This window comes from Malus sylvestris, chromosome 11, assembly GCF_916048215.2.
Source record: "Malus sylvestris chromosome 11, drMalSylv7.2, whole genome shotgun sequence".
NCBI classification, from domain to species: domain Eukaryota; kingdom Viridiplantae; phylum Streptophyta; class Magnoliopsida; order Rosales; family Rosaceae; genus Malus; species Malus sylvestris.
This window is the reverse complement of record NC_062270.1, coordinates 27,492,694-27,543,305: the sequence shown is the minus strand read 5'-3', so window position 1 is coordinate 27,543,305 and position 50,612 is coordinate 27,492,694. Positions and strand designations below refer to the sequence as shown.

Sequence of the window (50,612 nt, the reverse complement as noted above, 5' to 3'; positions counted from 1 at the left end):
AATGGCATGTTTCAGCCAATCTGCGCAAGCGGGACGTTTTTAGTGATAATTCGACTTTCCAAAGGAATTTTGATGCAAGGCCAATTGGAGAAGGAAGCTAAGAGGCGGATGATTGTTGTGTCAAAATTTCATAATTTTCCTGAAAGCCAAACATTCAAGTTTTCAAAATTAATCCCGCATAAGTTGTTTTTCCGTCAGAACTGCGCAGCTGTAGGAAAATGACTAGTTGAAAGCCTTCCCTATTTTTCCTAGTGGTGTGCGATGTATGCCTCAAAGCATAAGAGATAAAGCTATATTTCCCATATTGTTTTAGAATTTTCCAGAAGAGAAATCGACCTCAAACTTGGCGTGCAAATCAAGTGACATGTTTCCCAAACCAAGGACAAATCTTCAAAGTTTCGCAAAACAAAAGCATGCTGTTTTGGCACAAAAAATCAGCAAAGAAAAGGAAACGAAACTAAAATAAAATAAGGAAAGGGCTTTAAAATTTCCAAAACATCAAGGGAAAGTACCTTTCCTTGCCAAAATACAAAAGGGAATCCCTCCAAAGCAAGGATAAATCTTCAAGTTTCCCAAACTAAGAGGGAAAATACCCCCTTGGCTGAAAAAAGAAAAGAGGAAAGAAAAAAATTGCACATTCTACTTACCCAAGGACAAGCATTAAAGCTTTCCAAAACCTTGAAGGAAATCATCAAGGCTTTTCAAAACCTTGAAGGAAATCATCAAGGCTTTCCAAAACCTTGAAGGAAATTACCAAAGCTTTCCAACATTTTGAAGGAAATTGAAGGAAGTTCCTACCTAAAAAAAGGAAAAGACATTTTTTTCCTACAACCACAAGGAAAAAATTCAAAAGATACACCAAATGTATTTTGCCAAAGATTATGGAAAATCAAATACGCACAATAAGTATGTGCCGATTTGTCCATTTTCAAATTTTCATACAAGATCAAGCCTCTACGACCCTTGAAGAAAAAAATTCATTTCTTTTAAGATCAAGCCTCTATGGCCCTTGAAGAAAATTTCATTTTTCACTCAAGATCAAGCCTCTACGACCATTGAAGAAAAAATTCATTTCATTCAAGATCAAGCCTCAATGGCCCTTGAAGAAATGTTTCGTTCAAGAAATACGCCTCAACGGCCCTTGACAAAATTCATCACTTCATTCAAGATCAAGCCTCTAAGCCCCTTAAAGAAAACTTTCATTTCAACTCAAGACCAAACCTCAACAGCCTTTGAAGAAATGTTTCGTTCAAGAAATACGCCTCAACGACCCTTGATGAAATTCATCACCTCAACTCAAGACCAAGCCTCAACAGCCTTGAAGAAGCAAACTAATTCAAGATTAAGTTTTGACGGCCTTTGAGTTAGAACATTCACATTGCAGGACTTCAAAACACATTTCCAACATGTGGCAAGCACATGCCTACAACGCACCTTGAAGTGGGGGCATTTGTACATATGTAAATTTCGTTGCATACAAATGATGCATCGCAAAGCTCCACGTGACATATGACTCATCAGAAATTGACTAGTCATCAATGACATGTGGCACAAATCAAGCAAAGGAAGCTTAAAACTTCCCAGAATTTGGCCAAAGAGAGAACCTCTCTTAAAAAAAGGGCAATGGTTCAAAGTGTTCTCAAAACCTGAAAGAAAATTTAGATATCTTCATAAAACAAGTAAGAATTGAAGATTGCTCACAAAATAAGCAACAAAGACCCTATAATTCGGCCAAGGGAGTAAAGATGGCTAAAATTAAGACACAAAACATCCCTAAATTCTCCCATGGACAAATTAGGACATAAATCGAAGTCAAATCCACCCAAAGGCAAGCCTTGAGAAGCCTATAAATACAAGGTCCTCCCACAAGTATAAAGGTCGAAAAATTTTGGCATTTAGAAGAACCTCTACCAAACATTTGAAGACTAATATGCTGCCAAAGCTCTCTTCGAAGAACGTACAACCAAAACCGAAGCTTTCTTTCAACCAAAGCCGAAACGCTCCCTTAAAGAATCAACAAGCACTTGTGTCGATTCCTTCAAGACTTTTTTGCAAGCTCATATACTTGTAATGACGTTCATTTCAAGATCAAGTCGCCAAGACCCTTGAATCAATGAAAACCCGCATCAACATCATCTTTGCCGCACCTTGAGGTGAAGACCATCCACACGTTGTTTTCAAGATCAAAACTTGAAGCAATCGTTCAATTGTTCGTCCGAGATCAAGTCATCTCAACCCTTGGATCAATAATCAACCTTCACATCTACATCAAATTTGAAGACTAAATCAGAGGAAAATTGTAAATAAAGATTGTAACCTACAAATTCAAATCAATACAAATCTACTTTGTACACGTGTTCTCGTTTCATTCGTTACAGATTTTCTATATTTACATTTAGCCATGGCTAGGGTTGGTGGCAGTCTTTTCTTTCAGTTTTTGTTCTCATTCTTACCTTCTTTATTTGTTTTCCCCTGCTATCATTTCCCTTCAATATGTTCTTTCCACCCCACATATTGTCAATCCTACTAGCCTATGTCCTCAGAACTAATCTTTTTCTTTTATCTAACCCTTGGTATCCCTCCATCTTCACCGACCTTCTCTATCATTTGCAATTCGTTTATTTTTTTGTAACCTTCATCAATATCATACCATATCCGATTTGCAATCACTTTCAACTGCAATTTGTTGTAGTATATCGAGAGGGTGTGTAGAGCTCCGATGTTCACACCGGCTCGCGTGTTCGCACGACCTCTTTCTCTTAGTCTACCTTCCTTGGCAGTGTCACAAGTGGAGATCCCACTGGCTTTTTTGTTTTTGTTTTTTTTTCTACTTGGTGATTGCAATTGGAGAGGTTTTCTTTGATGGATGATGGTGTCTTCCTTCCTTCCACCTATGAGGCGTCGGTTGGTCGGATTTATGGCATTCGTTGGGGTTCATTGTATGTACTGAACGAGAGGTGATGTGGTTGTAGTTGCAGAAGACTAGGGTTTTCTTTTTATTTCAAATTGTTTCTGTATTTCGGCCTAATCTTTTGGTTATGTTCATGCTGTTTTGTCTGGAAAACCAACGTTTTCTTTGTATATTTTTTTGGGGCCTCGATTGTGTAAGTTATGTTATGTAAATTTTGTTTTTTGTTGGCAATAAAATATGCCTTTGTACCCAAAAATAAAAAAATTCTTTACTAATTAATGTCATTGATTTAAAATAAAATAAAAAATTGTAGAAAACTAAAGAAAAAAAAGATGAAAAAGAAAGTGGGAGACTTAAGAATTTTTTTAGACCACATCTCTCCCTCACCCAGTCCCAACTCAAAACCAAGCCGCCCCATTACTTGCCGGTTGCTCCGCCGTGTTCTTCCTTTAAAACCTTCTCCTCCCCCACGCCTAGAACCCAGAATGTCCCTAATAGTCTCACCCAACTCTCTCCAATCCTCCACATTCCCATTTGCCATTCATTCCTCACAAAATTACAACCTCACTCAGCCATGGCTTCCGCATCTGCTTCTTCGGAAACGACCCATGACCCGAATGTCCTGCATTTCGACCCGACCCAATAGAAATTCGGGACCAAAGATCGAGGACCCGGAAGTCCGGGAGGTGGTTCGTGATAGAGATAGGTTGTGTGGCTGAGATTTTACCATGTGTATGAATATTAGAGAGGCAGTTAGTTAGTTAAGTTGTTAGAAATAGTGAGAAGTGTATATATACTGATATGTGTACTTGTATGGTAGTTAAGAAAGGAAATACATAAGAGTTTTCATTCTCTCTCTCTCTCTCTCTCTAAATTCTCTCAATCTCTTCTCTATCTTACTACATTTCTGTAGGTTTACATGGTATCAATCGCCATGAAAGCTCACGCTTGATCTCGATCTTCGTCTTCCGCCGCTCTGATACTTCGATCGATCTTGGTGTTCTTGCTTCTTGTTTCTGGTTCTTGATCGGTTTTACTTCGTCTGCTCTCTACTCTTGGGTTTTCTTTGTCCCTAAGGCTCTGCAACTGTGCTTTCGGTTGCGACTTCCTCTTCTCCATTTTGTGCACTCCAGGTGTTTGTTGTGTGTTCTCAGTGATTTTTTTTCTGCCAAATTACAGCCATCATATAGCAACAATGGTAACTGCTTCTCAATTACAGCTTCTTCAATCACCAATCACTGCATTGGTTTCTTCGATCTCTACTTCGGTGAATGTTAAACTGGATGATTCGAATTATCTAAATTGGCATTTTCAAATGAAATTACTGCTTGAAAGTAATGGAATCCTAGGGTTTGTTGATGGCTCGCATCCCTGTCCTGTTCGATTTACATCTCCATCTGGAGAATCTGGTACCAATTCATCTCTTTCATCATCGTCCTTTGTTAATGATGAGTATCTAGTTTGGATGATGCATGATAAAGCCCTGATGCAATTAATTACTGCATCGTTGAGCCCGGTGGCTATGTCCTGTGCTATTGGAAGCACTAGTTCACGGGATCTCTGGATTCGATTACAAGAACAATTTTCCACTGTCTCAAAGACTAGCATATTTCAGATGAAATCGAATCTGCAAACAATTAGAAAGGGCTCTGATTCTATTACTCAGTATTTACAGAAGATAAAAGAAGCTAAAGATTATCTTTCTGCTGCTGGGGTTTTGTTTCTTGACGAAGACATCGTTATACTTGCATTGAATGGCTTACCAGCAGAGTACAATACATTCCGGACTGTGATAAGGGGGCGTGAAAGTGTCATATCTTTGAAAGAGTTTCGGACACAGTTGCTTGCTGAATAAGCCATTCTCAAGTCCTCTGTTAATGCACCGTTTATGACAGTCATGGTTGCTACTACTTCACCTCAGCGAGGGCCATCTCAATCCGGTTTTGTATCTGGTGGTTTCAAGCAGTTCACTGCCAATAAGAACAAGGGCAAAGGTCGATTTAATCAACACTCCAGAGGTTTTTCCCCTAGACAGTACATGCCTACTCAAACTCATGTGCTTCAAACTCCAAGTCCTGGTATACTTGGTCAGTTTCCATATACGCAGCAGCCTATTCCTTCTGCGCCACCTGAGAAGCCACGATGTCAAATTTGTGGGAGGTTCAATCACAATACTTGGTTTTGCTTCTATAATGAGAAGGGTCCCAATTATATTGGTGGTGGAGCTCACTTGACTTCCTCTCCAATGTCTTCACATTCACAGCCAGGGTATCAATTTTCTCCGGTTGATGCTTATGCACAACACAGGCCTCAGTCACCGTTTCCTAGACAACAAGCTCCTTCCCAGGTTCCATTACATGCCTATCATACTATGGTTTCACAACCACATCTGTCACATGCGTCTCCATCTCCTTCCCAAGTGTGGATCACAGACTCTGGCGCAACCCATCATATGACTGCCGATCTCTCCACCTTATCTCTGGCTTCTCCGTATCCCACTACTGAGGTTATTCAGACCGTTAATGGTGAAGGTTTGCATGTATCTCATATTGGTAACGCTGTTATCAAGCCTTCCATACATCCTATCAAGTTGAATTCTGTTTTATATGTGCCTAAAGTATCACAGAATTTGTTATCAGTTCACAAACTCTGTTTAGACAATAATTGTTGGCTTATCTTTGATGCCTTCTGTTTTTGGATCCAGGACAAAGCCACCGGGATGATCCTCTACAAAGGACTGTGCAGTAATGGTCTATACCCCATCTCTTCCCTCGCCAATGTTTTTCCTCCAGCTTCTCAAGGCCTGGTTCATAATAAAGCTCTTCTTGGTCAGTTTGTTAACCACATCTCCTGGCATAATAAACTAGGACATCCGTCTAATTCTGTAGTGTCTCACATGCTGCATAAATCCAATGTTGTATTCCCTAAAATCTCTAGTCCTGTAATGTGTCAAAGCTGTCTAGAAGGTAAATTTTGCAAGCTTCCTTTTTCACCAAGTGTCAATAAATCCGTCATTCCTTTTGAAGTGGTGCATAGTGATCTTTGGGGTCCTGCACCTTGTGTGTCTGTGGATGGATATAGGTACTATGTTACCTTTATTGATGAATGTACCAAGTACTCTTGGATATTTCCCTTGGTAAATAAATCAGATCTTTGTGCTACCTTTATTGGTTTCTATGCTTATGTTCTCACTCAATTTTCTGCAAAAGTAAGAATATTGCAAAGTGATGGTGGTGGTGAGTACATAAGTAAACCCCTTCAGTCATTCCTTCTGCACAAAGGCATTTTACACCAAAAATCATGTCCTTACACTCCAGAACAAAATGGCATGGCTAAACGAAAACACAGACATGTCATTGAAACAGCAATCACATTACTTCAAACAGCTCACTTACCCTCTAAGTTTTGTTCTTTTGCATGTCAAACATCCATCTATCTCATTAATCGAATGCCTACACCCAATTTATCCAATAAATCTCCCTTTGAAGTCCTGTATGGTGCAGTTCCAGTGCTTCAACACTTAAGAACCTTTGGATGTGCTTGTTACCCTCTTCTTAGACCATATAACACAACCAAACTTCAACCAAAAACAACAAAATGCATATTTTTGGGTTATGCATCCAGGTATAAAGGGTTCATATGTTATGCAGTTTCTCAACACCGGTTTTTTATTTCTAGACATGTTGTGTTCAGTGAACATGATTTTCCTTATAAAGACTTATTGGCACATACCAATTCCAACTCATCATGTTCTCTGCCTTTTGATACTCCACTTTCTCCTCCTATAGTTACACCACAAAATGTTGTCACAATCATGCCTCCAGATCCGCATACCAGTCCTTCTTTGTCTAATTCTCCAAGTCCTCCTCCATCACCAACCCCACAGCAACCTTCTCAGTCCATTACTGGTGCAGTCTTTGACAACAATAGCCCTGTGGTACTTGATCATAGTCCTGACACACTTCAGGTGGTTACTTCCATACCACTTCTCAATATCCATCCTATGCAGACTCGGAGTAAAAATGGTATCAGTAAGAAAAAGGTGTTTTTGTCTGCACTTGCTGCTTCTAAGGATATGGATGTGTCCTTCTGTGAACCTTCCACATATAAATCAGCCCTTAAAAGTTCAGTTTGGTTTCAAGCCATGCAAGAAGAGATTAGTGCATTACATGGTCAAGGAACATGGAGTTTGGTTCCCTTACCAGTTCATAAGAATCTAGTAGGGTGCAAATGGGTCTTCAAAATAAAGAGGCATTCAGATGGGTAAATTGCAAGGCATAAGGCTCGGTTGGTTGCTAAAGGATTCAGTCAAGAACCTGGTATTGATTACAGTGACACGTTTAGTCCTATTGTTAAACCCACCACTGTCCGAATTGTTCTAGCACTTGATGCTCACTTCAAGTGGTCTCTTCGCCAACTTGATATCAAGAATGCCTTCTTACATGGCATTCTTCAGGAGGAGGTATACATGGCTCAGCCCCCTGGCTTTGAGGATCCTTCTAATCCTTCCTTGGTGTGCAAATTGCACAAATCTCTTTATGGATTGAAGCAGGCCCCACGAGCATGGAATGATCGCTTTACTACTTTTTTGCCTAAATTGGGATTTTGCACTACTTACTCTGATTCTTCCTTATTTGTGAAAACTGTTAGATCTCACATTGTGATATTATTGTTATATGTTGATGATATTATCATCACAGGGAGTGCCACCACTGAGATACATCAAGTGATCGCTGCTTTAACCTCCGAGTTCGATATCAAAGACTTAGGTCCTCTTCACTTCTTCTTGGGGATTCAAATCTCTCAGACTTCCAATGGTCTCTTTTTGTCACAACAAAAGTATATTCAGGAGTTGCTTGTTAAGACAGATATGATTGAATCCAAGGCATGTGATACACCCTGTCTCCCCTACAACAGGTTGTTAAAAGATGATGGTGAGCCTTATTCTAATCCATCCTTATATCGGAGTGTGGTTGGAGCTCTGCAGTATCTTACATTCACAAGGCCCGACATTGCCTTTTCTGTGCATCAAGTGTCTCAGTTTATGCAGAATCCGATGGCATCCCATTTCACTGCCGTAAAAAGGATTTTGAGATATCTGCATGGCACCATGGATGTTGGTCTCTCTTATTCCCGTGGAGATTTGACATTACATGCTTTTAGTGATGCGGATTGGGCAGGTGATCCCAATGATCGCCGTTCTACATCGGGCCTTATCTTCTACAGCCGCCGAGCTTGATTGGGTTCAACAAATTCTTGCCTTTCTTCACCTTCCAATCTCTGCCCCTCCTGTGTTATTTTGTGATAATCTTTCTACTATCGCATTCTCCTTTAATCCGGTGCAACATCAACGCACCAAACACATTGAAATTGATATCCATTTTGTTCGGGAGAGAGTAGCTACACACAAGCTCCTGGTGCAGTTTGTGTCCTCAAAGGAGCAGTTTGCTGACATTTTCACCAAAGGCCTCAGTGCTCCTTTGTTTCGTTTTCATTGTACCAATCTTCAGCTTGGACCTTCGAGGCATAAGATTGAGGGAGGATGATAGAGATAGGTTGTGTGGCTGAGATTTTACCATGTGTATGAATATTAGAGAGGCAGTTAGTTAGTTAAGTTGTTAGAAATAGTGAGAAGTGTATATATACTGATATGTGTACTTGTATGGTAGTTAAGAAAGGAAATACATAAGAGTTTTCATTCTCTCTCTCTCTCTCTCTCTCTCTCTCTCTCTCTCTCTCTCTCTCTCTAAATTCTCTGAATCTCTTCTCTATCTTACTACATTTCTGTAGGTTTACAGTTCGGACGCTCATGAGGAGCTTCAGTGACAAAAGCCGTTGTTGAAGACGTTAAATAAGTATGTTAAGACTGTGAGGACGGAGCATTGCTTTATGCCTTTTGAAGAGCTTGGGACAAATGGCTTCAGTGCTTAGAGGTCAGCTCAATTTTCAATCTTTTGTGTTTGTTTTTTTTTTTTTAATTTAAATTGTTGGATTTTTTTGCTGTGGTTTGATCTGTGGACGCCATTAATAGTCGAAAACTTGATTAATCGATGGGGAAATGATGAGCACACCCTTTTTCTCCTCTTACTGCTTAATGTTTTCGTTGTTTCTGTTTGATTTATTCAATCCGATGACCAGAAACAAAGAGAGACATGTGGGAGGCTAAAAATGGTGTGTGGAAATCAGCTCCCTAAACGATATGAATTTGGTATGTATAGTTATTGTGCATGATACACTATATAGGGTAATAGAATGCAAGGAGAAATGTATATGTTTTAGAGATCAGCAGGCATTTTGAGTGCACGGTCTGACATTTTAAATAATGGCTATGGCATGAATTTTATGGGTTTTTCGAAATCGTGTGAGTTCGATGTGCCTGTAATGTGAACAGTTATTTTTTACGTTTCGGTGCATTTGATAGTGGTATACTGCTAATTTTATGTAAGACATGTCAGTTCCTGTGTGAGTATTTTCTAGCAGCAATTGTGATAGGATGGAAGATAGCTTCACGTATATAAGTCACACTCAGGTCTTCAGATGGATGCAAAGACAGCGGTGGTATGTTGCTGATAATGGCGTGTATTCAAAATTGATCTCGGTAATGGGAAAGAAAGGCCAAACTCGGATGGCAATGTGGCTTTTCTCTGAGATGCATAATAGTGGGTGCCGGCCTGATACTTCTGTTTACAATGCACTCATCTCAGCCCACCTTAACTCCAAGGATGAAGCGAAGGCTTTGGACAAAGCTCTCGGATACTTTAACAAAGTGAAGGGAATGGAATTGTGCCAACCCAGCATTGTGACATACAACATTCTTTTGAGAGCTTTTGCACAATCTCGAAATGTAGGGAAAGTTAATGCTTTGTTTAAGGATCTTGATGAGAGCGTTGCTTCCCCTGATATCTATACGTATAATGGTGTAATAGATGCATATGGGAAAAATGGAAATATCAGAGAAATGGAATCCGTGCTTTCTCGCATGAAAAGTAATCAGTGTAAGCCTGACATCATCACCCTTAATTTGCTGATTGATTCATATGGGAAGAAGCAAGAATTCGATAAGATGGAACAGGTATTTAAGTGCTTACTTCGTTCCAAGGAGAAACCAACACTCCCTACATTTAATTCAATGATCATAAATTATGGTAAGGCAAGGCTTAAGGAGAAAGCGGAACATGTATTGCAGAAGATGACTGACATGAAATACACGCCAAGCTTCATAACATATGAGAGTCTTGTCATGATGTATGGGTTCTGTGATTGTGTTTCAAAAGCTAGGGAGGTATTTGACAGGTTGGCTGAATCTGGAAGGGAGTTAAAGTTTTCAACGCTTAATGCAATGCTTGATGTTTACTGCATGAATGGTTTGCCCATGGAAGCTGATAAGCTTTTTGCGAGTGCAAATAGTATTGGGGTACGCCCAAATGTATCAACGTATAAACTTTTATACAAGGCTTACACCAAGGGGCTTCAAGAGAAACTGCTGAAATCCATGGAAAACGATGGTATTGTCCCAAATAAGAGGTTCTTTCTAGAGGTTCTTGGGGCATTTTTCTCTTCACCAGGGAGTCCAGGGTCTGTGAGTGCCACAACTGGTTTGAGCAGACCGCAGGATGGGGAAAAAACGTAGGTAGAGAAGATTAATAACTTGTTTTACATATTTTTCTGATTTTCTTCTGGTAGTCATTTAACTTTAATCAAATTGGAGCAATGGTCTCTCAACTAAAAATTCATTATCATCCCCTCAACTCATCAAAACGTGTAGCTCATTTTCATCAATTTCGTTATAATTATGTCAAAATGAGTTATGTTGGAATGATCATTGCTATAATTGGGTTAAAGTTGATGGATCATTTCTCCAATTGAGTTAAAGTTGAGGGATCATTTCTCTAGTTGGATTAAAATTGAGGGACCATAACTGCACATTGTGATTAGTTGAGGGATCAATGATAATAGATTTTTAATTGAGAAACCATTGCTTCAATTGAATTAAAGTTGAGAGACCATTATTACAATTTACTCTAATAAAAAACCAAATTTTATTTTTTATAATTAAAAACTTTAAAAAGAAAAAAGAAGAAGATGATTGAGTGTTCATCATCTTCTTCCCCGTGAATTTGGGGCAATGGAGTCCACCATATTAAACACTGCTCACCGCTTTCCCTTTCCCCCTCCCTCACCGCCCCTACTTCCTCCTCTCTGTTTGACGGCCACCAACTCTCTACTTCTCCTTCACTCTTTTAATCGAACCTCCCGTCAAAACCAAGAAATTTGGGATTTAGAGGTGACAGTGCAAGTGCAAGTGCAATTCAGCTGTCACAGTGACTGTTATTACAATGTTTATACAAGACGTTTCCTACATTAAACCTGTTTACAAGGAAATATAAACGTCTTGGAGCGCAAGAAACGTTAATAAATAATACACACATAAGAACGCTTACATAATATCATCGATGTTTACACAAGATTTACGCTCCTAATATACTGCAGATATATCTTTACACCAGATAACAAGTCACGCATGTCTATCAGTTTCACCCTCGTCTGAATAATGCGTATTGTCAGAGAAACTTGGTTAGGCCGAAAGACGAACGATCTGTCAAAGCTAGATTATCCGACCTGCATATATATTCATCGCATTGGCTTGATCAGAAACCATTTCTATGGAAGACAAATACGAAAAGATTGAAATGATGATATAAAGAGAAACAGAGGTACGCTTCACCTTTCGTCAAAAATGAAGGTTTATCAGTTTGGAAATTATCCTTTGAGCCTTTCCCTTCAATTTCTTTAGAGTTTGTGATCTCCTTACTCATATTATTGGAGATGAATGCCCCCAATTTTGGACAGTACCGTAGGTCTAATCTCTCCAAGGACGGAAATTCAATGTAACTTCCTGCACAAAATCTGGCGAGGTTTGGAAGATCTTCTAGGTGCAGATGTTCTAACTTACGAAACATGTTATCTGCATTTTCTTCACCGGGTTCATGTGTTGATACTATCTCTTCCATGAGATGACACCGAGATATCTGAAGATATTTGAGTTGCTCTAGACTTCTAGCCATGGACGATGAAAACATGAATCTTAAACCATCGCATTGATCCACGATCAAGCTTGTTAAGCTTGGGAACACAACCTGCAGATCACGACAAATATCTCTTTAAGAGACGAAAATGACGCAATGGAATGCTATGACAACCGCTCTATAAAATTGAAACTAACGAACATACCTGACCATTCATGAACTGTTGCACGGGCCTTCCAATCTCATTCTCCAGAATGATTATGTTGAACTCTCCATTTGTTAATTGTTCATCCAACCCTGCAGTAACAACAGGCTTGCTGCCTTTGGAGGAGAAACCAATAAGATTGGGTAGACACTGAAATGTCAAAGATCGTAACTGAAAGAACACAAGGGGGTCAACTGCTTCATCACTGAAATTATCTTCCCTTTCTTCCGCAACAATCTCTCTCATGGTTTCGCAGTTCTCCACTTCGATCTCTTGAAGTTGCAAAAAGCATCTTGCGACTGAAAATGAGAAGAGATTCCTCAGCTTGTGACAACTTTCCACTTTTATGATTCTTAACTGTCGGAAACTCTCCGCTGTGAGTTGGCCATAACAAACACTCTCCAGACTCACAAGGTTGTCAAGAAAAAGCGACTCCAAGATGGGGAAAGCATTATGAGCATAACTCCAGTTGACCGAGTTAATAATATATGTAGTTTCAGCATTGTTTTGAACGTGGAGATGTTTCAGTTGCTGAAATAAACCCTCACTGTCTAAATGATAGACAATATTATTAACACCCTCCAACACGTCGAAGTACAAATCTTCAGATCTCTTGAGTAGCATTTTCAAACCTCCGTCCAACTGATTGCTGGCAGTGAGCTTGAGTTTTAGAGTGTTGAAGGTTTCGTCCACGCCATGCCATTTCCATGCATCACCGACCAATATGTGGTATCTTTCCAGCTTGTCGGAGAACAAGTTTTCCGGAAGAATGTTAGCATCTGGAATGTGTATGTCTAATGAGCTTAGCCGAGACAAGTGCTTCAGCTCCGAAAGGCTAGCATTACTTCTTTCAACATTGACTCCTTCCTCCTCCCATTGGTTAAAGCTGTTTCCCATTCTCAAGTCTTCTAGTCTTTCCAAGCTAGATATAACTCCGGGTGAAATCACTTCAATTTCAGAGCAACCGCTCAAGTCTAGCAATCGTAGACGACTCAACTGCCCTATTTCTTTTGGCAGCTTTTTAACTTGAGATTCCAAAAGGCTAAGAATCTCTAAGTTCCTTAACTGTCCGAGTAGAGCTATGTCTCCCAGCACGCATAGATCTAAACATAATGTTTGAAGACTTGTTAGGAACTGAAGAGATGGAGGTAGCGACGGAATCCGCAGATTGGTTAAATCCAACACCTTAAGTTCTTTCACCTCTTCAAAAAATCTCTCCGGGATTTCAAACGAGTCATCATTACTCCACAAAAAGAACATTTTTAGTTCTCCACATTTCAGAGCTTCAGGAAGTGTAGGGATATTGCAACAAGGGAAAGAGATCATACTGCAATTTTTTAAGAAACCCTCATCTGGCCATTCTTTCAACTCATCTCCATAAGCTGCTGATAAGATGTGTTTATCTCTAAATGCAATCGAGATAGCAACATCACGTACAAGGTCATGCATTCTGACAGATGTATTATCATAACCGTCTAACAACAGACAAGCATCCTTAAGCTTTTCCACCAGTGAATGCAATGCATTTCGTGCTTCTTCCACCGTGTTGATGTTCTTGAACAACCCCAAACCAATACAATATTTCAGCAAGTCTCCAAGAAAAATATAGTTTCTCCCAGTAATTCCACAGAGTAAGAACAAAGGCTTAAGCTCCTCATCACCCAATTGATCGTAACTCCACCCTAGAGCCGAGTATACTTTTTCTGTCAATTCTTCTTTGCCAAACCTTTTTAAGCGTCTTAAGGCATCTTTCCATGCATGTAAAGTCCTCCTATTTCTCAAAGCGCTTGCAACTGTGACAACTAAAACTGGCAAACCTCCACATTTTTGGGCAACTTCAGTTGCCACAGTTCTTATAGCGGGATCTTTAACAGCATCACCTGCCATCTTTTCAAATAAGCTCCAAGTTTCTTCTTCGCCTAAAACATGAAGCCCGAACTCCTTTTGCGTACGCATCTCAGAGGATAGTATTTCTCGACTTCTACATGTCAACAATATTTTGCATACCCTCCGGGGAAGTCCCAAAGCCTCCAAATCAATTCTTTCCCAGACATCATCTAAAATCACAAGAATCTCCGTGTCTCTTAACCTGTCGCATAGAATCCGCGCTCTTCCAGCTATGGTCTGATTTTCAAGAACATCAAGACCAAGCTTCTCGGCAATTTCCTTCTGAATTCTTTCCAGGTCTGGATTCTGTTTGACATCTAGTACAAGAACCACATCATCAAATAACTCCTCTTTAGTAGCCTGCCTGAAAACTTCTTTGATGAGTGTGGTCTTCCCCACGCCACCAATCCCATACACCCCAATCATGTTGGTATTAGGATTCCTCAGTTCCTCCATGATTTTCTTCACAGTAGCGGCCCTTGATTCAAAGGCCTCGTACTCTTCGGTGGGTATGCTCCATATCTCCTGAGGGGGAGCCCTGAAAGAAAATCTCGGAAATTCTTTATTTACATGGAGTTGGAGAACCCCCTGCACCATTTTTTTCGTTTTCTTGCTTAGCTGATAACGGAGAAACAGATTAGGGCACCATCCATGGAGACACCTTGCCTTCGCTGCTTGTTCATCTTTCAACAATTCTTTTGCCTCTGCAGTAATTTCGTCCACTCTTGTCAGCCACTTCTCGACGTCAATATCCACATTCCTACCCTTCCTTTTAACTTCATTGACTGTATGCTGCACCTGGTTTCTGGAAGTGCCTAGGTTTTCCAACTGACTCTCCAGATTTTTAAGGTTTCTTTTGTGGTGAAATATATAGCCCGCTTGCCGTCCAACTGGTTGAACTGTTAACTCGAACAATTTTCCGACAATCCCAGGAACAAATGCAAAAAGAAACTCCATGCTTCTGTCAGCAGACTAATTTATCTTCTTCTCTAGTTCCTATTTTCACCGTTTGCTTCTGGTACTGGTTTTATAAACGTCTGTCGAATATAAACCAAATTATAAACAGGTAGACTTCTCTTTCGAAATAAGAAGTAAAGTAGAAATGAAATCAAGGTAGTTGGTTACATGACATACCTTATCTCTGTTGGTTATGCATGAATCTAGTTGTTGTTCATATTCTTTCGCAATACATGTTTCTTTTCATTTGTTCTTCTTCTTAGTGTATGTCTTGCTGTTGGATTTTTTTATATGAAAACTAGAGGTGATTGAAGCAGAAAGAAGGTGGCTGCAACAAACTGACTGCAAGAGAGCAATCGAATGCGAGGAGAGTCAAGTTGTGAATTGCAAAAGAGCTATTAGCGCACCTCGGCTTAGATCACAGAGCAAAGAGTATGGTGATGGCAATTGAGATTCAATCTTTAAGAAGATTCAACAGTACACGTCAATTTTACGGGTGTTTTAACAATTAAGGTTGATTTTCACAACCGTTTAGATCTTTTATTATAATAACAATCGTTCATTTTCAGGATAATTTTAAATCATTGAAGAAAAAACCGAGAAATTGAATGTAAAAGGCATGCATCATGTCGGAAAGAAAGTCAAAGCTGAGTAATAAAAAATATGCTTCTTCGATTTCCTGCTGGGCATCCTAGTGGTTGCTCAAGGTTCGAACCACTAGACTTGTTCAAGATGACTTCGACATAGGAATCTAACTGAGCGATTCCATGGAAAATGCATGGTACCTCCTACTAAATTGGGTCCCACTGCACATTGGCATCTTCAAAGGATTAGACAATTGTTTGTGGCAGAACCGTAAACCCATGCGGTATTTTGATTAGTCTATTTTAAGATTTTGGAGTGCTACATTTATGTTAACCTAACTTAACTCATACACAATGCAACATATGTTGATATTGTCTTAATTTAACTCATAAACAATGCAATAGATGTTGAGTTTTATCACGTAAGGTCTCGGTGTTAAGAAAACATCTATTTAAACCATATTTTGTAAACCATATGACATGGTCGTTGGTGATTGAATTATTACTGAAATGTTAATTAACGTACTTGTTTCGTATTAGTGACACATCATATAGTTCGTAAATATGGTCTAAAAAATTTGTTTACCTAGCATTACTCTTAAATTTTGGAAACTAAAAGACATGGAAGTTGATGATTGGTTTATTACTTAAAAGTTTATAAACGTGTTCATTCCTATTGGTAAAACGTCATTTAAATTGTAAATTTAGTCTTCAAATTTAATATCTCTAACATTACTCGTAATAATATATTTTCTCATGTTTTCGACGTGGGATTGCATTTTCCAGCACTCAACATTATTAATTTAATAAAATATTGGAGGAGCGTAAAGTATGTCAAGCGATTTTACTTTTAATAAAATAAAATATTGGTGGAGTGTAAAGTGTGTCGAGGAATATGTTTTTTTTTTATAAAAAAATAAATAAAAAATATTAGTAGGCCCCAAATTGCCTAATTTTTTTTAGTACATAAATATTTTTACACTAAAAGAAGAAAAGGTTCAGTTAAGTCATATAATGGATAACCTAATTTGATATTAAATTCGTCATCAACGAAATTCAAACCTAAAACCTCTCACTTTCAAGTGAAGAAGAATATCACCTAGTATTGAGTAATAATTGCCTAACCACTTTTAACTAGGCAAAATAGCCTTGTGAGCTAGACATTCTTCTATAGGAAAGGGATCATTCTATATGAGGAACCAGCCAGTTGGACATACGACCCACTCACACAAAATCATCCTTACCTCACCCTTCGTGGTTTATCATGTTCACCCAACATCAATGTGTCTGACTCCCCTCTCACACAACACGAGGGGCCCACCACCAACGGTGGCCGCACCAAGACCTTCTCCTTGTGAACCTCCACCAGGTATTTTTACCTACTATTCAAACGGACATTCCACGTATGTGGCACAACTCATCCCATTTTATTAGGCATTTGGAGATGCTCTAAGGCAAATTGTGCATGTTCAGTGCAAAACCCCTCGGAAAGTTGGGAACACATAATTTATGAAGCAAATGTAAATGATGTTTATTACTTGAGCTACAAGTTTTTTGCAATTTTAGAATAATTTTCAAATGTCATATCTTTGACTTTTGACATTTTGCCATTAGTGTGCATGAACAATGCATATTTTGAAGAGGATGGGGATGCTTGAGTTTTGTAGATTTGGTGGATCTGAATTTTGTTTACTGAAAGAAAACATGTATATATGTATGAGGAATGCTTAACTCCTTAAGATAAAAGGAGAAACAAGATTTTTGTGATCAATTCAAAACATTTCGTATTTATAATCGAAATCGTTTATATAATAAATTATCATGTAAAGATTAATTATACAAAAAAGTCTTTTAAAATTAAGGATGTTTAGCCAATCAACTTGGGCAAATAGACAAACTGTTCATAATGCTATTATCGTGTCCGACCATCTGTTTTTATTCAGTTTAATGACTACATGATCACATATTTTATTGATTTTTTTACAAAAATGATCTTTACAAAGTAACTTATGATATGAGTAGTTCCAACCATGACCACGAAGTTTCGTGAATCGGTTACAAAGCATCTGGAGGAACTCATATGGAGACAAGTCAACCTACATTTGTTTAGAGACCTTGGCATTGATCAGACCACAAAACTGGAGGCCGAGATTCAAATTGAGGAGCAGGACCATGGCTTGAAACCAGTACTAGGAGGTATACATCATTTCGGCCTCGATTCTAGAGAATAGTCTCGAGAGATTAAACCGGACAAGCGGATGATGAAGAACCAGCAATGTTAAGCTTGAAATGGATCGGAAGTGCAAGATGAAACTTTAGCTTTCTTCGGATTAAGATGGGACTGATCAGCCGGAAAATATGATCCAGCCGCAAGTAGACCATCAGAAATTTCCTTAACGATCGGACCTGTTGAGGGAAGACAAATTTCCTTTCAGAATGTTATGCCCTAGCTATGCGATGTAAGACCTGCTTTGTGACTGCAGAGACCAGATGCTCATGTGCATATGATTGAAAAAAATTATAAAAATAACAAAATATACTATGGAGTCATTTACAAAACATGGAAAAATCTCAAAGGGAAATTACAAAAACAATTGGCAAGAGAGAGAAGGTACTAAACATGGAAAAATCTTCTAACATCCTCCGCTACAAGAATTCGGCGAAACAAGGCTCTCCAGGTAGATCCCAACTTCAGTAACTATGGGGAATCCGGACACTGATAATTTCCGAAATCTTTCACCGTTAAAATTGTACATAAACAACCGGTCCTTGAACACCAAAAGATCATGATTTTTCCTCTTGAAACCTGAATGTAACAACAAAGAATATGGCATGGAGATTCTTACTTTAGTCCAAGACTCCCTCACTCCATATTCTTTCATGATCCAAAACTCATTGTGTGTTTGCCCATCACAACGTGTTATGCACAGCATTTGTCTAAATACTCCGACAATATAACCTTTAGCGTCAACCAAATCACATGGCAATGGGATTTCTTGAACATGCTCCTCTGCTAAATCAAAAGATATAATCACTGATGATGAACCTCGAACTCTGTTCACCAGCCAATGAAGGCCTCCACTGAGCAGGATCCCATGTAACATGAGATCAGATTTGTAAGGATATCGCCTTTGAATCTCCCGCCAAGAACCAGTTTTCAGCGTGTACACAATAAACATAATTCCACCTTTCAAGTATCGCAAATCAACTATCTTGTAATCATCAGTGGAGTGATCAAATCCAAAACCAAAGAGATCAAAATAATACGCAATGCTAGAAGATGGAATATCTGGTAGTTTCTTGGATTTCCTTGTTGCTGGGTTAACCAGATAGAACTCCCAGTTATATAACTGGCACAGCAACAAGCCATTGCAGTGAAACACCATGAAAACCCAATTATTTGGGATTTCACTATAAATGTAGTCGAGCTCAGTGGCCACTGCTTCATCATCATCATCATTGGTATTAATATCATTGTCATTCTCTTTTTCATCAAGATAATTATGAACTGCATCATTATGGTTGAGAAACTCATCGAGGTCCAAGGAGTAGAGTGACCTATGTGACCCATCACTAAACATAAGCCTTCGCCTTTGATGGAAAATCTCCACATTCTCAAAAGCTTTGTTAAGGTGAATTTTAACAAAATCAGGGTCGGTGACTAGAGAACTCCATGACTTTGATACACACCTGAAGCGGCACAATGACTTCACTGGTAGCCTTGAAAGAATGTCGAGCATGATGTCGGTTGGGAAATTAGGGTTTTCCATCAACTGATCTTTAATTTTCTTTCACCCTATATATCTAGCAAAAGGAAAACTGTGTTTAACTGCTTTCAGCACAAGTCCAAACTCTAACCTTAACCCATAAACCTGAAAAAAACAAAAGAAAGAAAAAAATCCAAAGAAAGTAGGTGGATGGAGCTCCTGAGAGACTACAGACATTAAAAGAACAAAATTCGAAGCAATCAAAATATACTCAAGCAAGCCCCAGTTACGAGAAATAAATCAATACAATGCATTTATACATATTCCACATAGCACATCATACGATTTTTAATCCACACGAAAGCACAACCATGAATACTAAAAACCTTACATAGTGACAGAGATCTTGAAAGCTTCTATAACCAGATTACAAAAGTAAAAGCTTTTGCTGGGCAAAACATCAACATACTAAACCACTCAAATTAATTGTCATTAAAGATGAATGGGAATTAGATAGAAAATAAGCATACAGCAAAATCCTCTGGCCAAAGCTAATCGCTATAATATTCCATAATGAACTGGCATATATTAGCAACTAACACAGCTTTAAGGTTTCTAGGTTTACCTAAAAACATATCCCAGTGCCCTTCCTAACAACTTTTACTTAAGAATAAAAGAGGAATTGAAGAACGAAAGCCAATAACTATGCACACGTTACTAATCGTCTGAGCAAGACTATGCAGCTTATGTTCAGGTGGACAGGTAGAGCTATGTCCACTGCTGAAATGTCTCCGAGACCCCAGGGCCAGGGTACAAGGAAACTGTGGCCACCCACCGTTCAATCTTAATACAACGGCGGAGGATAAAGTACAACAACAAAAGTTAAATGACTAACTGTTATCAGATTAAGGAAATTGTGGTCACCCGCCCTAATATCTTTAATCCAACGGTAGGTATTTATCCTCCACTCCACACTGGGTCTAGGAGAATGGGACTTCCATGTCAGATTGCAGAACTAAAAGACACCATCAATGAGCACCTAAACTACCAAAAGAACAAACAAACCATGAAAACTGACCCAAAAATACTTGCAGCATCCCGCAGCTTTGATGATAAATAAGTTAGAATCCATCAAAAAACAAACAAAAATGGCCTATACATCACCCAATTCCACTCCTCCAACACTAATTGTCGAGAAAAACAACATACCTGAAACTCAATGGCCGTTCCTTTGACCAGCAGAAAACCTAACACGCACCAAAAATTAAGAGTCAGTGAAAAGAGGGAGTGAAAAGAAACACAAAGACCCAAAATCCAAATCCCAATAGAGGTACCTTGAGCGAAAGAGAATCAAGCGCCAGGGACCTAGAGAGAGGAAGATATGAAAGAGAAAGAGGGAGGGAGGGGGGTAGGGGTTTAGAGGCCAGCGCTTTGAGAGAGTGAGAGGGACAGCGACGGGCGTGAGGGTTCAGAACTTCAGAGAGAAAAAGGAATTTTCAATTTTTGAGCAAATTTTTCCTAATTTTGGGCCCTTTTATTTGGTTCAACTTGCCTGCCCAAGGATGACGTGGAGTCACTCAAGATACACAATAAACTTCATGTTTATAATTGGAATTGTTCATATCGTAAATTATCATTTCAAGAAAGAAAATAAAAAAATATTTTTTTTAAACAAAAAAATATATAGATCATTTACTTAATGAACAATATAAAATAGATGGTCGAAATTGGTAAAAGCATTACAAACTTTCTATTTTTTTTGTTACAGTTGATTGACCAAACAACCCTGGTGAAATACAGGTAGGGGAGGAACGCCCTTCCGGCACGCAGCTCTAACGCCCTCTTGGCGTGTCAATCCTTGCAGGTATGTTTGCAGCTGGTGTTTTTGATCTTGTCACTTTAGCTAGACTAGAGAAATACGTCTAGAGCAACATTCTGAAATTTAGAGTGCATCGCACTTGCTTATCACACTATGTGATACGAGGATAGAGATGAGACATAGTAGGCAATGTCCATGCAAATTCACGTCGTTCATTACGAACATTGACGTTCTTTCCTTCCCCTAACAGTGGGGAGACTGTCTCATCGAAGGGACAATCCACAAAATGGAGAAAAGAAATCTGTGTTTGTTGCATTGGACTGTCTCGGACTGGAGTAGCTGCAGGGACTAAGCTAGACTGGCTTAGACTAGACTAAGCTGGACTAGCTTAGTGAAGCGTTTGGTGCAGTGTCGGACTACGAAGTAGGATAATGAAAACAGTATTGTAACAAGTTTGATGTTTGCTCAAACTAGGAATAAATTATTGTTCTATTTTAATTGCTTTTTTTTATTAAAGATATTATTAAAATTAATAATATTGGATGAGAGTGAGACTCAATAAAAATACAAAAACCAAATTTTCTTGCCAACGAAAGAAACATACATGATTTAAGAGTAGCATTGTTCCAAACATGAATATAACAAAATGTTCTCCCAACAATCAACAGGGTTCAGGACGCTTTTCTTAATTATTCACCTTTGGTTTAAAATTGTAGATTAAAGTTAAAGGTATTTGAGTAGAACGAAAATTGATGTCTGACAAGTTCAATTTTTTACTCAATTGTGAAATAATTACTTGGAATTGCTCTCGTATGTATAAGCTAATTTCAGTCCATACCATGGTAATTGCATTCAATCCCAAGACCACAATGATGCGAGGCAAAAAACCAAACAGATTAGAACCAAATCCACTCCACACATCATTAACTTGAAAGAAATAGTTCTCTGACAAGTTATCATTTTGTTTACATGCTTCCACACATACTCGCAATATATAACATATCAAGTCTATGATTAAAAATGAGTGATAACTCATATAATCCTCCACGGTATGAGGATTACCACCACCACGGGTAAGGTAACTTAAGCAGCTCAATGCACTTGGAACATGCAGCTTTGCTATTCCTTCTTCTGCAGCACTTAGGTCCACACTGAAATCAAGAACCTGCTAAAAAATTCCAAGAAATTTGGTTAAACCTTATATGAAAGACATGGTTCTATGAAACAGTAAAAATAAACAAAGGGATAACTCAGGATGAATAAATATCCACCAACAAGCTATTGGTTCAAAGTAGACACGAGTTCCCCAGAGGCTTGCTCTAAATATCACTGTTTTCTCCTTTTGGTAGTAGTTTGGAGTCGAAATGATAGTAGGATATTACACAACAGAAATTTAAAAATTGTGGTTTAGACATTGTATGCATATAAACTATACCATTCCTTTCTTCCAATTAAAGAAAACCCATTTCCTTGCCATAGCATAAAACAACCTAGTCATAGGATTGTTTTTTCTAAAGCAACAATTACAAAGGACCTTCTCAAATATGCACACGACATTCATTGCAAAACAAATATTGGTCCCAAACAAAAGATAAGAGAACTCACATATTTGATATGCGACCCTACTGCTTCTGTGGCAAGATAACCTGCATTGAGTGAGATTCATTGGTGTTTGGAATTGGGTGGCTCATGATGTCAATAGCTCTTGCAACCTTACCAACATTCCTAACCTGTCAAAATGCGATAAATTTTCAGTAAGTGTTGGGGAATAAGCATTTTTCTTCACCCTTCAAGCAAGATACAGAAGAACAAAGAAGATATTGTGTCCCTTGCAAACTTATAAATAAAAACAACCATATACTTGTAAAGCATAAGATGAACATAAAACTAATATTAACGTCCCACCACCTTTAAATACTTTACTCAGAAAGGTTTACCTTGTTAGGCAAGTAAGAAGGATCACAAACAACTTTTTTGCACTTAGCAGTTTCCCCTTCAGATGTGACACTGATAACTTTCCCTTCCTCGTTGAACTCTAACTGGCATCATGCATTAAACTCAGTGTCTAGATAGGAATTAGACACAAACTAACGCAAAATGAAAGAGTGTTAAAACCAAGAAAAATGTGTAAGGATTACCTTGCACTCAAGCTTATTCAACATATAAGTCCCACCATAAACTGCACTCAGGCTTATTCAACATCTATGAACCCTGACCAATATTTACCTTCATTCTTTTCACAATATCTAGAGCAGGCTCATTCAGGTAGCAATCATCCCTATGAAGTGCCAAAGCATGCCCAATGAAGTCAATCGTGTTGTCATCAAGACCATATTTTCTGTCAAAACATCAACCACACAAAAATATAAACAAATGTTCTTGGATTGTTACTTTATCACAATAAGACCACCTTTCTTTTCTACAAGGAACCCTATACAATAGAAAACAAAGACAAAGCACTGGTACCAATGAGACTGTAAAGACCGCAAGTTATGATTCTTCTTAGAATGATTATAGATTTCATTTGCAAAAAGGTTATTACCCTACCACTTACGCGATCAAATCTCTAGTTGTCACTCTTGTTAAGTCCATTCCCTCATGTGTTTTAGGATCAGTTTCACTATAATCTTGAACATATATAATGAACTTGAATGCACGACGCTTTTCAAACAGACCCATGAGTAGAGGTTTAAGGGCCTCCATGTCAGTTGTTGGAACCTAGTGAACCTGTTGCAACAATTAAGATCCCACCCATAAGGTTTAAGATGAAATTTATTCAGGACAGTGTGTGTCTTTGTGACTGTAGTTACTAAATGCAACTCAACTTATTTCTCAAACCCAATACCAAAATCCAAAAACTCTAGTCCAACCTGATATCAAAATCTGTTGAAACTAGACCTAAATTACAAATTTAACTTTGCATCCGCCCTTACAACAGCAATTTCATGATGATTATCATCATTTTGGGACTAAAAATGGCATAAAATGTGAAAACCCCAAATTCTAATCTGAATTTAACCCTAAAATTTTAAAACCCCAATTTGTTCAAGTGCAGAGGTTTCTTATTGAAAATTTCTCAAACCCAAAACACCTAAATCAAATAAAGCCCAATAATATCACGATCTGCAAAACAAATCGAAGAAATAATGTTCGATTCGAAGTTTACCAGACAAGAGGAGCAAATAAGGGCGAGCAGGATGTAGCTGAGGGGAGCAGGACACAGAGACGAGAATGAGGAGGACGACAATGAGGAAGCAAGGCAAGGAGGGAGTAGGGCGAGGATTGAATCGCAGGAGAAGGGAGATGACGAGATTAGAGGGCGGCTTAGCAGTCATCTCCAAATTGGATGGGGGTCTCGCTAAAACCTGTTAGCGAGGGACTCAGTTGAGGCGAGTCCTGCTAGTCCCACTAAACCTAGTCTGGGTAGGGAACAAACACAAGATTGGAGTAAACTTAGTCCAGTCTAGTTCAGTGAGGGCTAGTGATGCCAAACAAACACACCCTAAGAGTTTTGAAGACCCGTATTATTGCAGCAGCACAAGTGGCACATAAAACACACATCTAAATGCGTAAGTGCGAAAAAAAGGGTTAAGTGTCGATGGCCTTTAGGTGGACCAACATTACTCCTAGATTGCATAGCCCTGCGCAAAATCTGAGGTGTGGTATACATTGCCCGTTTTATGACCACTTTTGCGAGGCAGTTTGGGTGTGAGCATGGGAAACAACAGACCTGACTTCAATCCCATAATATATGAAATAATTGAAAGGTTCTTTGATGTAAACTCTGCACTATCCTAGTCCCTCAGACATTATGGGATAATTGAGGGTAGTAAGCTCGCAACCTAAAAATTAGTGCTAGAAGATTAGCAACATTGGCATGTGGACAATAGACATGTGACCATTATGTCGATACATCAACCAAAACCAATATAATGTTTATATGGTCTGGTTTTTTGTTAGATTAGTCCACACATATTCCCTTGAATCCACTATAGAAAATAGTCTTTCACATCTTTGTGGGGCATGATCTAAGAATCAACTTTCCCAAGAAGCACGTTTGGCATGGTACGTTTGAATGTACAATCTTAATACGAGTAAGATGATGCCCATGGGTGGAATACAATATACAGTGCATCAAAGCAAAGAACTGCTCAAATCGCACGGCTTTGGCCGACCACATGGTGCACTCTATTCAGGGAGCTAAACCATGGTCTCCAAAATATGCTTCGTACCATATTCACTGGAGGTGATGTAGTGACATTCCACTCAACTTTCTCAATGGTTTCAACTTAATCGTTGTCCTCTCAAGTAACTTTAAAATATCAACAACGTTCTTTCCTCATTATGTTATTTACATTTGGATTTAGACGCTGTTTTATAGTGTCCAGTTCTTTGTTTCATTTTTTCCATCACTTATACGCCTCTTACGCGTTCATTTTTACATTTAGATTTAGACAATGCAATGCAATATCCATTTCCTGGTTTGTTTTTACTTTTGGATTTGGACGCTGCGTTGCAGTGTCCATTTCTTAATTTTGTTTTGTTTTTTTTTTTCCATCACTCACACGTCTCTTACGCGTTAGTTTTTACATTCGAATTCAGACACTGCGCTGCAGTATCCATTTCCTGGTTCTGTGTTTTACTCTTGGACGCAGACGCTGCATTGCAGTGTCTATTTCCTGGTTTCGTTTTTTTTCATCACTCACACGACTCTTACGTGTCCATTTTGACATTTGGGTTCAGACACTGCAATGCCATGTCCATTTCCTGGTTTCGTTTTACTCTTGGATGCATTGCAGTGTCAATTTCTTGGTTTCGTTTTTTTTCATCACTTACACGCTTCTTACGAGTCCATTTTGACATTTGGGTTGAAACAATGTAATGCCGTGTCCATTTCCTGGTTCTTTTTTTGTTTTTTTTTTTACATTTAGATTCAAACATCCTTGCGTTGTAGTAACCATTTCCTGGTTTGAAATGGAATGGTGTTTGGCTCTAATAGGTGACAGACGGTGCAGATGCATATAATGAAATTATGAATTTTGAAGGACTACCAAAATCAGGTGACATACGGTCCAATATTCGAGATTACTCTGGTATGATTCGGCAAAGTGGAGTGTTTTTCTAGAATAGATACTTCAGAATGATATTCGGTTGAAGTTACTTGCTAATTACGATGACAACATCGTCTCCTTAAGGTGATATGTCTTATTTCATTATCAAGCTTCAATTCAATGTTTCTTTGTTGAATGTTGCAATTTGGTTCATCTGTTTAAAGGAATGCATTCCAAGAATAAGAGGCCTTAGGCTAATATCGTTGGATATGTTTTTCCAACAATATTTATACTGGCTTAAGCCCATGTGACATTCTAAGTGAGAAAGAGAGAGGAGGATAGAAGAGTTAAGTTATAACTATTTATAATGATTTAAAGCTCACCTGTCATTCATCATTGAGCTATACATAAATATATCATTTATTAAGTCCAAAACAAAAACATAAAATTGATATAACGCTAAATAGTAAATTTTTATTGGCTTTTGAATTTTTATTGGCTTTTGACCAACTTACCTATAAATATATCTGATTGGATATTAGTTGTATATATTACTTGCCACATGAGATGATAGACCAATCTAATTTAAAAATGTGGTCTATCTAGTATTATTCGTTTTTTTAGTAAAGATCGACATAATTTTCTTCATAGGAAACAAATATTATGAAATAAATTGGAATTGATAAATGTCATGAGTGGATTAGGCAAGCAAAAGTGCAAGACTATATATATCTGGAGTCGAATTCCTTTTCTTTCGAGTAAATCCCGCTCGTTCACATCTATATATTGAAAGAGAACCAGACCTTTAAAAGAACACCCCTACCTAATCCAGCCAATATACCAATATCAAGTTTAAATAGGCCTCTTAAGACCCTTGTCCACTTTACAGTAAAAGGTCTCTTAAGACCTTTGTCCACTTTACAATAAAAGATTTTAAGTTTGATTCTCGTTAAAAACAAATTTAAACCACATTATTGGTAGGCTTAGCCAACTCTCCCATCTTACTAACTTTAACGTAGATAATATCGTTTATTTAAAAAATAAAAAATAAAAAATAACGCCACTTGGAGGTGAGGAAAGAAACGTACGCAGGAAGGAAGGAAGGAAGAAGGTACGGGAATGATTCTTTCTAAGATTCACTAATTTCAGGAAACATCTTTAATTCCTTAAAATCATTAAATCATCACAACTTTAAACCTACGGAACTTCCTTTTATATACGTTAATTCCTTTTATTTATTTTCTTTTGGACGTTCCTTTGTGCAGGAGAACAAGATTGAAGAGATATGGAAGGGTCTTCTAGGGCTAGTGCTGGCTGCGGGATTAATTCCATGGGAGGAGGAAAGAGTCTTGTGCAGTGGCTTAAAGAGTGTTCGCAACCGCACGCAAAATCGGATGATGGGAAATATAAATTTAGAAGTCATATATTTAGGATTGGGACACGGCTCTCTCACTGCGTTGTTGATATTATGTTGCTGATGTCGCAAGGATCGGATGAGATGGTAGACAAGTTCCAAGAGTTCAGCCGTTTGCTATCAGCCCAAAAGAGCGTAATCGATTGGGAGAGTTGTGCTGTAAACAAAAGAGTCACTGGTCTCCTGAGAATAGCATTTCACGAATTGGTCAAAATTAACAAGAGGAGGATGCGAGCAATTGGGGGAAGATTGGCTACTATGGAAGGTTACAATTATGGAACCGAGTTGTATGAATGCTTCTGCATAATAACGCTTACTGAAATTCTGAGAGTAGTTTCTCCAGTGATTTCAAAGACGGAGGCTGCTTTGAGCGTCCCAGTTTCGAATGAAGTGTTGACATGGTTGATGAAAGCACTACCAGAAATTGTAGATGAGATGGAAACCAAGATACGTTTATGCATAAAGACCTACATTGACTTCGTAGTGGATGCAGAACCAGTAGTGAATGATTTTCAGAATATAATGAAACCGAAGATTAATCAAATGTGGAACAATTTTGGGTCGTCTCAAGAAGAATGAAAGAGAAAAAGGACCAAAGAATTGTATGGGTAAGCTTGAGTGGGTCCTAAGTTAATTGTTTTGTTTCTGTAGGTGCTGCCTTATACTGATTTTCTTTAGTGCTTTAGTTGTAATCGGGCCAATTATTTGATATATATCCCTAACTGATTTTTAATTCTCTTGAATTTGCGGATATATATATATATATATATATATATATATATATATATATATATATATTTACACCCCGTTCTAAAAATCTCCGCCTAGCGCAGCCTAGGCCACCATCCTTATTAATCCTTAGGCGTTTGAAAATTAAGAAAGGGCTCATAAGCTTGCTTAAGCGTCTGCCTAGCCCACCCAAGCATTGCTTAGACCGCCTAGGCCTAGCCACCCAAGTTGTGAATCTCACTTATATAGAAAATTGATAACTTTTATTTTTGCATTTTATTTTTTCAATAAAATGTAAGAGACTTGTTGAATACTCAAATGAACACTCATTATATGTTTGTTCCCTATGTTCTCAATATGTTTTAATACTATATAATTTATAGTTCACTTTATTTTGCAGTTTATATGTCTCCCAATACAATAGGTATCATTTAAGTATAGATAATAACTTATTTGTGTGATGTATAATAAATTTATTTAAATCTGCCTAGACCCCCCTAAGCCCTACCTAGCCGACTAGGCGCTAGGTTCCAGACCGCCGTCTGACTAGCGCATAGCATCTTTTAGAACCTTGCATATATATATATATATGTATGTATATGTATATGTATACGTATACTATGTTGGATAAATATCAACAATCAATGATACATTTATATATGCTAATAAATAATAAATGCGAATAAATAAATTAACAAAGTATGAACAAAATGAAATAATATTAAACAGACAAATTGAAGATCGAAGCTTGCGTACCACAATGTTCTTGAAACAGAAATTTCGTCTCTACTCAATGCTTGTAGTTCTACGGACGTCTGCTTTACCAGGATTCAATGGTCTAAGTCAGAAATTCCAGCACCAGAAAACTTGACTTCTAGCAAATTTCTTTGTGGTTCTCTCAGTAAATATGTTTTGGATTGTAGAAAAAAAAAATTTATTTTTCTATGTTCTAAATTTCATGCAAATGGATGTATATATAATAGGTTTATGCATGTTCGCAACAAGTATGAGAATGTGATGTATCTGTTAGAAGACATCTTCTCAGAGGGGTGCTTTGCTCTTTGGCATTCTTTCATCACTTCAGACTTCTTTTGAAAAGATGAGTCTGTTGATATAAAAATTAATTAATTAATTAAATTCAAAATTATTTAAAAATTAAAGAATTTAATTATTAGAGCCCATCTTTTGATAATTAATTATATATTAATCATCAATTAATTAGTACACTTCAAAGCCTAACCCCAAGGTTGAGCCCAATTTTATTCTCCACGGTCCATATGACACACCTCGACCCGGAACGCCCATTAGGACTTCGAATCGAGCTGTGCTGGCCAACATCTGGAATGTGACGAAGCCATCAAGTGTGATGGTGTGGAAAAATGTGAATTAATTTAAACCTAAAAGTGCCTAAATACCAGAGTGCGGTGGTGAGCTGGAATGAACCCACTTCACACGTGACATTAGAGCATAAGCAAATACTATATAGTGGATAAGGATTATACCCTCAGAAGTAGCCACTTATCTTGAGATTTGCCAAGAATCCTCGTCGATACAAACTTTCAGTGATTAAAACCTGGACGGGCGCAAAACAGAAAGTGTGAGTGGGCAAAAACAAAGCTTTTCAAAAACCATTTCAATTATCAAAGGCAATAACCCTTCGCCGTAAAACCTGTATACTTCCCAGAAAATAGCATGCATGTTTATATCTCAAAACCATATTCGAAATAACAAATGCACAAATATACCATGTCAAATCTCAGTAAGAAATAACGAAAAGCCCACTCACTGGTATAGCTAGGTCGTAGCCCCCGTGTCTTGCCTGGCTACGCTCGTTCTCCAAAAACGTCTCACCAATATGTGAAACAACTAATTTAACGTTAATTCGATAGCACATATACAAAACCTAGGATCAATTTCTCATATGTCGCTCAATTGGGGTGTTTGAATATACCATTGTGGCCTACTCAACCCCACAAGCATCCTCATATTTTTAGAATAAGTTTTGGACTTAATCTAGTTTAAGTGTAAAACCCAACTTAAAACTAAATGGACTTAATCGATTTTGAACGTAAGGCCTAAACCAATTAAATGGCTTAGGTCCAATTTGAAATGGTTTAAAGGTTGGGCTGGCCTAACAGATTCTTTTTTTTTTTTTTGCCTTCTTCCTCGCAAAAATCTGCACTTTTGCAGTTTGGAACGCAAGACTTCTAGAGCTCATTTTGAGCTCGATTCTCAACCAAAATTCATGATTCAAAAGCCTAAGTAAATTTAGGAATGCAGGGAATATATCTATACCCATTTGGGGTCGTGACATAGACAGGGTTCGTCGGAAAAGTGGTCTAAAAGTTGCCAAATGGTCACGGGTCCAAGAATTCCAGAAAATTCAAAAAATTTTCCTAAATTTCCTAGCTAGTTTCTAGTTCGATACTAAACCAAACTTGATGATTCAAAAGCCATTTTGAAGTTAGAAATGTAGAGAGAATCATACCCTTAAGAGACCCAACGAAGAACCGGAGTTGGTTGGAAATTTGGTTTGAGCCAAACAACCACTGTTCACTTTCCACAAATCTGGGGAAATTCTTCCCCAAGATGAAATCTGTATTAAATCACCCACAAACCTTCTATTTAAGATTAAAAATATCATTAGGAGTTCAACGTGAGAAGGATTTGAGGTTGGAAATTCCAAACTTACCTTGGTCGAAAGGTTCGAGATTCCGACAAAGTTACCATACGAAAAGTACACAATTCCAAAGGGTGAGAAAGGTTGAGTATGGGGTGTGAGGAAGAAATGGAGAAATTTTGATAGTTGCAATAGGTGCAAATATGTATGTGCGTGTGTGCGATGTCGGGGACGAGATCACCGAGAGGAGGAGAGGTGCGGGAGAGTGAGGGAGAAAAGGAAGTTTCTGGAATGACGGGGAAAAAGGCACGGGTGGAGGGAGTAATAAGGCCCTTAATTAGGCCATTGAGTTAAGGCCCTAAAAATGGGTCCAAAGAAGAAATAACCAACCCGAAAAAATAGATTTGCACTCATACTCGTTATTAATTCATGTCAACATGCTAGTGACGTCGAGCACCATTTAATTTCGCAAGCGAGGGAATAATTTAAAACTATATATGTCCATCCACATCACTAAATCACAAGGGCATTATTGTCATTTTACATGCTTAGTGATAAAATATATACCTTGATTTAGGACGGGCTGTATCAACCTACCCCCTTAAGAAAATTTTGTCCCCGAAATTTAAAATCATTTACTAGACAAAAGTAGTGAAAAGACAGTAGAAAAATACATACGTGAAGGAGATATCAAGTTAGAGCGGCTGCATAAAAGAGAATGTCATTCCGTTGCGATCGGATTGCAATTATTCCTCTTTCATACCTCCAAGCTCAACTTTCTTTCTCCTTCAGTATCATGCCAAAATATAATATTTTATTAAAACATAGGGTCCAAAAATAGACGTATAAAACATAACATTAGAATATGTATGTAGTGAAGTAAAGTTAAAGTAGTTGTATTGAAATAAAAAACGAACATAAAATATTTTTCACAAATGCACTCGTAGCGTAACGTACTTTGAAAATAAGCATGTATTATCTTTGGGTTGAGCCCAAACAATAAATAACTAATTAAATAAGTAAATATAAATACTAACGTAGAATGACCTACTTGTTTACTTGCTAAACGAACGTAATGAATAAGTTATTGATATTACAGTCTGCAGCCCGCAATACCGATAACTCACTGTTGTCTCGATAAGCAAGTAACAATTCTCGAGGGTGCAATATTACCATCATGCCCCCCATTGGGAATTACGCATACATTGTCAATAACATAAAATTTTCTTCATCACAATCTCGATCATTCAAATACTTGTTCGTAATACTCTTCTATAAATCACAAGCCGCGCATACAATATTTATACTATATCTCGAATGATGCCATACTCCAAAGCAGGAATGTAACTGTAGTTACCCATAACTCTAACAAAAGTAAACGTCTATCAAATATGCATTGTGCATAAAGTCTCTGTATATTAGCTCCAATGGTGTCGTAGCTAAGCCAAAATTGTAACCGTAGTCACAAGCAACTAAAATAGAAATAATGGTATGCGACAACGAAGCTAATGGTGGAACGAACAAGATGCAATTCGTCCACTAAGATCTGAGTAACTTGTTTCAGGCTAATCGTTAGTCTAAGGGTATAAATGTGATACTAACAACATCTAATACTCATAATTTTCATAAAGTCTTCCAAAGGCTTGGAAGTGAAACATGTAGCACGATGATATATAAATACACCAAGATGATAATCTTGTTGGATTTCTATTTGCTTGAACTTGTATAGAAGTCTAGAAGTAGCCTCCTCATAATGCCATCATCCTCTGGATGCAATTAAAAAATTTTGTGGTTGTCCAGGAAGTTTGAACTCCATATCCTCAATATCTTCTCAACGTTAATCAAAAGCGTGGTGTATCTAGAATAAGGATTCTCTTCAAACACATCAAAGGGAACCTCGATTTTATTCCTTTCCTACCTCCACATTTGATCATGTCACAACAAGAACTTCTTGATCACATCACATGGAAAAGTTAACAACATCCCACTTCTATCTTAGTTGTCTTCTCAAGTGTTTTGTTGTTGAAATTTCAACGCCCATTTTCAGGAATGAAATCATCGTCAACACTTTAAACTTTGAGGCTGGAAGAATACGACTTTCCACTTAAGTAAAGCTACCACCAATTGAAAACCATATAAGTATAGCATTGGTTCAACATCATGATTATTGATTTTCACATTCTCTACACATACAAAATACCTTGTACTGAGAGGGTATAATGATACTTCCCAACTCCATTCATATAACAAAAGGGATTATAATCATTCAAACTATTTCTTGATAGGTTAAAGGTAACGCCATAACGATACTCGAATTTTCCAACTAAAATAGGATAGAATAAACTGAAAGTGTTCAAGGGTAGATATGTCCTTTTTGTACAATCGGACTAATACACGATAATGCACTTGTAAATATTGATTTAGTTCTTCTACTACCACTGTCAGAAACTTAGCTCATTCTAAGAGTAAATGTACTTAAGAAATCCTAAGGTTGATAAGAATTTTGGACACGTTCTCCACAGAGAAATGTCACTTGATTTTCAGGCAAAGATGATAAATGTTGACTCCAAGTCATAGATAAGATAAGATGACTCATTCCAAACAATTCTACACATTGGAAATATAAGTGTTAATCCGTCATGCTGCCTCTGCACAGCTGAACATTCAAAGATACATTGTCACGAATCTTCAAAAGATCAACGTCATCCAAGAGTGTAAAGCTATGATGAAATGAGACAACAATTCGGTTGTCAGAAACTTTATTTATTTCCGACTTTCCAAACTAAACTAACTTTCCTCGACCAAAAAGTGAGGAAGGATACTATAGTAAAAAAAAAAATCTCTAACTAATCGTCGATTAAATCGACAAAACCAAAGATATCTCGTAATTCCACAATAACTTGTGAAAATTCTGACTTTCTTCCGCTACAACCTTTTTGGGAGAAGAAAAGAATCTCATCTACTGAGATCATATCTCCCAAAAAGAGTATCAACTTAATCAAAGTTTGCATTCGAGGAATCTGGTATAAAGCTGACTAATAGAGCTTAAAGAATTTGATCTCACTGCCAAGGTAGATAAAAAGGTCATATAATAAGCCATTATGAATTCGTCATATCACGGAGACAAACTCGAGTTACAAAGGTTGGTTGACTAGATCAATAGTTCGAGGTAGTGTATAACGGTCTTTAATCGTCACTCGATCAAGTGGCCAAAGTCTAGGTACAAACCTAGGGTTGAGTCTTTCACTTTCGTGAATAGGTTTGAAATTCCCTAGATAAAGTGTTTGATTGGGTAATTCCTTAATTGGTAAGCTTTAATAACTAAATTCTTCCAAATGGTAGGAGTTGCTCGAATGAACGCAAGGAAAACTAGTGTAATATGAAAAATTAGATCGATGATAATATTTCAGGCAAGGCTTTGGAATATGACGCTTGAATGTTTGTCCTCAAAACGTACCATAATATTTCCTTTCACCACGCCACGTGCTAATAGGTCCTTACAGCTTTCTAATTACTCAGCTCACTCTAATAGTGAGAAATTAACTCATACTTCGATTCTCCTATCTACCCGTGGAAGTGATCCAGAAGGTGGCTAATAGAAGAGATTCTATTCACTTAGATAGGTGATAAGGTAAAGACAACTATGAGTTTACTGTCCTAATACAAAGCTTATTCCTAACTTTCTAAAATATAGTTTCTTCGGCTTCAGCAATTGCTGTTATTTAGTCTATTAGTCGTGCCGCTAATTGACGTATATACGATAATTTTAATATTATTCGCTACCCTAATACTGTAAATCAGAGTTCTGGCATAAGGGTATCATTTCCAGATACTAGCATGTGTCTGGTATCAGAAATCATACCGCCTGAATATCGGTTGATAGTTCATGAATATCGGTTGATAGTTCATGGATATCAGATAATATCGTCAATTAGTAACGTCACTAGAGGCTAAACACAGACTAGAGCCCACTCAGATAGTGGTACTGTTTTCTCTCACCATGATTCGCCGCAGACTGCTATGACTGGGTTCACTAATCAGCCACACCACTTTGTTACACAAGACTAGCCAAACTACTTTGTTGCCGATTCCACTATGGATTCTTCACTTGCTAGTCCGGCCAGTATAGATCAGAATTATCCTGTCATGAATGATAAGGATTAACTTCCACCTCGCAATTTTGACTACTCACAATTATTTTATGAAGCTGATGGTGATCATGACATCATGATAGACTTGGAGGACCTTTGGAATGATATGGTTCAACCTGCTGCAGTTCTTTAATTAAGTTGTTTTTTTGTAGATTTACTGATAAAGTATGATTTGGTTAGTCTATTGTTGTTTACACGTCCCTTTTTTATGTACAATAATATATATGTTTCATTTTCGATAAATGTCTGAATCTAATGTAACACCGATCTTTTTTCATACTACAATTAATTAATTTATAATCGATCGATCCCATTATTTTACTCTTCGAAGTTTTCTTTTTTCTATTCATGCATGTATGGGAAGATCTTCTATTAAAAAGGCAAATCATATAACAATCAAGTCATATAATTCTGGAAATTAAAGAGTAGACAAGAAAGTGATAGAAAGCATCATTCGCAATTCCATCTGACCTCGGTTTTGGTTGGTTCATCAACACATTGTGTAGAGGATTGGAAATAAAACCCAATTTAACGAAAATTCATAAATTCTGGTTTTGTAAGTGTTTGATTATTCTGCTCTGAGGTTGGTGGGTGGCAAAGGACATTACAGTAGGGTCACATAGTTGAAGGCCAAGGCCAGAATTTAGGAGCTCTAAGAGAGTCTTTGAAGTGGGGTCCTAAAGTTTTTTTATTCTCAGTTCTTTGTATATTGATATGTATAAAAAGAATTCGCTGAATATATAAAAAATTCTATTTTCACATCAAATACCATTAAAATTTAATATCAAAAGAAGATAAATATACAAACATTACTTAAATATTTCCACATCGTATAAAACATTGCTTAAATTAATATATTACATGTCTCACGTTTTTTGACGCAAATATACTAAATGTTTTGCGGTTAAGAGTCTAAGATTAAGAGTGAAGAACAATAGAACTTGATGATCAAGAGAGTAAAGAACAATAAAACTTGATTGACGAGTATAATAAATTCAATAACGCCAATTGTTTCTCTTGTGCTTTTTTTTTTCTTTTTAAAATCAACATAACACTAACCAGCCGATTATTAAAATAATCAATTGAATAAAAAATTATTGAAAAGCAAAATATAAATTCAAAGTTTTGATTACCTTCAAATACAATCTTCAAGATCAGGTGAAAGTTGATTTAAACATTCGATAGAAATAGAGTGATTGGAAAGTTGAAGGAAAAAAAAAAAGATTGCAAGGGGACTAGAATTTATAACTTTATATGCATTTGGACAAATGGAATGGGAGTAAATTTTATTTTTTAAAAAAATAAAAAATAAAAATAGTCCCTAAAAAAGCAACTCCATGTTTCAAACTCAACACCCAAAAGAAAAAGGAAGTCAAACATTTCCACTGGACCAAAAATTAAATTATGATTTTTTTTATTTTTTATTTTTTGTATTTATATGTTAATTACAGGATATTAAAAATTTTGGGAACCCATCCGAGTGGAGGCCTTAGACGGGCGCTTACTTGGACTACACTCAGAGCCAGCCCTGTTTAAGACTGCTCCAAATTTAATCTAGAGTGCTTTCATTGACGATTGAAATCTTTCTTGCTTATTGTAATAATAATACCACCATCGTCTCGTATAAAAGAAATGCATATACAAATATATGTACTGAAAAAATTGGTAAACATATGTATGATAATCACACCATTTACCCACTTCACGAGAAGTGTAGATGGTTTCCAGCAAATGATAGATTGCTCTAATCAGTGGATAGAGCTTCCTATTCAATCTATTGCGTCATGGCTTTAAAAACTATCCCCTCCCTTGATTGTAGTTTCGATTAATAATAAGGAAAACTAATGAAAATGGTTTGAAAATTTTGAGTTTGAACGATAAAAACAAAATAAAGGGTAAAGTGAATAGTACCAAGATTAACTTCTTAGTGTAAAAATGTGGTTTTTCGTTAAAATAAACAGTACCGGAAGCTTTTCGTTAAAATTCCCTTAACAATATCATTTATAATAAAAAAAAGTACTACAATTTCTCAATATTTCTCACTTATAAGTGGTATGTCTTGAGTTAACTTTTGTGAATGATGAGTTCGATATCAATTTATTATGGCTGAACATCATGTAACTTAGTCCAAATATATTCTTTTATAAGAAAAGAAAAAGTATGTAATGTCTTGAGTTTCCAATTCTATTCAAATAAATAGATGGAGAAATGTCGTAATAATTTTCAAATAGTTAAAAGTGATTTTTTTTAATACATCAATCTATTTACACCAACAGTGAAAATTGAGTAAAGCCACATTATGAGTGGATGGTAGTAACTAGAATTAGACCATAATAGCAGGACTTTTTTTAGCCAAGTGCCGGGCATTGCCTGTTGGGTATTGGCACCAATAAGCATCCTTTTTGGATCCCGTTTGTGAGGATCCGGGAATCATCTAATCACATTCATTCATCGTATATCATGCGGTCAGAAATTATTGTTAATTTTTTTATTTAATGTGTTTAACAAAAAATGATGGCATGATACATGATGAACGAAATATGATTAAAAGATCTCCGGTATCTTTACAAAGAGGATCCGGAATCCGGAAAGGATTCTCATCTATTGGCACGCCTCTGTGGTTTTCGAAGGTACATGAAATTTACAGAACTGAACGACTTCATCTCTGTATTACATGGCTTCTCTGCTGCGTCGAATTGCACAATCTTTAATTCCCAAACCCATCAATCAGAAAACCCAACTGATCCACACAAACTCAGGGCCGCCAAATGACGTCGTCAAATCCATCCGCGACTCGTTCAGAAGCAGCTGCAATTGGGACACTCTGTCCACAAAGTTCGAGTCCGTTAAATTGGACGGAGAGCTCGTCGAGAGTGTGCTGCTAGCACTGAAGGAACCCATCGATGCGAAACGTGCTCTGGGTTTCTTCCACTGGGCAGCTCACAGCAAAGATTTCGAACACGGGGTTTGGTCCTACTCCATAACCATTCATATTTTAGCCAGAGCCAGGCTGCTCATGGATGCAAGGGCATTGCTCGAATCGGTTTTGAAGAAAAATGTCGGAAATCCTTCGAAGTATTCGGTTGTGGATTCGTTGCTTAGTAGTTATGAGGTCGCGGCTTCGAGTCCGTTTGTGTTTGATTTGCTGGTGCGGGCTTATGCTAAGCTGAGAATGTTTGAGACTGGTTTTGATGTTTGTTGTTATTTGGGGGAACGTGGGTTGCCTTTGAGTCTCATAAGTTACAACACATTGCTTCGTGTTGTCGAAAAATCTGACCGGACTGCTCTGGTTTGGCAGATTTATGAGCATATGATCGAAAAAAGAAGGTACCCGAACGAAGAGACGATTAAAATCTTGGTTGATGCTTTGTGCAAGGAAGGGAAGTTGAGGAAATGTGTTGACATGCTGGACAGGATTCATGGGAAGAGATGCTCGCCTTCCGTGGTTGCGAATACTAGTTTAGTTTTCGGGATTTTGGAGGAGGGTAGGGTTGAGCAAGGAATGGTGGTATTGAAGAAAATGTTGCAAAGAAATATGGTTCTTGATACAATTGCATACTCATTGATTGTAAGCGCTAAGGTTAAACTAGGAGATGTAAACTCCGCACGGGAGGTGTATGAAGAAATGCTTAAGAGAGGTTTTCGACCAAACTCTTTCATCTGTACCTTGTTTATAGGAGCTCATTGTGAAGGAGGACGAATTGACGAAGCACAATGCATGATGCACGAGATGGAAACTATGGATTTAAAGCCGTATGACGAGAGTTATAATCTTCTTATTGAAGGATGTTCCAAAGCCGGAAGAGCGGAAGCAAGCACGAGTTACTTGAAGAAGATGATGGAGAGCGGGTTCATCCCTAGTTGTTCGTCCTTCAACGAGATGGTTGGAAAGTTGTGTGAAACTGGAGATGCAGAGCATGCCAATGAAATGTTAACTACCCTGTTAGATAAAGGGTTTGTACCCGACGAGATTACGTACTCCCATCTGATCAACGGGTTTGAGAGAAAAGGTGACATTCAGGAAGTTGTCAAGCTCTACTATGAGATGGAGTCGAGGTCGCTGTCTCCTGGAATTTCGGTTTTTGCATCCTTGATAACGAGCTTCTGCCAAACAGGGAAACCGGAGGAAGCAGAAAAGTATATTGGAATCATGAAAGATCGTTCGATAGCCCCGAGTGTATGTACATATGAGACCCTGATTTCCAGCCACTTGGAGAAGGGCAATTTAGAGAGGGTCCTTCACCTTCGGAAAGAAATGGCCAAAAGAATTAAACCCTGATTGCTCTCTCGTCTTCTATGAAGAAGCTTTTAGACTTTGGATTCAGGACATGTTCATGGAGCTGTTTCTGTATAATATGTAAGTAATTCTCTTGAACAGCCACAAACTGTAAAAACCCACGACTAAACTTAACTTAGTGAACCCGGCCTTCGGGGAGGACGTTGCTCTCAAGTTTCAACCACTTATGCTAGCTATAACGTTAAATCGCATCTGGTCATACAATACAATCTACTAAACTGAATAATCGGACTAAATAAGCAGGAAAAAATAACTAGATCTGCATCAATTAGAAACCCTGTAAACTTGCATTTTGATTTGTGTTGTAATTCACTTTTAAGGATGTTGGTGCCGATCAAGAAACGATAAACAGAACCGAGGAAAACTCCGAACAAATTTACATGCGTTGATTTCCAAAAACGAAACTGATCTAACAACCAGGATTTCACAGAGATATTAGCAGGCTGTTCAAAACATGCAGATGTAATGGAAGTCGACAGTCAGAAACCTAACAAAAGCTTTGTGTTGCACATCCTATTATAGCGCTTCAAGCTCTATTCTTCTACGAACAAAAAGATGAAGCTCATTTCTTCAGGCTCTATTCTTCTGCGATACAAGGAGGACAGTTAGTTAAAGAATTCCAGCAAACATTTGTACAAAAAGTTTCAAGAGTTTCCAGTAATCATTTCCATAAAAAGTTCGTAACGGATATTGTAAATGCATTTAATTTGTAAACCAAAGCCAAACAAAGAAATCAGAAAATTACGAGAAGGGACTATAGGAAACAGAAACAAGGGATGAAAATGGACAAGAAGCTACCATTTCTTGAACAAATTGCATCGAACAAACAGAAACATCCAGAACCAGTGAGAATGGTAGTACAGAACAAGTTAATCAATATATAACTTCAACGACTGGTGTATCTATGAGCCAACCTACTGTGTCCAACAAGAAGGGTGTACTTGAAAGTGCTTTTGATTGTGTCACAATTGCTAACACATAACCAAAGACGCCTTCGTCAATAAATGGCAGAGACAGGAAAAAAAAAGCTTTTTGGTTCAGAAAAACACCTTCGATGTTTCCTAAACAAGAACCTAACAAAGTGTGGAATGAGTTTATTGTGTGCTTTTAACAAAGTGCCGCTAAATACCTAGTAAAGAACTACTGTCCAAAGGCAAAAGGAAAGCAAAATTATGAAAACATCAAGCAAAGAAATAGTAGACACGAGACATTGTTACATTCATGACATGAAACACTAGAGATGATGATAAAACAATTACATATGAAGTGCAGCCTGTCCTGTTAACAGCCGAGTAAACAAACACATACAGTTCCAAATCATTCCACTTGTTAACACACCTTTTAGCCGAAGCTTAATCTCAGCATATCACAAACGAGAACCATCGAAGAAGAGATTGAAACAAGACCGCCATAGTAATTGAGAGGATTCTTCTTTACCTACCATCAAATTCTTTCGTATTTCATGTTCTGGATCACGACCGCCATAGTAATTGGGTGAAACAAGGCTCTCCATGTAGATCCCAGCATTTTCAAATTCAGGAAATTCCCGAACTGACAGATTGTGAAAGCTTTTCTTGTTAAAATCATACATAACAAACTGATAGTCGAGCAGCAACAGATCATGACTGTCCTTCCAAAAGCTCGTATGATATAGTTCAGAGTATCGGAAGGAGGTCTTTATGTTAGTCCAAAACTGCCTAATTCCGTAGTGCTTCATGACCCAAAACTCATCATGAATTTTAAAATCGTCACAACGTGTTAAACATAAGCAATACCTGAAGACACCCACCACATAGTATTCATTTGGGATGAAACCAGAACCTTTAAGTGGCAGTGGAATCTCTCGAAACTCCTCAGCCAAATGGAAAGACACAATCACGGGTGATGACTCCTTGCCAACTTTTGTCATCACCCAATGAACATGTTTGCACTCAAAATATACCCATTTTTACTTATTTGGGCAATTTGGGTAAAATATGGCATTTGGAGGATTAATATGCAAGAAAGCTAACTTGGAAGGATATTTAGATGCAAGTGGAGGGGTTGGACATTATAATATTGTTTCTCCAATTCGTTTGGGTGGTGGAGATGTGTATGCCTTCAAGTAGATTGGAAAATCATTCAGACATTCTTGCAGGAGGCATGTGAAGAAGACAGCTTGCTTCTTTTTATTATTAATTTATTACAAATGGTGGAGATATGTGGTGGAGATTCAAACTTGCTTATTCTAAACATTTCACAATACAAGCTGCCCAAGCTTCTTTCGGGCAAGTACAAAACCTCAGCAGGAGGGTTTCCTCCAGACCTCTATAAAAAGGAGCAAATGCACAAGGATTATAGGCACTCAAACAAACAAACAAAAGCACAAACTCTGCTCAAAAAGCCAGATTTGCCTTTCAAAACGAAGCTGTAGTCAGCCCAAGCTTTCATCCCCCTCGGGATAATCTTTTCTCCTAAACTTTGTAATAGCTCTGCTACCTTGTTCGAACTTGTTGTAGTATCGATTCACCCTTTTGTATTCTCCTTTCCCCTCTCCACCTCTAAGCTTTCAGACCTTTGACAGAACTACAAAGATAGGGACCTGCAAGACGATCAGCCTTAATTGATAAGCCTTGCCCGAAGAGTCTTGCCCGACGAGTCTTGCCCGACGAGACTTGCCCGACGAGACTTGCCCGACAACGCCCGGAAACGAAGCAGAAGCCCGACAGCAGCCCTCAACCGGCGCCAACCTCCAGGGGAGCTGTGTGCTCGTCGGCCAGGAAACATCCCCAACGGAAATTCCTGCCACGAACATAGTTTTGGCACGCCCGGTGGGATCCTTATATGAAGTTAGATCATGAACAATCCTTATGTTCATGATTTTTTGGAGGATGACGGTGTGGAAGAGCGCCCAAGCCATGGCTATCACATAGAGCCAACCTATGAGTTGCCCACCAATGGGTACATGGCGGGAGAGTACTCAAGTCCCATGGAACATGATTGTCGGCCAACTAATGGCCATCAAATAAATAATAATCTTGAAGATTGGCCAACTTATGGCTATGATGAAGGTTATTATTCTTTTGAAGACAATCATATTCATGAATACTATGATAGGCCAACAAATGGCTTTGAGTATCAAAAGGCTTCCAATGAGTACATAGAGCCAATATATGAGATGCCAACTCATGATCATCCGGATGAAAAGCTCTACAAAGAGGATGTGGGCAAAATAGAGAAGACGTCCAAACTCCATGTGGCAAGCATCGAGTATGGTGAAGAGGTCACTAAGTGTTTTAAAAGGGTGGAGGAAAGCTATACAACTTTTGGAGAAACTTTGAGGAAGTTGATAGATCAAATGTGTCAAAAACCCTCTACAAAGCACACTCACCCTACTACAACCAAGGAAGAACAAATCATACACATTGATGAAAGCCAAACAATGGCTCCACCCAATGAAAAATCCATGAAAATGGATATGGTTGTAGGAGACCAAGCTAAGATGGAGATGATGGCTAGTATAGGCCAAACACCAACGCTCGGGGGCACGAGCCCACACCTCATGTAGAGCCCGAAGAAGAAGAAAATAGCTCATACACTCTTCCCCGCCAACACGAGCATGTTGTCCGCATCGAGATCTCAAGGAGGACAAAGCTTGGGATCAAACATGAATGGCCACCTCCTATGGTTCCCAAGCTATATGGCATGGCCAATTTAAATGATGGGGTGCACAAGTCAGACAACATTTTTTCCAATGCTAGTTGCACTACCAATTGCCTTGCTTCTCTTGCCAAAGTTTATCAACGATAGAAGGACCGAAGAGGTAGACGTGCCTCTTCCTTCAACATCAATCCTGGCAGCATTGGGGTTGTAAGTTTCACAAACTTTGCTCAAATTTGTAAAACTTGGGGGGCACTGTTTGCACTCAAAATATACCCATTTTTACTTATTTGGGCAATTTGGGTAAAATATGGCATTTGGAGGATTAATATGCAAGAAAGCTAACTTGGAAGGATATTTAGATGCAAGTGGAGGGGTTGGACATTATAATATTGTTTCTCCAATTCGTTTGGGTGGTGGAGATGTGTATGCCTTCAAGTAGATTGGAAAAGCATTCAGACATTCTTGCAGGAGGCATGTGAAGAAGACAGCTTGCTTCTTTTTATTATTAATTTATTACAAGTGGTGGAGATATGTGGTGGAGATTCAAACTTGCTTATTCTAAACATTTCACAATACAAGCTGCCCAAGCTTCTTTCGGGCAAGTACAAAACCTCAGCAGGAGGGTTTCCTCCAGACCTCTATAAAAAGGAGCAGATGCACAAGGATTATAGACACTCAAAACAACCAATCAAAACTCTACTCAAATTAGCTCATCAGCTTCCTTGTAGACATTTATTTTTAGCCAAGCATCCTTTGCTTTTCTTGTTTATTAGCTCTGCTACTCACTTGTAGTATCGATCTCATTTGTAGCTTTTATGTACTCATTTCCATCATATAAATTACAAGCAATATGCAATATTAGTCACTTTCCTCTGTCATTTACATTTCCAAGCAACCTTGTCATTTACATATTGTTCTATCTCTTCATATAAGTAAAGTCCTTATTTTTAAGGCAAACAAAGAACCTTAATTTGAGCAACTCCCACTCAAATGGCACAATCTCTTGATTTGAAGTCAAAAGGCGCAACCTCAATCATTCAAATCCCGTCTACTAGCGGCATCTAGTAGTGGCACGCCCGCACCCATCAATCTCGTATGTGAAGTAAATCCCCGGCTTACCCGCAAGGCCCTATGGCGGATTTAGGGAGCGAACAGAACACTTCCATTCAGCAGAACCCCATGAGTAATATCGGCGTCATTGTACTGAATTGGACTTTTAACCACTCTCCAAGAATCAGTTTTCAGTGAATAGACACTAAATCAAAAGTGTCCAACCGCTTAGGATACACTGCACAAACCACCTTGTAATCATTAGCCGAGTGATCAAATCCAAACCCCTTGTGATCGAGATATTTCGGTCCCTCGGGCAGTTTCTTGGCTTCCCCAGTAGCCGGGTTAACCAGATACAACTGCTCCGGCTTACCCAACTCGCACAACAACAATCCCTCGCAGTACAACAAATCCTCAATCCTACCACATGGAAACTCAGTACGAACCAAACCTACCTCAGGAGCTACCAAATCACCAATGTCATTATAATTTTCATCGTAACTCAGAAGTAAGTTATCAAGGTTCAGAGAGTAAATGGAATTACCATCTGGCATAGTAAACATGACTCTTCGTCTTTGGAAAAAAAAACATCTTTGTTCTCAGATGATTTCTTGAAGTGAAATTTCACAAAATTAGGGTTATATATTAGGGATTTCCAGGGCTTGGATACAGACCTGAGCGGCACAGTGATTTGGGAGGCAGCCATGAAAGAATCTCGACGATCATGTCCCATGGGAGTACAGGCATCAACTGCTGCTCCTTCATTTTCTCGGGAAGTAGCTCCTCCGCTATTTTCTCGCGCAGCTTCTTCTTCTCCGTACCAGGAACAGGCGTTTCCCAAGTCTGAAAACCAATGGGTGTTTCTTGTTGGAAGTCAAAAGCAAACTGAATGTGAATAGTAATAAATGGCAACAGTTGAAATTGTTGGCTGCACAACTATCTTTTACCGATAGCTGCCTTTAATCTGTCTACAAGCTGCCTCGTTTGTTTTTCAACATCAGCAGTCATATGACTTTTGTATGGATAACATTCAGTGTTATGTTTAGAAAGTCTTGTAAAATCTCTACAAGATAGATGTGTATGTACGTTTGAAATATCCAACTCCATCTAGAAGCTAGGAATCAGTTTGTAAACTCTTTTAATATGTCAGAGTATTATTTTTATCAAAGCTTGCTGTTTCTTTTTCTTTCACTGGGTCCAATTTCAATCATAGTAGAAGTGAGAAGTGTGATAGAGTTTGTAAACTTATTACCCACGTAATTGGTATTGAGTTAGCAAATTTTGAATAACAACAATTGGTATCAGAGCCAAAATTCTATTCTAGCAAGTGCAATAACTATGGCATCCAACTTGGTGCAGCTCCAGGTTCCCACATTGAAGAAAGAAAATTATGAAAGATGGTACATCCAATTCAAACCATTGTTTGGATCACATGAGCTATGGTAAGTTGTCAGTATTGAGTATGTTGAACCCACTGCTAAGCCAGAAGTCGCCTACACTGCCAAGCAAAGGGACACTCTCAAGGACTTACTAAAGAAGGACAAGGCGGTGTTGTATCTTCTGTACCAAGGTCTGGAAGATGCAATGTTCGAGAAGGTTGCAGAAGCAACAACCAACAACCAAGTTTGGGACACTCTGAGCACAATTAATAAAGGAGTAGATCGGGTAAAAAGAGTCTGACTCCAATCCTTAAGAGCAAATTTTGAGGCTGCTCATATAAAGAAGGAGAAAACATTTCAAACTACTACTCTCGACTACTTGTAATTGTGAATCAAATGAAAATGAATGGTGAGAAGCTTGATGATGTTCGTGTCATAGAGAAATTCCTTCGATCCCTGACATCCAACTTTGAGCATGTTGTGACTGCTATTGAGAAATCCAAGGACATGAAAACTATGAGCACAAAGGAACTGCTAGGATCATTCCTAGTTCACGAGCAATGCATTTAGAAGAATGTAAGCCCCACAACGTTAAAGCAAGTTTTGGAGTCAAAGCTGCATATTGACAAGTCAAGTGGAGGTCATGGACAACATAACTCACGACACGGGAGTTCATCTAGCCGTCATCGAGGACGAGGCTGAGGAAGAGGTCGAGGCTATGCACAAAATCGAGATTAGTCTCAAGAGTGGAGGCCTGCTCAAGGAAATACACATATCCAGTTTCACAACTGTACGCAATATGGACATTATGCCAATGAATGTTCATATAAAAATGCTGAACATGTCAACATGGCAGAATTGAGTGAAAATGCTAGTGAGGAACTTACTGTCTTACTAGTGCACCATGATTCCAACTTCTAACAAGATATTTGGTATTTGGATTTTGGTGCAAACAACCATATGTGTGGGGAAAATGAGTTCCTTGCAGAACTCAAAGATGGGGCCTATGGATCTGTGAGTCCTGGTGACTCCTCAAAGATGCCAGTTGAAGGCAAAGAGAAGATCAAGATCATCCAGAATGATGGTAAAGAAGAGTGTATCTCTGATATCTACTACATACCGGGTATGAAGAGAAACATTTTGAGCATTGGTCAATTGCTCTAGAAAGGGTACATTATACATATGGAAAATATGCTTCTCATCCTCAGAAATGCAAGGAGAAAAGCTTATTGCACATGTTCGAATTTCAAAGAAATGAATGCTTTCATTGAATTTGAACAAAAGGATTGGAAGCTGCCACATAGGGGTGATGGAAGATGAGTCATGGAAATGGCATCTTCGCGTTGGCCAGTTTCATTTCAATGGTTGAAAGCTACTGTCTGTTGGAGGAATGGTTCGTGGTTTAGCTCAGATAAAACCCGTACACCATGTATGTGAAGGTTGCGTGCTCTCATTCCCTGTTGGTGATGCATGTAGAACAAAGGCACCGTTGCAATTGGTGCACATAGATATATGTGGTCCATTAGATCTAATGTCCTATGGAGGTAATAGGTATTTTATTACTTTCATGGATGATTTTAGTAGGAAGACTTGTGTTTAGTTTATCAAGGAGAAGTCGGCTACCCTAAGAGTTTTCAATGAGTTCAAGGCACCCACAAAGACTGAGAGCAACCATAAGGTTGTGGTTGGGAGATCAGGCAAAGGTGCAGAGTACACCTCCAATGCTTTCCAAGCATACTGCAAAGAGTAAGGAATTAGGCACAACTGACTGCTGCCTACACCCCACAACAAAATGGGATAGTCGAGAGAAAAATTTGAACCATCCTTGACATGACAAGTTCCATGCTTAAGGATAAGAGTTTTCTAAAAGAATTGTGGGCAAAAAATGTAGCTTGTTCGATTTATTTGTTGAATCGATGTCCAACAAAGAGTGTAAAAAGGATGACACCACAAGATGCTTAGAGTGGATACAAGCCGAATTGGACACCTAAAAGTTTTGGGTGTGTTGCATATGCTCAATTTCCAAAAGCCAAGAGGAGGAAGCTTGATGATCAAGGTGAGAAGTGTGTGTTTATGGGCTATAGTGATGAGTCCAAGGCATACAAGCTCTATAACCCACTAACTAGCAAACTAGTGGTTAGTAGAGATGTCATCTTCACTAAGGAAGAGACATGGAAGTGGAACAACAAAAAAGTCAGTTAGGAGAATATTGTTTCCACTGATTCTCAATCAATCACAACAACTCCAATGCACATAACTGCAGGGAGTGGTCCTACATCTAGTGAAGAAAGCAACTCATCAACTTTAATGAGGCTAAGAAGTTTCACCGAGAAATATGGATAAGAAGAAGAAGAAGAATAAGCCAACATTTTCTACTTATATGCAGACCACGAGCCTCTCGTATTCAATGAAGTTGTGGAAAAAGATGGTTGGAGAACAACCATGTAGGAAGAAATCCATGCCATCGAGGAGAATGAACTTGGGAGTTAACAAAGCTCCCACCAAATCAGAAGGCTATTGGTGTCAAGTGGGTGTACAAGATCAAATGCACTACAGATGAAAGTGTGGATCAATACAAATCGAGGCTTGTAGCCAAGGTCGACAAACAAAAGTATGAAGTGGACTATGATGAAGTCTATGCTCCAGTTGCAAGACTTGAAATGATAAGATTGTTAGTCTCTCATGCTGCTCATCATAAATGGAAAATTTATCAACTAGATGTCAAGTTAGCCTTTCTTAATGGAGTTCTTGAGGAAGAAGTGTACGGGGAACAACCAGAAGGCTTCCAAGTACAAGGAGATAAGATAAGGTTTATTATTTCAAGAAGGCTTTATATGGCCTCAAGCAAGCACCACGAGCTGGAACTCAAGGATTGACAACTACCTTCACCAAAATGGATTTCAAAAATATCCATACGCGCATTATTAGTGAAAAATGGGAGTTCTTATTTCTTTGTCTGTATGTAGATGTCTTGTTGTTTATAGGAAACAATGAAGTTACGTTCTGTAAGTTCAAGCAATCTATGTTCAGTGAATTCGAGATGACTGACAATGGAGTCATGTCATACTTTCTTGTCATAGAGGTGAAGCAAGAAAATGATGGTATCCCTAAATCTCAACAGAGGTACATGAGAGACATTTTGGAGAAGTTCAATATGGCCAAGTGTAATGTTATCAACACTCCAGTTGTAATTGGATTGAAGATGTCCAACGAAGGAGAAAGTGAGTTTGTAAATTCAACTGTGTACAAGAGCCTTGTTGGAAAGCCTGAGGTACCTTACAATCACAAGACTGGATATAGTTTATGGTGAGCAGGAATTCACTATTGGTCATTGGGTTTATTTGCGTCTTCAGTCTTACCATCAAACCATTGTTGCTAATCGCCACTGTCATAAATTGTCCTCTAGATATTATGGTCCTTTTCTAGTCGTACAACGAATTGGAAAGGTGGCCTACAAGCTTGACTTACCTCATTCGGTGCGCATCATCCCATTTTCCATGTGTCGTTGTTAAAGAAGAAATTGGGAACTCATGTGATTACCTCTCCCACCTTGCCTCGCATTCTTCCTGAAGATGTTCAGTGGTAGCTGGAAAAGGTTTTGGAGCGTGGCTTGGTACATTACTACAAAAGAAACTTATAGTGTCAGTGGGTGGTGTCGGTTTAATATAATGTAGTGGCGCATAAGACAGTTGCGACACTAATTGAACATGACGTCGGATTTACTGTCGCTTATAAGCGTCATAAAATGTCTACGTCACTTTTAAACCGACGTAAACATTTAATGTCGTTTATAACCGACATATATTTTAATAATTTTAAATACTGGCGTCACTTTAAACAAATTGGTGTCGCTTTTAAGCGACATAATTTTAAATACTATTGATATTTCTAATTTTACTATTTGATGTCATCGATCAGTCCCTCATCTCAGCCGTCCCTCATGTCATTGATCTTTCCTAAACCCAATCCACAGCCAAAATCACATTCTAGACAATGATCCTCGTCAAACCACTTTAGCCAATAGAATCCAACCACTCCCATTGTATAAAAACACATTCTCCTCACCTTTTAAGTCCATCTCAAAAATATCCAACTCTCAGTCTTTCAATCCAAATTGAACAGTCCCCAAATCCGCGAACTTTTCTGTCACCCAACTCCATCACTAGCGCCCAAAGCCGAGAAGAAGCTCATTGAGAAGAAGCCAGTAGAGGAGAAAAAGTCCGCCTTGGCGGAGAAAGCCCCCGTCGAGAAGAAATCCAAGGCTAGAAAGAAGCTCCCGAAGGAGGCCGGAGCTGCCGCCGGAGACAAGAAAAAGAAGAAATCGAATAAGAGTGTGGAGACCTACAAGATCTACATCTTCAAGGTGCTGAAGCAGGTCCACCCTGAGATTGGACGTGGATAGAGCATTAAAACTTTTGCTGAAGCAGGTATTATCCATTAGTACCTCAAGCAAATTAACCCTAATGTGTATTTTGCTTTCAATTTATTTATTTATTTATTTTTTATTTAATTTTTTTTTTGTGAATTTACTTTGATTTGGAACTCGATCTTTATCTTGGTAGGAAGTGAAATACGATTGTGGTTCATAAAATCAACCTTCGAATTGAGGGTTTTTAGTCATCGAATACTATCAAACTCTAGGTGTATGATTCTCTAATTGTGTTCGTGTTTTGTCAAAACTACATTGCGATGATCACGAACGCCATTCCATCTCTGTGTTGCTCTCCAACATGCGCAAGTGGGCTTATTTTCATATAATTTGTTGTAATTGTTATTAACTAAATGGAGGGAGTTCTATTAAAGTTTATTATTTTTAATATATTTGATGTCGCTTTATGGACGACAGTAGCGAGGTTATTTTATTTATTTAACTTACATGATGTCAGTTTGGACCGACAGTACGTCTGATTATTTAATTGTTTATTTGTTACTTAATGTCGCTTTTAAGTGCCATCATGTCAGATTTTCATGTCGCTTAAAAGCGACGTAAGGGACGATGTCGCTTTTAAGTGACACTGTTGTTTATTAATTTATATTACTTTACTTCTTGGTGGCGGATTAAGGGGGATAAGCGATGTCATTACCCTTTGTGACGGTAGTATTGGTGTCAGTAACTCTATCCGACATTGCATGATTTAATGTCGGATTTTTACCAAATATCCGACATTAACTGGTGTTTCTTG

At 38.2% G+C, this 50,612-nt stretch overlaps 6 protein-coding genes and 1 pseudogene across 11 annotated transcripts; 3 read left to right on the top strand and 4 right to left on the bottom strand.

Annotated features, from left to right (window-relative positions):
- Positions 1-2,583: 2,583 nt before the first annotated feature.
- LOC126588752 (pentatricopeptide repeat-containing protein At4g39620, chloroplastic-like) lies at positions 2,584-10,712 on the top strand (annotated as a pseudogene).
- Positions 10,713-11,202: 490 nt separating this feature from the next.
- Positions 11,203-15,613, bottom strand: LOC126588675 (disease resistance protein At4g27190-like). Of its 2 annotated transcripts, XM_050253783.1 has the most exons (4): positions 15,164-15,613; positions 12,143-15,066; positions 11,637-12,048; positions 11,203-11,530 (listed from the first exon to the last, which is right to left on the bottom strand). In XM_050253783.1, exons 2-4 carry the CDS (start codon positions 14,984-14,986, stop codon positions 11,517-11,519), a joined length of 3,270 nt encoding a protein of 1,089 aa, XP_050109740.1. In that variant the 5' UTR covers positions 14,987-15,066; positions 15,164-15,613; the 3' UTR covers positions 11,203-11,516. The 2 variants fall into 2 exon arrangements, with proteins under 2 accessions (XP_050109740.1, XP_050109741.1); XM_050253784.1 differs by lacking the exon at positions 15,164-15,613 and having other exon boundaries at positions 12,143-15,125.
- Positions 15,614-18,040: 2,427 nt separating this feature from the next.
- On the bottom strand, positions 18,041-20,780 carry LOC126591530 (F-box/kelch-repeat protein At3g06240-like). 4 transcript variants are annotated; one of them, XM_050257237.1, is made up of 4 exons: positions 20,612-20,780; positions 20,487-20,524; positions 20,202-20,321; positions 18,041-19,442 (listed from the first exon to the last, which is right to left on the bottom strand). In XM_050257237.1, the coding sequence occupies exon 4, from the start codon at positions 19,338-19,340 to the stop codon at positions 18,204-18,206; it is 1,137 nt and encodes a 378-aa protein (XP_050113194.1). In that variant the 5' UTR covers positions 19,341-19,442; positions 20,202-20,321; positions 20,487-20,524; positions 20,612-20,780; the 3' UTR covers positions 18,041-18,203. The 4 variants fall into 4 exon arrangements, with proteins under 4 accessions (XP_050113194.1, XP_050113193.1, XP_050113192.1 ...); XM_050257236.1 differs by having other exon boundaries at positions 20,173-20,316; XM_050257235.1 differs by having other exon boundaries at positions 20,202-20,316.
- LOC126590343 (guanosine nucleotide diphosphate dissociation inhibitor 2-like) lies at positions 19,362-23,799 on the bottom strand. The gene is made up of 7 exons (XM_050255821.1): positions 23,651-23,799; positions 23,323-23,434; positions 23,034-23,135; positions 22,743-22,826; positions 22,159-22,261; positions 20,487-20,524; positions 19,362-19,442 (listed from the first exon to the last, which is right to left on the bottom strand). The coding sequence occupies exons 1-7, from the start codon at positions 23,797-23,799 to the stop codon at positions 19,362-19,364; spliced, it is 669 nt and encodes a 222-aa protein (XP_050111778.1).
- Positions 23,800-27,246: 3,447 nt separating this feature from the next.
- On the top strand, positions 27,247-28,405 carry LOC126591094 (uncharacterized). The gene is made up of 2 exons (XM_050256660.1): positions 27,247-27,258; positions 27,413-28,405. The coding sequence occupies exon 2, from the start codon at positions 27,433-27,435 to the stop codon at positions 28,138-28,140; it is 708 nt and encodes a 235-aa protein (XP_050112617.1). The 5' UTR covers positions 27,247-27,258; positions 27,413-27,432; the 3' UTR covers positions 28,141-28,405.
- Positions 28,406-37,645: 9,240 nt separating this feature from the next.
- Positions 37,646-39,471, top strand: LOC126588543 (pentatricopeptide repeat-containing protein At1g66345, mitochondrial). Its single transcript, XM_050253644.1, has one exon. The coding sequence runs from the start codon at positions 37,736-37,738 to the stop codon at positions 39,338-39,340; it is 1,605 nt and encodes a 534-aa protein (XP_050109601.1). The 5' UTR covers positions 37,646-37,735; the 3' UTR covers positions 39,341-39,471.
- Positions 39,472-39,626: 155 nt separating this feature from the next.
- Positions 39,627-41,274, bottom strand: LOC126588644 (F-box/kelch-repeat protein At3g06240-like). Of its 2 annotated transcripts, none has more exons than XM_050253744.1 (2): positions 40,800-41,274; positions 39,627-39,943 (listed from the first exon to the last, which is right to left on the bottom strand). In XM_050253744.1, the coding sequence occupies exons 1-2, from the start codon at positions 41,265-41,267 to the stop codon at positions 39,929-39,931; spliced, it is 483 nt and encodes a 160-aa protein (XP_050109701.1). In that variant the 5' UTR covers positions 41,268-41,274; the 3' UTR covers positions 39,627-39,928. The 2 variants fall into 2 exon arrangements, with proteins under 2 accessions (XP_050109701.1, XP_050109702.1); XM_050253745.1 differs by having other exon boundaries at positions 39,627-39,940.
- Positions 41,275-50,612: the final 9,338 nt, after the last annotated feature.

What these genes read in the sequence shown, in the direction of transcription:
- LOC126588675 (XM_050253783.1), bottom strand. Translation starts at nt 14,986, where the DNA reads ATGGAGTTTCTTTTTGCATTTGTTCCTGGGATTGTCGGAAAATTGTTC. An exon ending in AACAGTTCATGAATGGTCAG is followed by an intron (nt 12,049 to 12,142) that starts GTATGTTCGTTA and finishes CGTGATCTGCAG; the next exon opens with GTTGTGTTCCCAAGCTTAAC.
- LOC126591530 (XM_050257237.1), bottom strand. Translation starts at nt 19,340, where the DNA reads ATGGAAAACCCTAATTTCCCAACCGACATCATGCTCGACATTCTTTCA.
- LOC126590343 (XM_050255821.1), bottom strand. Translation starts at nt 23,799, where the DNA reads ATGGAGGCCCTTAAACCTCTACTCATGGGTCTGTTTGAAAAGCGTCGT. An exon ending in ATATTGTGAAAAGAATGAAG is followed by an intron (nt 23,136 to 23,322) that starts GTAAATATTGGT and finishes GCATGATGCCAG; the next exon opens with TTAGAGTTCAACGAGGAAGG. An exon ending in ATGAATCTCACTCAATGCAG is followed by an intron (nt 22,262 to 22,742) that starts GTTATCTTGCCA and finishes ATTTTTTAGCAG; the next exon opens with GTTCTTGATTTCAGTGTGGA.
- LOC126591094 (XM_050256660.1), top strand. Translation starts at nt 27,433, where the DNA reads ATGGAAGGGTCTTCTAGGGCTAGTGCTGGCTGCGGGATTAATTCCATG.
- LOC126588543 (XM_050253644.1), top strand. Translation starts at nt 37,736, where the DNA reads ATGGCTTCTCTGCTGCGTCGAATTGCACAATCTTTAATTCCCAAACCC.
- LOC126588644 (XM_050253744.1), bottom strand. Translation starts at nt 41,267, where the DNA reads ATGACAAAAGTTGGCAAGGAGTCATCACCCGTGATTGTGTCTTTCCAT.